At 42.6% G+C, this 71,871-nt stretch overlaps 3 protein-coding genes across 5 annotated transcripts in view; 2 read left to right on the top strand and 1 right to left on the bottom strand.

Annotated features, from left to right (window-relative positions):
- The window catches only part of LSM6 (LSM6 homolog, U6 small nuclear RNA and mRNA degradation associated), a 23,508-nt gene extending 22,051 nt beyond the window's left edge, over positions 1-1,457 (top strand). For both annotated transcript variants that reach the window (XM_023733579.1, XM_004378844.2), the window contains one exon: positions 1,165-1,457. In XM_023733579.1, coding sequence (XP_023589347.1) covers positions 1,165-1,199 — 35 coding nt within the window. In that variant the 3' untranslated portion in view covers positions 1,200-1,457. The remainder of the gene's footprint in view (positions 1-1,164) is intronic.
- A 23,121-nt stretch (positions 1,458-24,578) lies between these two features.
- On the top strand, positions 24,579-39,690 carry REELD1 (reeler domain containing 1). Its single transcript, XM_023733481.1, has 6 exons — positions 24,579-24,795; positions 29,877-30,099; positions 32,286-32,449; positions 36,937-37,249; positions 38,212-38,275; positions 39,103-39,690. The coding sequence occupies exons 1-6, from the start codon at positions 24,588-24,590 to the stop codon at positions 39,688-39,690; spliced, it is 1,560 nt and encodes a 519-aa protein (XP_023589249.1). The 5' UTR covers positions 24,579-24,587.
- A 28,844-nt stretch (positions 39,691-68,534) lies between these two features.
- Positions 68,535-71,871, bottom strand: part of SLC10A7 (solute carrier family 10 member 7) — a 334,202-nt gene continuing 330,865 nt past the window's right edge. For both annotated transcript variants that reach the window (XM_004378843.2, XM_023733575.1), the window contains one exon: positions 68,535-71,871. This exon is cut by the window's right edge and continues 225 nt beyond it. The gene's annotated coding sequence lies outside the window, so the exon portion shown is untranslated.

Here is a 71,871-nt window from a genome sequence, read left to right as displayed (position 1 = left end):
CATTTGGGTGGTTACAAGGGGACTAGCTGCACGAAACTTTGAATGACACCGAAGGTTGTGACTCCAACAAGGAACTCTGATTAAGGACTTTGGTAACTTAAAAAAAAAAAATACCTCCTCATATCTCCTCAGCTCTTGTGTATCCTGTTGCAATTAAAAAAGGTAAACAGCAAGTTTAGAATCTATACTGGGAAGATAGATGAAAAATATGTTATTTATTCTTAATCTGAAATCTAGTCTGATAGATTTACTTTCCTAAAAGCATAATTATTATACAAGTCACCACCAGTTTGTCGTACCACAGTGGCTTGCAGGCTGCTATGATGCTGGGAGCTATGCCACCAGTATTACACATACCAGCAGGGTCACCCATGGTGGACAGGTTTTAGCAGAGCTTCCAGACGAAGACAGACTGGGAAGAAAGGCCTGGCAGTCAGCTTCTGAGAATTAGCCAGTGAAGCCCCTGTGAATCACAACAGAATATTGTCTGATACAGTGCTGGAAGATGAACCCCTTAGGTTGGAAGGCACTCAAAATACAGTGGCCGCAGTAATGGACTTGAGCATACCAACAATTGCGAAGATAGAGCAGGACCCGGGCAATGTTTCATTTTATGTTGTACGCAGGGTTACCATGAATTGGAGCTGACTTGGCTGCAACTAACAGCAACAACAATTATAAAGCATTCTTAGATTCCAGGGTTTTTCACATTTATTTTATTTTCTCTTCTTGGTCACAATTTGCAGAGTCAATGAGATGTATAGTTAAGACTAGTCACAGTCCTGTAACACATCAAACCCAGGTCTAGATTCATAAAAATAGTCTTAAAGTAGCTCTAGAATTTACTATCTTGTATGAAAATTCAGGGAGCCCTGGTGGCGCAGTGGTTAAAGCGATCGACTGCCGACCGAAAGATCGGCTGTTCAAAACCACCAGCAGCTCCACGGGAGAAAGATGTGGCAGTCTGCTTCCGTAGAGATTTACAGCCTGGAAAACCCTATGGGGCTGCTTACTATGAGTCGGAATCATCTCGATGGCAGTGGTTTGTGGGTATGAAAATTATTTTTAAAGTTGCACAGGTACAGCCCAAAACTTTTTGCTTTTAAATTTTGCTGCTCTGATACTTAAGAGCATTTTTTCAATTTATTTTTTTTTTCTTTTCAGTGTTGTACATAAGTACACAGAAGAGAAGGATGTGAAGACCCCAAGAGAACAATACTTTCATACTTGGATATATTTTTTATGAAATTTTTTTTCTATTTTTAGGTTCTTTTATTATATAATTTGTCCTGTTTTCACAATATTTGGTGGTTTTTCACTGATATGGTGGTAAGAAATATGTATAAAATTGTTGAATTTAACTGTAAAGAGTTCTTTCACACTTGAGTTTCATACTTTTCTTACATGTCAGTGTACAGAATGCAAAAAGAATAAAATAAGACAAAATCTGTTTCTTCTGCAGGGTTATTTAACATAAGTTTCAAGCAGTGTCATTTGATTTGATTTGCTTTACTTATTCGGTTGCTAAAGTGATGTACATAATGAACATATGCCTGAAACCTTTTAGAGATGTCCTCCTCTGTCTCATCATCTTCTGTTTATCATACAAAATTCTGGAGTGAAAAATGTTCTCCGAAGACATCGAGTTTCAGCCTGAGGCTATAAATAGTGTCCATGAGGTCAGAAGTTCCGTAGCTGATTCAGTCACCTACATTGAAAATAGAATTGAAGATCCAACAGTGGCACTTCCACAAAGAGTGGGAATCCAAACTGAGTTGGGGGAGAAGTTACAAAGATTAACAGTGTGCCAGCCCGTTGCTTTCAAGTCTTTTCCAGCTCTGAACAATGCTACAGGACAGAGTAGAACTGACCCATAGGGTTTCCAAGACTGTAATCTTTATGGAAGCAGACTGCCACATCTTTCTTCCATGGAGCAGCTGGTGGGTTCGAACTGCCAACCTTTCAGTTAGCAGCTAAGTGCTTAACCACTGTGCCACTGGGGCTCCTTAACAGCATGCCAGTTAGGTGGAACACCTATTGAAGTCAGGTCTGTCTGCAGTCATCTGGCAGCTCCTCCTTTGCAGTTAGATATTTTAGATTTTCTTGCTCTTTCTTAGGAGTGTTGACGTTCTAAGTTATTCTCTGATTTTATGAACACAACATTTCCCTGGCAGTCATTTAGATTAAAGCACAGCCTGGAGCTGATAAACTCCTTCAGGGTGCAGTTGCTAACCTGTGATTGGAATAGAATTTCTCCTAACTCTCGCTTAGTGAGTGGTTTTAGGGAAGGTTTCCTCTAAAATCAGAGCCGAGTTTGAGTGTAACATTGTCCAGGAGCAGAGCACCAAGCATTCATGGTGCTTGGCATGAGGCTGCTCCTCTGGGTTATGTGACTCCTGTTGAGAGGATTTTCACAATTTATTAATGAGCTTTCCACAACCCTGTTTTTTTCTCTGAACAGTTTTATGCTGTCTCTAGCAACAACAAATACATCTGGGCACTGTGGTTGAATGAACAGCAGACAGTTGTGTGAACATTGTATTGGCCTTCCTCTTTCCTCCCTCCCAAATCTAAACAATTCCTGTTTCAAGACCCTGGGGTGTGATTTTAAACAGTTGCCTGGTTGCGGATGTTGGGGCAGGATAGAGAGAGGGAGGGAAGAGTGGTACTGGTTGTGGAGAGGTGCCATGTGGCGTTTTTTTATTTTAAGGATCGAAGAGTAATTGGAAACAACTGTTTTTTAATTAGTAACTCGAAAGGTGAACAGAAACATTTCAGAAGACTTTAACTGTGTGCACACTGAAAATAAAACACTATGCTATGCTTCAGTAATTTATCACTTCTTGACGGGCTGGAAAAGGGTCCAGTCTGTAAGTATAAATCACCAATTTGTTCTTTTATAAATGACTTCTTTTAAGGAGAAAATGGATGCCCCTCCAAGTGGAGCGTGCATGTTCTCATTTGTTTTGTAGAATATGTGGGGCTGCCAGGTTACCGTGTCCCTTCATTCACTTACATCAGCCGCATCTAAAAGCAGTTCCATTGTTGTGTCCCACCAATCTGTAGCATCCTATTTTTGCTGACTTCCTTCCTGACCTCCCCTTTGGCATATACATCTTTATCTTCTCCTTGCCATCTCTCTTCTAATAGCTGTATGGTGGAGGAGTGTTTTCAACCATGGAACCACTTTTAATCAAGATCAGCTTTGGGAAGTGCTACCATTTTTATGGTAATAAAGGACTTTATCATGCACTTGTACCAGCGCAAGTTGTCCCCTGTGTATACCTTCACGCAGAGCCATGAAACAAAGTGTAAATGCTCAAATTACTTTCTTCTTAACTGTAGTCTGCTAGAGGTCAGTGGATGATTCCAGTCACATTGTAACAAAGACGCTAATTCTAGGTTGAAGAGGTTTTCACTTGAGTAAATACATTTTCCCTGTCTCAGTGCCCCCAAACCCCGGTTGCTACGCTCTTTCTCTTGGGCTGTGGTAAAACAGAAGGTTTAGCAAGAAAACGTTGTGCTTGATTTTCAGACTATCTGACTTCACGTTCTGTTTTAGTCTTTTGAGCTATTTCTTGGCTAATCTTCCAACAAGTTGAATTGATTCTTCAACACTGTTTATCCCAAAACAGAGCTGTTGACAAGTACAAATACAGATGGCAGACATGTGGTACGATTTCCATGTTCTCGTCGCAGCGTTAAGGGAATGTTACTGAGAGATGGTTTACATCTTAAGCTTTTGTTCAAGGCAATATGGAACGCATGCTAGCAGTGCTTAATTACGTGACAAATGGTAACAAATGTTTAAGGGTTTCCTGAAACGTCTGAAAACACAGCAGCATTGACTTGGCATGTACGGTTTATCACCCTGGAGGCTGTGATAATCTATAAGAATAGAAGCAACCTCTAGGGGGAAAAATTGTCGTTCATAATCACACTGACTCTCAGGTGACCTTAGTGCAGCATTCCAGGCCAAAAGTCCAGTCTGTGTTCCCTTACAGGGGACAGACACGCCCATCCTTGCACTGACCTCTGTCCCTGGAGCCAATGACCCTCCAGAGGATTGGCTGGCTCTTTTATTCAGAGGCTAATCCCAGCCTGCGCTGTGGCCAGAGCTATTGTCCACAGCTAAATTGTGCGTTAACTGATTTTTCTCTTTGCACAAAAAGAAATGCTTGGTGGGAGGAAGACAACTGCGTTTTTCTCGCCCCACCTTGTTTTAGGAGGCCCTGTGCTCAGCAGCACACCTGACTGCAGTCCTTCGCTAAGGTTGCCTCTGACCAATGCTGAGCCAGACTCCACCTGAAAATTGCAGGCTTAGCCCTGACCTCTGTGGGGTCCAGATACCCAGCAACTCTGTTTATTCCAATAACTGCTGCCTGATTGTACCGGTACACAGCAGGGCCTCGGGTCCTGTCTCCATTGTCTACTGACCAGCTTGACTCACCAGTCGGAGTCCAGTTAGCCGAAGTCGGGGTAAATGCAGGAGTGGACAGGCAAGGATGGTGCGTGCCATATGTGACAGGACAGTGGAGGTAACCCTAGCTGGTATCTGCTGTTGGTCATTTAACCTGCTTCCCTCCTTTGGGAAATATGGGAGGTGCCCAAGTAGTGGAGATTTGAGAAAGTGGTAGCAGAAATCAGTGTAACATTTATTGCATGGTAGCTGTAGGCATCAGTCCCCTTTCCAGATGTGGAGTAGAAGAGTACATATGACACTGTTCACTCCCCTGTTTGTAAGGTTTGGGTATTTATGTAGGAAAGTGGCATTGTGTAATACTTTTTTTTTTTTTTAATTGGGACAAAATTGTGAGAATTCTTTTTAAAATCTTAACACTCTTCTACGTGGATTTGATAATCTCAGCTGTATGCTCACATTTTGAAATTATGGATAATCTCACGACTTGAACTGGATAATTTTGAGTCCCTACAGGCTCATGGGATTCAACCTCCCATCTTTATACTTTGGGTTTTTCACTGAGCAAAAGCCAGATTTCCTATTGTTTAACTGAACAGCCATGTAGAATTTTTTTTATTTGAAGACCAGTTTTGATTCATCTGCAGTATTGAAGGATTTTTTTTTTCTTAATTGGTAATAATTTGGGAGTTAACAGCAGACAGAAAGGTGGACATTCTAGGAACTTAATAAAACCATAAAACATTGAGCAGTTGGGATAGAGCACTGTAGTTTTAGAGACCTAGTTTACAAAAATGTTCAAGTCCATCTGGACTCCATTTATTCCAAGTTTTATAATGGAATGGATGCTGGTGGGATGGCAAAATATTGAACCAATAATTTGGTTTAAAGGAGAGACCAATTTGAAAAGTTTAAATAATTTTTAGAAAAAATAGTTTTACTACCATCATGTGCATACAGCATTGCAAATCACTATTCGATGTTTACACCAAATAGAAGCCCTACTGAATTTAGAATAAAAAACTTAAAATTTGTAGTTAGCATATATACAGTTGAGTGGAGGTTGCTAGGACATGGGACCAACTTTTTTAAAAACTGTATCAGTCACAACCACAGAATCTGAGTGGTTTGAAACAAATGATTCTTGCTCATGCTACACATGCACACCGGCCGGTAGGTGGGACTCTGCTCATTATGGTCACCTGGGGACTCAGGCTGAGGACACAGCTCAACACAAGGACTCAGGGTTTACTGCTGCAGGGGAAGACAGAGAATCACACCCTGGCTCTTAAAGGTTTGTGCTTAGAAGTAACACTAGTCGCTTCCATTCCATTTTATTAACCAAAGCGAGTTACATGGCCATGGTTTAAGTTGTCAGGAAAGTGTAATTCTTTCGTGGGCCCAGAAGGAGAGAAACCCAGAAGCTGGCTGTACCGGTGAGCTGTGGTAACGTCTACCACAGCATGTTAGCCATGTCCTTCGCGTTGTCGTTTTTCTTAACGCCCCTTCATAGAGCATACAGAACATGCCCAATCCCAAACTGCAGGGTCTCCTTGAGATTTTACTGCATTGAAAAAAGAATCCTTTCTTTGTTTACACTGGGGCGAGAGAACTATGTTCCTGCTGCCTTAATCATGGTTCTTCATTAGATTTCCCAGAAAAACTGTGACTGTGGTTCCTTCCATGGCTTCAGAGGCTGACTCTAAGTAGTGTGGTTCGGTTTTGTCATTGCAGGATACCATACAAATTTCCATTTATTTCTAGGTTTAAAAGAAACTGCAGAAGGTAAGAAAAACCTTTCCAAAGACCAGGTAAGCATTATCTCAAGCCAAACAAATATGTGCTCTACCCACGTAGTGTGCTCTGTGTAAAATGTTTTCAAAGGCACAGGGTATATTACTTCTGAAATTTACCTTATCACTTTTCATACATTATGTTTACATGGCTCTTTTCAGTATGTTTGAAACCTTTACAACCCTCTTTATCCTGAAAGAGTGAATGTGCTGCCTCGACAGAACAGTTTGATTCTTTTTCTAATAGCGATGTCTTTGGCCCAGCCTGCTTCACAACCCCTTCTGAGTGCCTCCGGCACCAGCACAGATGCACCGATTTTTGAGATGATTTCAGCACACCAGGAGTGCTGTAGAGGACCCACGTGGGGATGAAACCTTCACCTTGATTTTATTGGCCCTCTGAGCAACTAACTCCTCACATTCTCCCTAGCGGTCACTAACAGCGTCAGTCCCCTTTTCCAGATGTGGAAACCTGAAGCAAAGAGGCTAAGTGACTTGGCCCAGGTCACCTGGGAAGGCCCTGCAACTAGAATAACAGTTCCCACTACCGTTTGACCAAGCTCTTAAGTGCTGGGCTCCATTGATTCCCTCTCCTAGCGTGCATTTAATCAATAAATCAATTTTCTCTTCTCCTATTCATCCTCCCAGTAGTGGAAATAAGAAGGTCCCAAGATGGGCACATATACTGTTGTCCTCTACATTCAAAGATGATATTGCTGACAGTGATTAGTTATCGCTGTGCTCAGGTGTGACAGGAAAGATCAATAGGAGGCCAATAGCCCTTCACACACGAGGCCAAGGTAAAAACTGCCCCCTTGGCTTGTGCCTGCAGATGCTGTTTGCAGAGACTCGCATCTTTTGAGATATGGTTGCCCCTTAGAATTGGTCTCCCTCCCCTCAGAGTGTCCCAATCCTAATTACTCCACAGCAAGCTATTTCCCAGCAGCCCTTTGCTGGGCCTCCATGTTGGAAGCAGTGCTTCCTCAGTCCCTGTAGGAACGGGAGAGAGAAATGGCGGCAGGCTCTGTGGGAATCTGTCTCGCCTCTTCCTCCCTGGGCTGACCCTGACTAAACCGTTGTCCTTTGTTACAGGCTCCTTTGCTCAGATGTTTAGTAAAGACTGAAGGAATGTGGTGCCTCTTCCAGAGTGAAGTTTGCCACGTCACGTGGCCCACCCTCCGGGCTGCCCGCTCACTCTCCCTTTCCTCAGGCCCTGCTTCCTGAGGCGCCGCCCATGCTTGGAGCCAGTCTCCATGCCAACCCTGAGCACACGTGGTGGTGCTTACTGTTAAATGCCATGTCCTAATTTTTAATCCAACCAGGTTATGTTCTGCATGTCATGTTAAATATATTTTGTGTGACATGTTTACTTGTAACTTCTCTTTTGCTGTTCTCATTATTTTTCAGTTTATCATAAAGCTAAAAATAACTTTAAAACACTTTGTATTGAAACTGATCATTTGGAGAACTGTGAGGAAAAAATCCAGGATGTCATGAAATGTACGCCTTGATCAAAATACTCTATTGTGTTTGCTGCTTGGAAAGAAGGGGAAACATCTATTTTAAGGAGAATTTAAAGTGGAGAATTGGTGAGAGATTGAGAGAGAATAGACATGTCCCTGGTTGGAACTGTGTTTTCCCAAATGAATCTGTTTTGCCTGTTCAGAGAAATGAAATTATTGTTTTGACCAAGAGAAAAAACAGGCTAAATAAGCCATTGGGAGGAAAATTTAGAAGCCATTCTTTTCATTAAAAACCAGTGCTGACTGAATAGACAATAGATAAGTAGTAATTATGGTGAAGGGTAAGACAGTACACAATACTGGGGAAGCCAGCACAGCTTGTTCAGGGTAAGGTCATGGAAGCCCCATGGATAAATCCAAACTCCCTTAGGGACTGAATTGCTGGGCTGGGGGTTGGGGAAACCATGGTCTCCAGAAATATCTAGTTCAATTGGCATAACATAGTTTATAAAGAAAATGTTCTACATTCTACTTAGGTGAGTAGCATCTGGGGTCTTAAAAGCCTCTGAGCAGCCATCTAAGATACTCCACTGGTCTCACCCCTTTGGGAGGAAGGGAAGATGAAGACAACTAAAGACACAAGGGAAAGATTAGTCCAAAGGACTAATGGACCACAACTACCACGGCCTCCACCAGACTAAGTCCAGGACAACTAGATGGTGCCCGGCTACCACCACTGACTGCTCTGACAGGAATCACAATAGAGGGTCCCAGACAGAGCTGGAGAAAAATGTAGAACAAAATTCTAACTTACTAAAAAAGACCAGACTTACTGACCTGGTGGAAGCTGGAGAAACCCTGAGGTTATGGCCCCCAGATACCCTTTTAGCCCAGTAATGAGGTCACTCTGGAGGTTCACCTTTTAGCTGAAGATTAGACCCATAGGACAAAACGAGAATAAAGGGGCACACCAGCCCAGGCGCAAGGACGAAGGCAGGAAGCAACAAGAAAGCTGGTAATACGGAACCCAAGGTCGAGAAGGGAGAGTACTGACATGTCATGGGGTTCTTAACCAATGCCATAAAACAATATGTGTACTAATTGTTTAACGAGAAGCTAGTTCTGTAAACCTTCATCTAAAGCTCAATAATAAATAAATAAAAAATAATGTAATCATACCTTTAAAAAAAACAAACAAACAAAAACCAGTGCTGACTTTTAATAGGATTCCTTTTTGTTATTTTTCATTTCCTTTAAGGAAGTGAAACTTGCCCAGAACTGGCACATTCTCTTCTTCCCTCCATCTTCCCCTTCTTTTTTATGGTTGAGACAAGGTTTTAGACTCTACATTTCCAATTCCCCACACTTACTGCCTCCCAAATTATGTAGGTATTAACTTCTCTCAATGTTGCCCTAATTCTGAATTTTGTATCAAATTCTCTATTATTTTAGAAAGCTGATGCAGGCTTTTTGTGGAGGTGGAAGGGGGTGTGCTAAAGTCACTGTTGTGTTTCAGAAACACTGCTCACACCTCTTGAGTAGCTGGTGGATGCAGGTCACCGACCCAGGAGCTTTAGGAATTTAATAAAACAGGAAGAAAGGTTCCTGTCAGGCAAGTGCATGTGAAAGACACCAGAACATTAACCAAAACATACTGCATAGAGTTGATTCCGACTCATGGCGACCCCATGAGTAGAACTGTGCTCCACAGGGTTTTTATGGCTGGGATCTTTTGGAAGCAGATCACGAGGCCTTTCTTCCGAGGTGCCGCTGGGTGTGTTCAAACTGCCAACCTTTTGGTTACGGACTCCATTACCAGAACATTACTAAAGTTTAAATTTAAAACAGTAAGGAGATTAGATCAATTTTTGTGCCCTCGTAGACTGGAAGCTCCTTGAGGGCAGGGCTGTGTTTTGTACGACTTTTTATTTCCAGTGTTTGAAGACATCTGGCACGTTGGCGTTCATTTGCTGTCTTCCTGCTGACAAGCAGTTGCTTAGAAACACAATCCTGGTGTCCGTAAATAATTTACGTAGGTCCTTGGCAAGCATTTGTGTTTCCAGATAGAATTTCTCTCATCCCCAGCACCAGATCCATTTATGATTATTTGAAAGTTTGAAAACACTGGCAAAGAGGCAAGTTACATTTCAATAGGGACCTTCGTTTTCCTAACATCTGCTGGAGGTTCATTCAGCTATAAGCAGACCATCTGATGCATTTTTGGCTTGCCTGGCCGATGGTTTCATTGCTCAGAAATCAGAGGCAACAAAGAGGAGGGCTGATACTGGACTAATAAGGAGGAAATGCCCACGGACCAGGAAGTGATCGGAATTTGGGAGAGAAAGTGACTTTGCCATCCTGGCATGTGTGCCAGGGAATAAAATAAATGTTAAATTGTAGTCAGACATGCATCCTAACCATTACGAAAGCAGATATCAAAAAGTTCAAACTGAAATCATCTTGTGGGAAGAAACTCCTGAAGTTTAGGAAATCTTGGTAAAAATTTCTTCCAGTGCACAAACCCAAAGAGAAAGAAAAAGGGGAGGACTTCAGGAAGTTCCAAATAATGATGTCAATAATTGCTAGCATTTAATACTTTGTGCTGGACAGTGCTCTAAGCTCTTTAAAAAAACCAACCCAAATCTGTTGCCGCTGAGTCAATTCCAACTCATGGTGACCCCTTGTGTGCAGAGTAGAACTGTGCTCCATAGGGTTTACAAGGTTGTGACCTTTAAGAAGCAGATTGCCAGGCCTGTCTTCCAAGGTGCCGCTGGGTGAGTTCGAACTGTCAGCCTTTTGGTTAGCAGTAGAGCGCTTAACCATTTGGCCACTCAGGGACTCCTCTAAGCTCTTCATAACTCATTTAACCTTCACAACAGCCTACGAGATACGGGGTACTGTTTTCCTTCAGCAAATGAGTTTGAAGCACAGAAAGGTGAAGAAACTTCCTCAATGTCACCCACCTAATAAGTGGCAAGGGTGGGTCTGGCTTCAGTAAAAAGACTTTAAACCACCATGTAGATATGTCAAGAAGCCTCAACCCCCAAATGAACAGGCTTTTTCAGAGTAAAATGAGCAACAAGGGTATAAACCTATTTATTAATGAAGATAACAAGTTCTGTTAACAAGTGGTGAGAAGTCCAGGCTATTCAGGTCTCATTTTCTTTCTTTATTCTCCAAGCTGAAACATTTCTAGGAGAGAAACGGAATCCACCAAAGTCAAGAGGACTGTAGCTTCTCTACGGTCCCTGGGTAGTGCAAACAGTTAACGCGCTGGCTGCTAACCCAAAGGTTGGCGGTTCAAGTCTACCCAGAGGTGCCTTGGAAGAAAGGCCTAGTGATCTACTTCTGAAGAATCAACAGTCGAAAACCCTATGGAGCACAGTTCTACTCTGATGCATGTGGGGTCACCAGGAGTTGGAATCAACTCAACAGCAACTGGCAGCTCCTCTCAGTTAAGTCTCCCGTGACACTGAATGACATCCCACTTTGTAAAACAACTTGCAGGTGGCCCTGAGGAAGGACTGTTAGGGACCCGTGAGAGATTCAGGAGAATGAGATGTGAACAAACACCATAGTTTACAAAAAGAAAGAAAAGAGGTTAGAGAAACAACGGGCCAGTAAACTTAATGTTAAAACCTTGAAATACTCAAAAGAATAATGCACTTAGGGAAAAAAATGTAGTGGGGGGATTATTAGGAGCCAGTATAGGTTTGCTGGAAACCCTGGTGGTGTAGTGGTTAAGTGCTACAGCTGCTAACCAAAAAGCTGGCAGTTCGAATCCACCAGGCGCCCCTTGGAAACTCTATGGGGCAGTTCTACTCTGTCCTATAGGGTCGCTATGAGTCGAAATCGACTCAACGGCAACGGGTTTGGTGTTTTTTGTTTTTTTTTAATAGGTTTTCTTGAAGAAGGCATACCAAGATGACAACAGTTTAATCAATTTTTTTTTAGAACAATAAACTAGAAGAATATAACATCATCATTGTCACCATCAGCATCATCCTGTAAACAATTGTTGAGTAGGTTCCATGTGCTAGGTACTGTCTAAAGCACTCAGCATATATTGTCTCATTTAGTCCTCCTAACCGTCCTCTGGAAACCCTGGCAGTGGGGTGGTTAAGAGCTACGGCTGTTAACCAAAAGGTCAGCAGTTCAAATCCACCAGGTGCTCCTTGGAAACCCTGTGGGGCAGTTCTGCTCTGTCCTCTAGGGTCGCTATGAGTCGGAATCAACTCAACGGCAACGAATTTGTGTTTTGGTCATATTCTTAATCTTCACAACATACTGAATAGCTTTTCAACTCTGTAGACAAAATATTATAGAGTAGTTGTTAGTATGATTGGAGGACTTGTAACTGATTGCTTTAAAGAAAAAGCAATGTATACAAGCAAACACAGCTGGGTGAACAGCTATTTTTAAAATGTGTTGTAGCCTCTGTTCTTGGTTCTGTACTGTTTAATATTTCAATCAATTTCCTAGATAAAGGAGTAAAAAGATTTTTCAGATGGTGTGGTATAGGTAGAGACAGATAATACTATAAATAATATAATCAAGAGTGAAAAGCTCAATAAGCTAGAATAAGAGAACGAAACCAATAGATTGGAAACAAAAAGCACTTCAATTTTAATGTTTTGGTTTCTTTTAAACTGCATAACACAATTTGAGGAGACCCAGAATCACTGAATCTCAGAGTTGAAAGGAATTTTTGGTCTTTTGGCCCACCCAAGCAGTCCCACTAAATAGTTCTCAAAGTCCACTGTTTTCAAATCTTCAGGTTGTTAGTGCATACTGGATAATTAAATCAATTTAGTGGGTAAAGGTCAGCATTTAAAAAAAAATTAAATAGAAAAAATACCAGAGTGCATCATTTGCAGTTATTATATTGTTACATTAAACTTTTGTTTCTGTTTTATTCTTGGCGGTGTGTGAACTTGGTTGTGATACAAAATATATCTTCTACTATCGGTTGTGGTAAAAAAAAAATTGAAAGTCATTGCAATGGCTAATTCTTCCTTTTACTGCTTTATTAATAGACATCATCTATGGGAAATTCAGAGACTTCTACTTTATCTTTGTACAGATCTGACTGTTAGGAAAATTGTTTCTTTTAATATTGAGTTAAATTCATCTCACTGTAGCTTGAGCACATTAATCCTATAATTATGGGCACATTGGTAGTGTCTCAGCCCTGCCATGTACTTGCCATGTGATCTTGCTCAAATCATTTTACCTCTTCAATCCAAAATGTCCTTATCTGTAAAAATGGTATTAGTAAAAATAATAACACTTTACATACCTATTGTGAGGGTACAATGGATTTTTTTAGAGAAGCCAAGAGAAGGCACTTCAAAAACTCTGAAAATTTTACAAATGCTGGTGGCGCAATGCTTAAGTGCTCGGCTGCTAACCAAAAAGTTGGTGGTTTGAACCACCAAGTGGCTCCATGGGAGAAAGACCAGGAGATCTGCTCCCATAAAGATTACAGCCTAGAAAACTCAATGAAGCAGTTCTGCTCCATCACATGGGGTCACTATGAGTCAAAAGTGAGCTCGACAGCACCTAACAACAACAGCGACAATTCTTTATTACCTTTCGATTTATCTTTTAGAAGCCGAGTTGTTTCTTGTCAATCCCTGGAGTGTTTTAAAGACAGTGAGGAGTCCCAGGTGGTGCAAATGTTTCAGATCCACCCAGAAGTGCTTCAGAAGACATGCCTGGCAATCTACTTCTGAAAGGTTACCAAAAAAACTCGTTGCCGTTGAGTTCATTCTGACTCATAGGGACCCTATAGGACAGAGTAGAACTGCCCCATAGGGTTTCCAAGGAGAAGCTGGTGGATTCGATCTGCTGACCTTTTGGTGAGCACTGAGCTAAACCCCATGGAGGAGTTCTGTGATGCAACACAGGGTCACCATGAGTCAGAACTGACTCGATGGTAACTACCAACAACAATCACAAACCTTTTCCCTTAGCCTCCCGTCAAGTTGAATTTCCCTTTGCTGTTCGACCGCTCTTCGTAATGCACAGTTCAGAATCCGTAAACCACCGGTCACTCTTCTAAATGCACTGCAGTTTGCATATGCTATCTGTTCCATTTATAGTATCCTGCATATTTGTTTTAAAGTGTAGCATTCAACATGAAAAATGACAACAACAGCAATGGCAATAGCTGTGGTAGGTGGAGGAGCTTATTGATGATTACTTTGCTTTTTCAAAAATTTTTAATTTTAGTATATATCCTATTTTACTAGAATGAAGCAGCGTGCTCAGAATTTAATTCCAAACGTAGACTAGTAATCTCAAAGTATAATGAGACAATTATATCCCTTGTTCAGGAGACAAAATTGCACTTAAAAATTATTTTGTTTTATTTTGTTTTTTGGTGGCATGTATTCATCCTAAAACCCTAAGGGTTTTTTGTTTTCTTTTAAATGCTTGCTGGTGAGCCAAATCTCCTCCATCCTGGGTTTGTGCCATGGGTTTTTTTCGGACCTAAGAAAGCACTTAACATTTGTCCTTGTTTAATTTCATCTTGTTAGATTCAGCTCGTTGCTCTGGTCTGTCAAGATTGTTTTTCATCATTATTCTGTCGAGCTGTTGTCTGCCTGCCCCTCCCAGCGGCTGGTCACCCGCTGGCCCACTGCACCTTCTTCCCACAGCCCTGAAAGGAAGGAGCCACAGAAAGGCCCTGCCCAGGTAACGTGATGGAGCTGACAATCGGAGTCCTTTTGGGGAGGTCCTTCAGCCAGTTTAGAATCCATCCAGTTATCCTTGCATTATTTCAGCCCATTTTTTCTCCATATGGTCCGTAAGGATAATGAGAAGTAGTCAGCTGATTAGGTTTACCTTTTTTACTTTGCTGCCAGGAGGCTTAGAGCCTAGGACAGCTGTCCATTTTTAATGTGTCTAAACCACTAAAAATTCCAGTAGAAATAATAATAAATAACACATATGTAGAAGTTTTTTGTTTTTTTTAAACGACGTATTTACATACTAAGGAGCCCTGGTGGCGCAGTGGTTGAAGTGATCCACTGCTAACTGAAGAGTCAGCAGTTCGAAACCACTAATGGCTCCATGGGAGAAAGATGTGGCAGTCTGCTTCTACAGAGATTTACAGCCTTGGAAACCCTATGGGGTTGCTATGAGTCAGAATCAACCCTGCGGCAGTGGGTGTGGTTTGTGTTTGGCATTTATATACTACATGTGAATTTAAAGAATTTGACTGTTAGAGTAAATCCTACTTAGGACTGTTTTGTATCCTGTTTATTTCACATTGTGTTCTTATTTCTACGCACACAACAGAAAAGCAAAACATATGTAGGCACTGCCATATTTGAATTTTGTTTGAACTATGTTCAAATATGGAACATTTTCTCCTTAATGACAAATCCTTCAGTAATACCTGTGTGCACATGGCTGTAGGGGACAACACAGGTGCTTTGGTAGGAGGAATAATACTGGGTGATGAAAATCTCGTTGCTCGTTCATCTTGTGAGATAAGCAGGTAAGTCAGCATGGGGCTCAGTGACAAGCAGGATCGTTGGCTCGGCCTACAGTAGACCTTCTGTTAAACTCCCAAGGGTGCTATTGCCATTTGGATTTTGCTCACTTTCCTGGGATGTTTTTATGTGAGGGAAGAGTTAAGCACTGGCCCAGGAGTTGGGAAGTCTGTGTTTCTCCTCCCAGCTTTCCTAGACTGCTGTATGGTTGGAAGCCAATGATTAAACTTCTCTGAAGTGCTTCAAACTCATGATGACGTGGGCCACCCACACAGATTCAACAATGTCACCGGGCAGTTTGCTCGCATTAGAGCCCAAGAGGAGGCTTTTACTACCATTTAACTGGAGACTGGTGAGTGAGGCCTGTCAGCTCTGGGTGTCTGTTTAGCAGAAGCAAAGGCCATGACAACAGACCATGACAGAACTACGGTTGGTTTGGGAGAAATGTGGAACTAGCTCTGGAGCTGAGTCATAAAGCGAAGGAGGGAATTGGCCCTGCAGAAATTGTCTATAAAAGTGAACCACAGAATCGATTTTGGAGTTTGCTGTTTGTAAGTGCCTTGAAAACTTTTTTTGTTTTTTTAAATAGAAAAAAAAAAAAAAAAACATTTTGCGGAAGGAGTTTCAAACTCAAAGATTTTGGTATTCCCTCCTGCCAAGGTGAGGTGGGTGCTAACTAAGCAATTTGCTTTTTATAGCTGCAAAGAGGATAAGAGATTCAGATTGCTTCTTTAAAGGAGAATAAACCCTGTTTGTTGTGACTGCGTCTGTGATGGGAGATGAAAGGGCAGTGAGGAGGGCAAGAAATAAAGGGTGATTTTTAGATACTCAAATAGTTACAGTGCTGCATTCTTTATTTTAAAAAAGAGAGAGACAAAGAAAATAAGAAAATATATTCTTAGAATTTTTAAATGTTCCTTAATTTGAGAAACTCTACCATAGATGAAAGGAAGGGAAGACATTTGGCAGTGGTCAATAGTGAGCATTCTGAAGTCCAGTTCTGCATGGATGGTTTTACCTGTGTGCTTTGAAATGGTTCCAAAACCAGTTTGCCTATGCAGGGTTAGTTGTTATTATTGTTTTTTTATACATATGTGTTATTAACATTTTACCATGTTTCACATTGCTTCATGGCCTGGCATTATGGCACCCATGTTTGTTGTTTTTGTGTTAGTTGCCATCCAGTCGATTCAGACTCATGGCGACCCAGTGTGTGCAGAGTAAAACTGCTCCAAAGGCAGGGGCATCACTAGGGTTGGTGTCACCTAGTGCAGTAACTCATGGGGTCACCCGCCGGCTGGGCAGGGCTAGCTGGCAAACCACTCCCTCCTTCACAGTCCCTGGTTTCTCTTTACTTCTGTTTCTCCAGCTGTTAAACAAAATTATCTTTATAGAACTTCCGTTGCCTGTTGCCATTGAGTCGATCCTGACTCATAGCAACCCTATAGGACAGAGTAGAACTGCCCCATAGGGTTTCCAAGGAGTGGCTGGTGGGTTTGAACTGCCGACCTTTTGGTTAGCAGCAGAGCCCTTAACCACTGCACCACCAGAGCTCCCAACCTCCTACCATGATATATAAATCCCTTCAAAGTTTGATTGCAACAAAAATGTCCAGCCTCCCCTTCCTCTTTCCCAAATATTCTTCTTTCTAGGCATGTCTCAGACATGCCAAGCCCTTCTCAGGACTCTATGGCCAATGTTCCATATGTGGAAAAACAAAAACAAACAATAAGTGTTCTCAAGCTAGATATGTTGGACTTACAGAGAGCTCTTAGAAATGAAACTTTGGCTTGCCATGTTACCAATTCCAATCTAACTTTTCTTAACCTTTAGCTCAAGCAACCTGTATTTCTTGGAAAGTCCAAATTCTCAAGGGAGCTTGATGGGCAGCTGCCTGACCAGTGGATTTACTGGTCTTGGGTACAGTGGCTACTTCTGGCCCAGTCAGCTCTGGAGTGTGTCACAAGGCTGAGATCTGGGCAGATTCTCTAAATCAGCGCTTCTCAAACCTTAATATGCATAAGAATCACCTAGGGGTCAAGTTAAAATGCAGAATCCAATTCAGTTGATCTGTACTGGGGCCTGAAATTCTACATTTCTAACAAACCCTCAGGTGGTGCTGATGCTGCTGGTCCACAGGCCACTTTGAATAGTGAGGACCTACAAGAGGCTGCAGGCGGGGCACACAGTAAAAATTATTCAGTGCATTCCTCTTACTCTAGAATGTTTTCTGTTCTCCATGGCCAGGAGAAATCCTGCTCACTGTGTAAGACGTAGGTCAAGTGTAACCTTCTCTGAAGCTTTACTTGTCTCTCATGGAGTTAAACTCACATAACCCCTTTATGACACCACACATTTATCATTTGTGGAGTCATTACTTGTTTATATATCTGTTGCTTCCATTTTTTTTCTGTTTACTCAATTTTTAATTTATGCACGATAAAATCCACCTTTGGGTGTAGAGCTCTATGAGTTTTGATAAGCATTTACACTTGTGTAACCACCACCATAGTAGATTCAAAGCAGTTCTACCACCCAAAAAAAATTCCCTCATGCTGCCCCTTGTATCATTCATCCCCCCGCCCTCCAGCCGCTGGCAACCGCTGACCTGTGTTCTGTTCCTATAATTTTGCTTTTTCCAGAATTCCTTGTAAATGGATTCATATACTATGTAGCCTTTTGCATCTCCTCCATTTTGCTGTTAGTATTTACAGAGCTGGGATGGTCTCTAGACTATCTTTGCTTTTGTCCAAATAAATACCTAGCACAAAGTTGGTGTTCAGTTACTAGTACTGTTATTATTAAGTGCTGTCGAGTCAGTTCTGACTTTTAGTGACCCTAAGTACCACAGAACAAAACACTGCCCAGTCCTGCACCATCCTCACAGTTGTTGCTATGTTTCAGCCCATTGTTACAACCACTGTGTCAATCCATCTCATAGAGAGTCTTCCTCTTTTTCATTGACCCTCTACTTTACTTAGCATGGTGTTCTTCTCCAGGGACTGATCCCTCCTGATAACATGTCCAAAGCATGAGATGAAGTCTGGCCATCCTTTCTTCTAAGGAGCATTCTGGCTGTACTTCTTCCAAGACAGATTTGTTCATTCTTTTGGCAGTCCATGGTATATTCAGTATTCTTTGCCAACATCGTAATTCAAAGACATCAATTTTCTTCCGTCTCCCTTATTCATTGCCCAGCTTTCGCATGCATATGAAGCGATTGAAAATACCATGGCTTGGGTCAGGCGCACCTTAGTCCTCAAAGTAACATCTTTGCTTTTTAACACTTTAAACAGGTCTTTTGCAACAGATTTGCCCAGTGCAATGCATCCTTTGATTTTTTGACTGCTGCTTCCGTGGGTGTTGATTGTGGATCCAAGTAAAATGAAATCCTTAACAACTTCAATATTTTCTCCATTTATCATGATGTTGCTTTATTGGTTCAGAATTTTGTTTTCTTGATGTTGAAGTGTAATCTCTACTGAAGGCTGTAGTCTTTGATCATCAATAAGTGCTTCAAGTCTCTTCACTTTCAGCAATCAAAGTTGTGTTATCTGCATATCACAATTTGTTAATTAGTCTTCCTCCAATCCTGATGATGCATTCTTCTTCATATAATCCAGTTTCTTGGATTATTTTCTCAGCATACAGATTGAATAAGTATGGTGAAAGTAAGCCTTACTTAAAGTAAGCCTCACTGAATCATAGGGTCTACTATGCTGAAAATGACAAATTGAAGACGAATGGTGTCACATTTATTGTCAAAAAGAGCATTTCAAGATCTCTCCTGAGGTACGGCACTATCTTTAATAGTATAATCCATATGCCTACAAGGAAGACCAGTTAATAGGACTATTATTCAAATTTACACACCAACCACTAAGGCTAAAGATGAAGAAATTGAAGATTTTTACCAGCTCCTACAGTCTGAAATTGATCAAGCATGCAATCAAGATGCACTGATGATTACTGGTGATTGGAATGTAAAAGTTGGAAGCAGAGAAGGATCAGTAGTTGGAAAATATGGCCTTGGTGATAGAAATGATGCAGAAGATCGCATCACAGAATTTTGTAAGACCAATGACTTATTCATTGGCAATACTTATTTTCAACAACATAAACAGCAACTATACACATGGACTTTGCCAGATGAAATGCACAGGAATTAGTTCGACTACATCTGTGAAAAGAGACGATAGAGAAGCTCAATATCATCAGTCAGAACACACAATCAATTGTTCATATGCAAATTAAAGTTGAAGCCGAAGAAAATTAAAAAAAAGTCCATGAGAGCCAAAGCACAAGGTGAGTATATCCCACCTGAATTTAGAGTCCACCTCAAGAATAGATTTGACACAGTGAACACTAATGACCGAAGACCAGATGAATTGTGAGATGACGTCAAGGACATCGTACATGAAGAAAGCAAGAGGTCATTAAAAAGACAGGAAAGAAAGAAAAGAAGAAAATGAATGTCAGAAGAGACTCTGAAACTTGCTCTTGCATGTATAGTAGCTAAAGCAAAAAGAAGAAATGATGAACTAAAAGAGCTGAACAGAAAATTTCAAAGGGCAACTCGAGAAGACAAAGTAAAGTATATTAATGAAATGTGCAAAGGCTTGAAGTTAGGAAACCAAAAGGGAAGAACACTGTCAATATTTCTCAAGCTGAAAGAACTGAAGAAAAATTCAAGCGTGAAGTTGCAATATTGAAGAATTCTATGGGCAAAATATTGAACGACACAGGAAGCATCAAAAAAAAGATGGAAAGAATACGTAGTCACTGCAGCCCTGGTGGCACAGTGGTTAAGAGCTTTGCTAACCAAAAGGTCAGCAGTTCAAATCCACCAGCCACTCCTTGGAAACCCTATGGGGCAGTTCTACTCTGTCCTATAGGGTCACTATGAGTCGGAATCAACTTGACGGCAACAGGTTTGGTTTTGGTTTTGTACCAAAAAGATTTGGTCAATGTTAAAACATTTCAGGACGTAGCATATGATCAAGAACTGATGGTACTGAAGGAAAAAGTCCAAGCTGCACTGAAGGCGTTGGCAAAAAACAAGGTTCTAGGAATTGATGGAATATCAATTGAAATATTTCAACAAACGGATGCAACGTTGGAAATGCTCACTAGTCTATGCCAAAAAATTTGGAAGACAGCTACCTGGCCAACCAACTGGAAGAGATCCATATTTATGCCTATTGCAAAGAAAGGTGATCCAATCGAATGCGGAAATTATCAAACAATATCATTAATACCATACACAAGTAAAATTTTGCTGAAGATAATTCAAAAATAGTTACACCAGTACATCAACAGGAAACTGCCAAAATTCAAGCCCCGTTCAGAAGAGGACATTGACTGAGGGATATCATTACTGATGTCAGATGGATCTTGGTTGAAAGCAGAGAATACCAGAAAGATGTTTACCTGTGTCATTGACTGTGCAAAGGCATTTGACTGTGTGGATCATAACAATTGATGGATAAAATTTTGAAGAAATGGAATTCCAGAACACTTAATTGTATTCATGCGGAATCTATACACAAACCAAGAGGCAGTCATTTGAACAGAATAAGGGGATACTGTGTGGTTTAAAATCAGGAAAGATGTGTGTCAGGATTGTGTTCTTTCACCATATTTGTATTAACAACTGTTATTATAATTGGTGAAATGTTTTTTTTCGGAAGTCCACTATCTTTATCACTAAATCATAGATGCAATGGGGTCATGGAGGCATGGTAGTTATACTGACTTAGTGGTGATTCTCTAACTCAGTTTTTTCCTAACTTTCCTGGACATAAGAGTCTTCTGGGATGTATAATAAAAGCACAGATTTCCAGACCTCCCCTCTAGAAATTCTGATTCCTTAGGTCTGGAAAGAAGTCTAGGGAATCCATAGCAGTGGTTTTCAAATTTAGCTTGTATCAGAATTACCTGGAGGGCTTGTGAAGAACACTGATGGCTAGATCTGTGTGTGTCTGATTTCATATATTTGGAGTGGGGTCCGAGATTTGCATTTCTAACAAGCTCGCAGGTGATTCTGATGTTGCTGCTCTGGGGGTCACACTTTGAGAACCACTGATGCACAGAAACGAGCCCTGGTGGTTCAGTGGTTAAAGTGATCGACTGCTAACTGAAAGATTGGCAGTTTGAAACCACAAGCAGCTCTGCGAGAGAAAGATGTGGTAGTCTTTTTCCATGGAGATTTACAGCCTTGGAAACCCTATGGGGTTGCTGTGAGTCGGAATTGACTTGCCGGCAGTGGGTTTGGGTTTTGATCTGCAGGAGCCCCTGGGTAGTGCAAATGGTAACTACTCACCTGCTAACCAAAAGGTTGGAGGTTCAAGTCCACCCAGACGTGACTTGGAAGAAAGGCCTGGTGACCTACTTCTAAAAAATCAACCATTGAAAACCCTATGGAGCACAGTTCAACTCTGACATGCATGGGGTCGCCAGGAGTAGGAATTGACTTGAAGGCAAATGATGGTAGTAGACCTATAAGATCTGTGCTATTATCAACTGTCTCAGGTGATTTTATGAACACGCAAATTGAGGAAATGCAGCTTTAGTTCACCTGACAGTGGGAGGGAGTGTGCTGTATGGTATTTTTTTATACTAAACACTGCTCTCTGGCCATGGCATCAATCCCACTTTACCAGGGGTGACTTCTTCAACCCACACTGACTCAACAAACAGAGTATGTTGTGATGCGCTTTGTATTCATTTACTAGAGCTGCTGTAACAAACAAAAAAAGCCCTGGTGGCACAGTGGTTAATTGCTTGGCTGCTAACCGAAAGGTTGGTGGTTCGAACCCACCAGCCACACTGTGGGAGAAAGATGTGGCAGTCTGCTTCTGTAAAGATTTCAGCCTTGGAAACTCCATGAGGCGGTTCTGTAGGGTCACTAATGAATCAGAATCGGCTCAATGACAACAAGTTTTGGCTGTAACAAAATACCACAAAGTGGGTGGCTTTAAAGAACAGAAATTTATTGTCTCACATTCCTCAAGGCTAGTAGTCCGAATTCAGGCTGGTGTGGCAGGGCCATGCTCTATCCAAAGCATCTGGGGGAAGATCCTTTCTTCTTGTCTGTGTCAGCTTCCGGTAGCTCCAAGTGTTCCTTGGTGTGTAGATACATCATCATATGACATTCTTCCTTTGTGTCTGCTAACATCTTCAAAGACCCTATTTCCAAACAAGTTCACGTTCACAGGAACCAGGAGTTAGGACTTCGACATACCTTTTTGGGGAACACAATTCAACTCATAACGTTTGATTCAAACATGCTCTTCTTGGCAGGGAGACCAAGATGAAGAAAGACATCAGCTTCTGCCGAGGATGCCAGCGCCAATCGTGTGCAGAACCAGTACACTTCTTCCTAGTTCTTCCCTTTGGCTTTTGGGGCACAGGCTTGAATACTGCTGATGTGGTTGCAAACTCTTTGTGAGTATGTGTTTGCAGCTTTAGAGAAAACTAACACGATTAAGGCTGCATTTAGATGCTGAGGGACGGTTCCTGTAGATGCTGAGGATTAGCGGTAACAGCTGTTATCCTCCCCATTAGAGGAGAAACTGAAGGGAGAAGAAAAGACTTTTGTTTAAAGGATGTGTCTTCACAACCCTGAGGGGGAAAACTGTTCCCTCAAGCCTGAAGGAAAGTGTGTTCCTAGGTAAGCTGGCGCTTCTCCGGGTTAAGGCAGATGAGGCACTGGTGGGAAAGAAGGATCGGAGGTAGGAGGGGAGGATGGGATTTGTGGTGTGGCCGCGGCACTCACTCCCTTCATAGGCATCTGTGTTTCACCTGCCTTTGGAGAGAGGAGATCACCCTCTACCATCAACAAGGGGTTGAGGGGCATGTTCTATGTGGTCCCTGAAAGAAAAAGGTAAGGAGCCCCTGGGGCTTCTCCCCTGAGAATATGCTTTTACAGTTCATTTCTTAATTTGTCTAGGAAGCTGTAGCAGTGATCCCCTGGGGTGTGGAGGTTTTTGGCTTTTAGTACCTCCTGGAAAACAGACCTAGAGGAGAAAGGTTTTGTCTGAAGGGCTCGTAAGACAAGTCTAAGAGATTTGAGTTATAGATAGTATTCCTGTCTCCTCATGTCTCGTAGTGTGTGGATTTAGGATGGGCATGGATGGCACTTGAGTGTTGGTTGGATAGATTATCTTCTCTTTCTATAGCTAGTTTTCACTATATTTTTAGGATTTTATTTTTGACTTTTAAAAACAACTTATTAAAGAGGAGGGCTGTTGCCTTGCATTGCTCCTTGCATCAAAATATTAGCCAAGCTTTAAAAATGCCTTTGCACAGGATTGTTAAAAAAACAACAGAAAACATAGGCCTATAATAATATTTCTCCAGAAAGCTTTTCATCTGCCTTATTTTATATTTCTTTCTTTATATTCATCTGTAGAGCTTTTCCAGAGTCAAATTCTAATTTTTTTTGGTTGGACAAAGAAAAAAATAGTTGCCGTTGAGTTGATTCTGACTTATGGCGACCCCATGTGTTTCAGAGTAGAACTACTCCATAATGTTGTCAAGGCTGTGACCTTTTGGAAGTAGATCACCAGGCCTTTCTTAAAGCACCTCTGGGGGATTTGAACTGCCAACCTTTCGGTTAGTAGTGGAGCTCTTTTCTGTTTGCACCACCCAGGGATGTGGTAAACAAAAACGAAATTTACTCTATAAATGTTATTTTATCCAATCATTTTATTCCATTCCTCAGCCAATTTTTTTTTTTTTTATGAGTACATTTAATAAGGTATGGAATGGGTTGGCTGGAGTGTAACTTTCTCTGCTCATCTTCTCTGCTAAAAAGTAGTGAAATAACTAAAAACAGCCAGCAGGAGAAAGGATAAGGAGCTATCAAAGCTGTGCAAACTTAATAATCTCCTCTAAATAATTGACAGTTGGCAGAAGTTCAGTAGCATTTAGCTCTATAATTTGCAACTGTAGAGAGAAGACACTAATCCAAACCACCATATGCCAAGCTGCCGGACCATATTGGAATATTGGCCGTGTACTTGAGCAATAATGCTTATGCTCTCTTGCTTGGATTGACAGACTGCTTGTAAGGAGTTTACATTAGAATACAAATGTATTTCTGGTCTTATTTCTTTGACTTAATAATTAAAACCCATCTTTAAAAAGAAGCAATCTGGTCTTACAAGAAAATTGCAAGAAGAGAGGTTTTGTTTTTTTTTTTTTTTTAAAGTTCTTAGAAATCAAACACTCCTGATAGCCTGGTTTGTCTTTTTGACCTTGACATTGGGCACTTAGAATCTGGGGAGATAGCACTAAAAGTATCTCAGGTGCAAAGGCTGTGTCACATCCAAGAAACTTCAAACTGTTTTCTGAAGTAAGTAGCCCCTGGATTGAAGCTGTTGTTCTCGATACAGGAAAGGACAGAATGACGATCTCAGCTGCCCTCCCAGGCTGGGCTTGTACCGCCCTCTGCTTGGCCTCCTGCTCGGCTGCCTTTTCTCATGGCGCAAGCTCGGCAGCCTGTGTGGACATGCAGCCCAAACACATTCAAGTCCGGCCTCAGAACCCCGGAACCCACCACATTATCATCCACACCAGCAACAATTCCTACTCACCAGGTGACAAGGTTCCAGGTACATACCAGTTTACCATTTGTCGTAGACTCCAAGTCCTGATGACCACATGTGTGTCATAGTGGAACTGTGCTCCGTAGGGTTTTCAATGGCTGGTTTTTGGGAAGCCTTTCTTCTGAGGTGCCTCTGGGTAAACTCAAACTCAAACCTCCAACCTTTTGGTTAGTAGCTGAGAACATTATCCATTTGTGCCACCCAGGGACTCCTCCAGGTACACACAGGAGAAGATTTGAGAGACTGCAAAGAGCCCCAGAGCCCCAGGGGCAGATTCCACATTGTGTTTTTCCCAGGCAGGAGTTTCCCAGACTAAACTTTGGCTTAATTCTAAGGAGCAATTATTTAGCCAAAAATAAGCATGAAGTATTTGACATGTGAAAAACACATGATAACTAGTCTCTATATAGATATTAATCTTTTCAAGAGAAGAGCAGACAAGTGGCATTATTACAAAAATTATTTTATCGTTATCATAAGACATACAGTTAATCTGAACAACCTTCGTGTATCATATGTGTACGTGAAATATATTATTTTTTCTTATTGTTTAAAATTAATTTCTGGATGCGAAGAGTGTTTTCCACCGTTTAAGTTTCTGCAAAAGCAGAGAAAGAACTTGGGTGCAAATATTTTATTTGGTAGATGATCCCCGGAAGCACAAACGAGAAAGAAGGAAAGGTGGACAGGGAGGAGAGAGACGCTAATTAAAGGTGTGAAATTGAACAGGTCGCTGCTGTGGGCAACTGGAGCTCAATTCCATGGGCAAGCCGTGTGAAACACACCTTGGAGTCCTCCCTCTGGAGGATGGAGAGACTGGGAAATTTATTGGTTGAGGAGTGCTTTCCTGCCAGGGGCGTTTCCACTCCCAACTCCCCACCTAACTTCAGAGTTCTGCCTGCTTACCTTGGAGCAAGCTCCTGAGGTGCGGGCTAGGAAGGCAGCGAAGACAGCTGCAGGTGCTTCAGGTGAAATTTTAATGTAGAGACAAAACTGCCTATGTAGCCTCAGGTGAATGCAAATGGGCCGAGGGAATGTGGGACAGATATTAGCAAACTGTTTGCTCTACTCCCTTTAGAGTTGTGCTAATTCTTTTGATGGGCACAACAGGTAGTAAACAAAAAATGAAGTTGACTCTATAAGTTATTTTATCCAATCATTTTATTCTATTGATGATAAGTGTGGGGAAAAAGATTGTGTGGGTAGTATATGGAACTGACAGCAAAGTACTTGTCGAACTGAAATGAAGGCTATTCTAACAGTTTCCCAAGCTTCGCCACATCGTGACGCGGAGAGAAAATCTGTAGATCGCACACTGGGGTACATGCAAGTGGCTGCTCAATGATAGAAGCAACTTCTTGGGTGGCTCCTTCCACCCCAGATACACCCCTCACCCCGAGTATGGGGATCAGTATTTTGGCACCCCAGTGACCCACTTCTGGCAGCATCCCAGTGTTCCATGGCTAGGGGGATGAAAACACTACATTAGGGAGGAAAATCTGTAAAAATGACCCAAAATATCACAACACCCAAATTCTAATAAAGGGTGACCTGAAGGTGTCCTGAGGGGAACATAATAGAATTGTGACTGTAATTATAAAATTGTAGGTAATAAAAGGCTTGACAGAGCGCCTCACGGATTCAGTGATGGTCAGTTATTACTTTACACTGTGATTACATCGTTTTTGTTTTTGCTGGGATCCCACGCTAATTGCTGAGCTCCCTGAAGGTAAGGACTTTGTTACCTTGTTCGTAGATGTATATTCAATGCCTAGCACAGTGCCTGGTGTTAAATAATAAATATTTGTTCGAATGTTTATTAATAAACATTCAAATGTGTGGAAAATAAAAATAACCACAGAGACTAAGCTCTATTCAACAAGTCCATAGAAAATAGGACTCTGATTTTAGCCACTCATTTAATTTTCAAAATATTTTTAACAGCTTAAAATATCATTCTAGTTTTAAAATATTTTAACAGTACCAAAAAGTAGAAAATAAGAAGTATAAGTTTTCCTTCCCTTGTTCTGGACACTCAGTTGGATTCCCCAGAGGTAACCATCATTAAGTTTCTCTCACATCTTTCCAGAATTTTTCCATGCACGTAAGTATATATGAGTGTGATATTTTAGATGAATATAACCCTAAATAGACATAAATGAAATCATTCTGTTTCACATCTATATTTTTCACCTAACAGTAATGCTGACATCTTTGTCATATTCATAGTCTATTTTCAATGACAGCTTGTTGTCCAGATGTCACATAATTGATTGAACTAAATTTTTATTGATGAGTATTTACTTTTTCCAATTTTTGGCATTATAAACAATTCTAATGGACATTCTTATACATATACCCTAGCCCACTCTACGAGTCTTTTAGTTGCAAGTATCAGAAAAGCCAATAAACATGAGCTTAACACATAAATACATTTCATTTTCTCACACGAGTCTGGAAGTGGGGTTTCTGGATTTGTGAAGCCATTCAACGATGTCATCAAGATTGTAAGGTTTTTCCAGCTTCCTGCTCGGCCATCATCAGCGAGTTGAGTTGTCATCCCTTTGTTTGTCCTGGCACAGTCTCAGGACAGCTGAGGCCTCACACTGGTATCAACACGGGAATAAAGGGTCAGGGGCAAAAGGATGCAACCTCAGGAGTTACCAGTTCTCCCAGTTGCCCTCATTGGCTAAAACCGGATCACCCTGAAGAAGAATGGAATTACCAACAGTGGTTCTAGTCTAATCACAATTCATCCCCTGGAAATAGGGAGAGGACTGTTGTCCTTAGCTCCCTTCTAGTCAGGCTCCAATTCATAGCGACCCCGTGAACAACTGAACAAAACACGCATCAGACTGTTGTGCCTCACGGGGTTTTCACTGGCTGATTTTCAGAAGTAGATCGCCAGGCCTTTCTTCCTAGTCTTAGTCTGAAAGCTCTGCTGAAACCTGTTGAGTATCATAGCAACACACAAGCCTCCACTGACAGATGGGTGGTGGCTGTGCCTGAAGTGCATTGGCCTGGAATCAAACCCAGGTCTCCTGCATGGAAGGCGAGAATTCTGCCACTGAACCACCACTGCCCCCTAACTTTTCTGAAAACAAGAGATGTTCACCTGCTACATGAACATAAGGTCTGTGTTATTTTAGCAGGGAATAAGTGGAGAGAAGCTGTTAAGTAATGAACTCCAGTGTTTGCTATACTTATTTATGCAGGTATGTCAGTAGGAAAAGTTCTTAGAAGTGAAATTGCTAGGTCAAAGGGTTACTGCACTATTAATGTGGACCATATTGTCAGATTACCCCTCAAAGAGTTGCATAGTTTATAGTTCCAGCATCAGTGAATGAGTGTTTTCATTTTTCCATAGTCCTATCAATACTGATTATAATCATACATTTAATACTTGCTAAATAATAGGTGGAGTCCTGGTGGTGCAGTGGTTAAGAGCTCAGCTGCTAACCAAAAGGTCAGTGGTTCAAATCCACCAGCCGCTCCTTAGAAATCCTATGGGGCAGTTTTACTCTCTCCAATAGGGTCACTATAATATAATAGGTATAAAATAGTGCCTTGTTTTTACTTGCTTTTTAAGTTATGATTGAGTTTACTTGTTTTATTTGTTTGTATCCTTTGATAAGCTGGGGGATTATCTTTTTTATTTATTCACCATAATTTTTTTGTATCTGTTTTTGTTATGTCAGTTTTGTATCTGCTTTTGTTATGTCTGTTTTGTATCTGCTTTTGTATCTTAAAATACTTTTTTGATTTAATGTTACAATGGTAGGGAGGGAGGGGGAGGGGAAATCACTAACCAGATAGTAGACAGGATCAACTTTGGTGAAGGGAAGGACAACACACAATACAGGGGAAGTCAGCACAACTGGACCAAAGCAAAAGCTAATAAGCTTCCAGGACACATCCAAACACTTTGAGGGACAGAGTAGCTGGGGCTGGGCCCTGGGGACCATAGTTTCCGGGGACATCTAGGTCAATTGGCATAACGTAGTTTATAAAGAAAATGTTCTACATCCCACTTTGGTGAGTGGCATCTGGGGTCTTAAAAGCTTTCAAGTGGCCGTCTGGGGTACATCAATTGGTCCCATCCCACTCAGAGCAAAGGAGAATGAGGAAAAACAAGGACCGAAGGAAAATATTAGCCCAAAGGACTAAAAGACCACATGAACCAGAGACTCCACCAGCCTGAGTCTGGAAGAACTAGATGGTGCCTGGCTACCACCAATGACCACCCTGACAGGGAACACAACAGAAAGTCCCAGACAGAGCAGGAGAAAAATGTAGAGCAGAATTCAAATTCATGTAAAAAGACCAGACTTAATGGTCTGACAGAGACTGGAGGCTCCCCAAAAACTATGGCCCCCGGACACATTGTAAACCCAGAACTGAAACCATTCCCTAAGCCCACTCTTCAGACAAAGATTAGACAGGACTATAAAACAAAAAATAATACACGTGAGGAGTGTGCTTCTTATTTCAATAGGATATACGAGACCAAATGGGCAGCTTCTGTCTGGAGGCAGGATGAGAAGGCAGGAAGGGACAGGAACTGGTCGAACGGACACAGGGAACCCAGAGTGGAAAGGGGGAGTGTGCTGTCACATTGTGGGGATTGCAACCAATGTCACATAACAATATGTGTATAAATGTTTGCATGAGAAATTATCTTGAGCTGTAAACTTGCACCTAAAGCACGATTTAAAAAAAAAAAAACTTTTTGTGTTCATCTATGATCAGATTTTTTGTTTTAATTTAGCAAACTTCATTGATCTTTTCCTTTATGGCCTCTGGGTTTTGCTTATGGAGGCATTTCTAACTCCAATATTAGAAAAAAAGAAATAGCCGTTGTTTCTAGTTCTTTGTTATTTCATATTTATGTATCTATGATGCAAGCGGAATTTATTTTTTGGTGTGAAACGGCACTTCAACTTTTTATTTTTCCCTAATCAATTGTTTGCTTTTGGAGGGATGGTCTTAAGCTTTTCTTGTTTTGAAAATAGCTGTATAAAATCACTGAATGGAGCTAAGTCAAGCGTGCTCCCCGTCAACTGACGGTTCCTTGTTTTCTGTTGCAGTGACTGTGAGGAGCAGTCGTGATTTCATGGGATTTCTACTTCAGGCTCGAAGACTATCTAATCAGCAAATAGTTGGCACTTTTGTTTTCATTCCTCCTCATTCCAAACTGATGACTTGTTCTGAAGAGGCTGACGCAGTCACCCACTCTGACAAGTCCCTGAAGAGAAACCTATCATTCGTGTGGAAGGCTCCCACCCAGCCTGTGGGGGACATCAGATTCCTGTAAGGGAGACAGGAAAGTGCTGTTTCTTAGTAACTGTGCCTCTCACTTTGAGAAGAGGGGCTTTCATCTCCCTTCCTTCCTGTCCTCCCTCCTGGGTCACCTTATAGCAAGGACACAGGACACAGTCACTGGGCTGCCCAAACTACTGAGCCTATCTAGAGAGTAACTAAAAAATATTTTTTTGCCTCAACCCCTCTGCTTTGCCACCGTCCATGTCCTTGGAGTACGGTTATTTCCCTTTCTCCCTAGGCACAGATGAATCCTGGCCACCCTTTCCAAGAAATTCTGACTAGAGGACAAAAGAGCTGAAGGAGAAGGGAGGGAGCCAAGAAAGAGAGACAGAGGCAGACAGACAAGTGGACGCTGAGAAACTACTTGTGTCAGACCAGGGAAAGCCACTGAAGTCTCTGTGCCTGGGCTTCTTGTCAACCATATGGCCATAGTAATGAGATAGGGTTGTGAAGGATGAAAGAGCCGGTTTATGCAAAGTGCTCAGAACAGCTCCTGGCAACTGTGACTGCTTCATCAGCATCAGCATTACTCGAAATGAGGCACTTGTTTAGTCATTTTTCTGACACTTGGGTTTACCAAGAAAGAGAATTTTTTCACTTTTAGGAAAGTGTGTATATTCCTCAGTTTTTCCTCTCAAAAAAAAAAAAAAGTTGCCGTGGAACAGATTCTGATTCATGGTGACCCCATGTGTGTCAGAGCAGAACTGTATTCCACAGGGTTTTCAATGCCTGACTTTTTGGAAATACTTCACCAGGACTTTCTTCAGAGGCACCTCTGGATGGATGCAAATCTCCAACCTTTGGGCTAGTAGCCGAGTGCTTTAACTCTGCACCACCCAGGGACTTCTCCTCTCCACGCCCTCATACATGTATCAGGAAGCCTTTGCCTGACAGGGGAGGCCATGCTTCCCCTCCTGGCTTTCACCTCTGCACTGCGAGGAATGGGAAATGTGGCCTCTGTCCCCTCCCCACAGTGTCCCCTGTCCATCCCCTCCTGGTGACCTACCACAGCAGGCACGGCAGCTAGGAGGAAGCACAGTGCCCTGAGGGTGTTTTGGCACTTTGGCATGGCCAGTGCCCACTGAAGCCCAGTTTCTGCCCATGGCTTTGGTTCTTGTCACCTGCAAAGAATGCAGGTTGTTTGCAGTCCTTACATCTATATTAAAAAAAAAGAAAAAGAAAACTGTTGCTGTCGAGTCAATTTCGACTCATGGCGACCCTACTGGACAGAGTAGAACTGCCCCATAGGGTTTCCAAGGAGCAGATGGTGGATTCAAACTGCTGACCTTTTGGTTAGCAGCCAACTCTTAATCACTGAGCCACCAGGGCTTAGCCACTTTTATTTCTCAAAGCATCTCCATTCTTATTTTCTGACTTACATCATAGCTGCTATGCACCACCTATGTAGTGCGGAAGTGATTATCTCCATTTGACAGAGAAGGCGCTATGTCCCTTAATCAGACGCCTCACCCAAAGTCATCCTGTGTGCTTTCGCCTCCCAGAATCCTTTCCCACGGTAACGTGGACTAAGTCTGGAAACCATATGCTGAGGCCTGAAACATGACACCTAACTTGACTAAACTAATGACATTTTTATGACTGAGCTCTGAATAGTTAAAATGCAAAAAAAGATACTTGCCAATAGTCCCTACCTCAGCAAAATTTTTGGGAGGATAAATGAGACAATGTTTGTGAAAGTGAAAAAAGGCATTATGTATTCAAAATATTATTTAAAACATTAATGATTTATCTCTAATTTTCAAAAAATCTACAATTATAATATTAATTAATTATGTAAGTAATTATGTAATTCAATGAACGATATACCAATAATGGCCAATAATAAAATTGAAGATGAAGCCTTTTATTTGAATCTAAACACTTATAGTTCAAGAAGACACCTTTTAGTCAAAATGAGATTTTCAATGATTATATTTATTCTGGAGGGCCATTGATTGTAACTATCCTCTGCTATTCTAATTATTTGTTGCATTTTTGTTTTTAAAAAGAATGAAGTCCCTCTAAGGGGTAGTAAAATAATCTCTCCCTTGTTCTTTTATTCCCTTATTTTGTTCTTCTTTATTTTGTATTCTCTCTTTTCTATTAGGACGGCCTGAGCTGTTATTTAAAGGACACTAAATCCACGAATCCCTCTGCGCTTTCTTTTTCCACAGTTTATCAGTAGTCCAGTCATATTTTGTTTACTGGGCAAGGATTGAATCATCGGTTGTGTCTCAACAGACACACAGCGGAGCCCATTCTGCCGGCCACACGGAGGCCCGCTCACTCACGCCAGCCCCTCAGCAGAGGCCAGGTGATACTGAAGGAACAGCCCCAGGTACGGCTTGCTACTGTATTTGTTAGCCTGGCTGTCATTATTTTTATAGTTACCTATTTTCACTTAAAAGTTACTACTGCTGCTTTCTGCCCCTGCAAAACAAGCAATAAACACCTGCCTGGGCCGACTGCTACAGTTCTTGGGGACGTGATAATGCTGTAGTGAGGGGAGACAGAGCTGGTAGTGGCTTTGTTTGTTGCAGCAAACACTGTCTGGCCCACCCTAACGAATTAAGCTGGGCCCTAGGGTGGAGGGCTAGTGCTGAGTTGCCAAACCAAAAAAAAAGCGCATACCTTTCCCCCACCCCTATTTACCAGGAATCACAATATTTTAGCCATTTTCTCAGTCCCCTGAAGCTATTCAGGGAGCACAGGAAAGAAATGAACCTTTTTTTCTTTTTTTATAAATCTCATCCAGTTTTTATTGGTACTTTCAGGGCTTCTAACCAGTTCGTTCCGGTTTGAACCCGTGCTGAGAATTTGCATTTCCACCCCAGATATACTGAATCAGAATCTAAAGTTTAACAAGATCCCCAGGTGATTCTTATGTATAATAAATTTTGAGAACTTCTACTCTGCTAGTGGTTCTCTGAATTGGTCCCTAGCCAGCAGCATTAGCATTACCTGGGAACTTGTTAGAAATGCAAATTCTCAGCAGAGATTCCAACTGGACGAACTGGTTCAAAGCCCTGGTTACTTTCCATAGTAGATAGATGGTCTGGATTGTAGAACACGATGAGAGGCTGTTTCTATGGGAATGGGCTTTTTCTTGGCTCACCACATGACTTTAGACTTCATTGGCCCATGAACTTCTAAAAACAAACTAACAAGCTAGAGAATGTTTGACCTGCTTCCAAATTCCTGGTGGTAGAGAGCTCATCTTCATTATTTATTTCTAATTAAGTGCTCTGGACAGACGTATGCATGAGGCATCCGGTCACTTAAACAGAAGATCCAAATCCTTCATCCCTTCAAGCCCATTTCCCTTTATTCTTTATTTTTTCTTTATTCTTTGCTAACATATTAAGGCCAGAAAACCAATTTGTTTTTTTTTAAATTTACTTTTGCTTATTTATTTTTTATTGTGGTGAAAATATACACGCCAATTCAACAATTTCTACATGTAAAATTCCGTGACATTAACTACATTCTTCATATTATGCGACCATTATCATAATTCTTTTCCAAGTTATTCCAGCATCGTTTACATAAACTCACAGCCCCCTAAGCAAAAACTCCCCTTTTCTCCCTCCCTCCCACCCTGGTAACCACTAATAATCTTTGCTTTTTTTAAAATATATTTGCTTATATAAGTGCGATCATACAGTATGTGTCCTTTTGCCACTGATTTATTTCACTCAACATGTTTTCAAGGTTCATCTGTGTTGTGGAGTGCATCAGGACTTCATTTCTCTTAATGGCTGAATAGTATTCCATTGTCTATATATACCTTATTTCGTTTCTCTGTTTATCTTTGATGGATATTTCTGTTGTTTGCGAGGATTCGATTCGAATCCCTGCCTCTGCTCAGTCTAGCAGACCCGGGCACAGGAACAAGCCCACCACCTTCCATACTCTACCTTTGTTCAAAACCTTTTGTCTCCTACCCATTTCCCAGCCATCCACCTCCAATCCGTCCACTAAGATACTCCTAACACAGAGTAAAGCTCTCAGAGGTCTGATAGTGTGGCCTGAAGAAGACCTTGCAAACCCAACATTTGTTTAGGAAATCTCATATTCTATTATAAATCATGCAAGTTTTGCATCCTAATCTCAAGCATAACCATGTTTGTTTTTATATGGATATGAGTAAAAGTGAGGTTTCAGGAGGGTATGTCCTATTTAGCTTGCGGCCTCTCTGATGCCTGACCCCGCTGAGAAACTTGTCCCCCAGGGGGCTGCAGGCTCCAGTCTGAGCAACTCTTATGCTCTTATTATGCCACCCACAGTCACAGTTCTTCCCTTCTGCCCACAGCCTGTCTTTCCTGCTCATTCCTCTACACTAACCCTAGTGTTTCACAAAGGAAAAAAGACTGTGTTTGTGTGTGTGTGTGTTGGAAGAGGATGTCATCTAACAAAGTGAGATAAATAGACTTCTTAACTCTAAGAAGTCTTTAGGAAACCCTGGTGGCGTAGTGGTTAAGTGCTATGGCTTCTAACCAAAAGGTTGGCAGTGGAATCCACCAGGCGCTCCTTGGAAACTCTATGGGGCAGTTCTACTCTGTCCTACAGGGTCGCTATGAGTCGGAATCGACTCGATGGCAGCGAGTTTGTTTTTTTTGGTTTTTAAGAAGACTTTAACAAGTAAATGTAAATTATGAATTTTCAAAGCTGGGAAAATAATATATTGTATCCCCCAAACTCATCTCGCAACAGACACTCTGGGACACCTTGGAATCCTACCCACCCCACTAGGCTTGATCTGCTTTTATATCTCCATGGTTAACCTTGTGATATTTCCTCTCACTGAGCTGTTCCTCATGGTGATCTATTTATCTTTCAAGACTGTCCAAATATCTCCTTTGTGAAACTTTTCCCCAACTTCTTGGTAGAAATGTAACTGCTTCTTTCTCTCTGGCATTAGAGCGCTTATCACATGGTAATTTATGTGGTTGGGCGAGTACGTGTCTCTTCTCCTGGATTTTGAGTTCAGGGACAACAATGACAAGTCTGCACCCCTTCTCCACCCCAGCACCTCACAGTGCCCAGTGTGCAGGGGGCGCACAAGCAATGTCTGAATGCACTTAGAGTTCAGACAGTAGTTTAAGCCTGTCTGTATTACGCGGTTTTGTTCTTCACTTTGATCTTTTTAAGTGATGAAGCCATTGGAACAAATTGGTGCCCCCCTGCCCCAAAAAAGAAAAGGTTTAATCCAACCCAGTTGGAGCCCTGGCCAAAGAAACTTCTACCAACCCTGTTTTAGTCAACTTCATTATCGTCATCCTAGTGATAACCATGGTAAACCCTCAGTGAATGTTGCATATGTGCCAAGCACTGTGCTTTATGCCTCTACATCAATGATTTCATTTTACCCTCTCAACACCTCTATGCCGTAGGTATTGTCTTAGTGAGGGTTCTCTACAGAAACAGAACCAGTGAGCTATATAACTGTATCAAATATGTGTATATTTGATATAATTATATATAATATATAATAGTACTGTATTTTATTACATATATGTTTACGTATAGACGGACTTCTGGTGGCGCAGTGGTTAAGAGCTCAGCTGCTAATCAAAAGGTCAGCAGTTCGAATCCACCAGCCACTGCTTGGAAATACTATGGGGCAGTTATACTCTGTCCTGTAGGGTGACTATGAGTCGAAATTGACTCGAAGGCAATGAGTTTGGTTTTTTTAGTTTTGTATATGTAGATACACATCCACACATATATCTACATACAGAAAGAGGGAGAGAGAAAACAAGAGAGAGGTTTACTTCAAGGGATTGGCTCATGCAATTGTGGGAACTGGCAAGTCCAAAATTTGTAGGTCAGGCAGCAGGCTGGAGACTCCTGCAGGCTTGCATCTAAAAACTCATAGATGAGATGATAGAAAGAGTGTAGAGTAAAGCGAGAGGGTGAGTTCTGCCAAAATATCTATTTATAGTCTGAAGGCAGAACACATTCAAAGGAAACTCTCTTTTCAACTGATTGATTGCTTACATTAGATTACATTATTGAAGGCGAGTACATTACATTACATTACGGAACAACAACTAGACTAGTGTTTGGCCAAACCACAGGGAACCGTAGTCTAACCAAGTTGACACATAAAATTAACCATCACAGGTATCATTATCCATCCCATTTTGAAATGAAGAAACTGAGATTCTGAGAGGCCTTGCCCAAGGCTAGGAATTAGCAGAATGAAGATTCAAACCCAGACAATAACCTGACCCCAGATCTTGTGCTTGCTTGCTTGCTGCCCTGTTTGAAGCTCTTTCTAATGCTCTGGGGAGTCACGTTAGTCGGCTACAGATGAGAAATCAGTTGGTAGAGGGTGGTGGACGGTAGCCGTTTTGTCTCTGTCCATAACAAAGGCTCAAGTCATTATCATCACCATAGATATCTTTATTGTTGATAATAAGGCAAGAAAGATTTAAAGGTTCTACAAATCTCTGATTTGTGAGAGTCCACTTTTTTCCTACCTAGAAACAGTTTTTTTTGCAGAATTGAGAGAAAATACAGTGGTCATAATGGTTTCTGTATTCCCTGGTGGGTAGTTATTAAAAATGTGCAAGGTGAGAAGGGCTGGCAACTCACTCTTTAAACAGAGTAGAAAATGGGTGCTTCACTGCTTGGTCAGGGGCTTATGTTACTGGACAGATCATCTTTATGTTGACAGTTTTGAGTGGCTTACATTTAACGGTCTGTCCTCAAGGCACATTAAAGTCTCTAGCATTTACCCTGTTATTGTGACCATTTGTGCCAATCAATACAATGAACATGCTCTTCCTCTCCCTGTTGTGTCTTTGGGCCTCTGCTTAGCTCCCAGTGCCCCCAGCACTCTTCCGCAGCAGCACACAGATGTCACTGCTGTTGGTCTAACTGGACATACAGAAGAAGACCACCCGGATCCTGTTCCTGCCAGTACTGGGGTGACAGAGTTTCCCAAGGGTACAGAGACTCTGCCCCAGCCATCTTCACACACAGCTATTGCAGGCAGCAATGGCCAGCAACCCAGTGGGGATAGCAATCCAACCCTAGAACCATCCCGGGATGTCCGAGCACTGGAGAGGCTGGTCGCCCTCAGGAGGTTCCCCTCACAGGACTTTGCATCCAGCCCTGGCACCCACCACAGGTAATAGGGAAGTGGGCGGGCCATTTAGTACAGGGGATGGGACCAGGCCAAACACTGAGGCACTGAGCAAATGTAAACTTCCTGGAGTCTAACAGAAAAACATCTCTATCACATTCTTTCTTAAGTGCACAAGAAACCTTGACTATGGAGGGGGTATTGATCAGAAAGGTCTGGATTTAGTAATTACACAGAGAAACTGGGCTTTCTTGGCTAAGGCAAGGTCTCTGAGATGCTGTTATAAATAAAAGCATTTGGCGAGTGCTTTGCAGCCATCCTGCTGTCACTCCCAACTCCACCGCCACCTCTGCCCCAAATCCAAACTCAGAAGTCTTTCTAAGCAAATCTGATTTTACAGGATACTCACAGTGGTAGAGGGCAGTGGTGGTTCAGTGATGGAATCCTCTCCTATGCAGGAGACCCAGGTTCCACGGCCAATGCACCTCATGCAAAGAGCCCTGGTGGCACAATGGTTAAGCTCTTGGCTGCTAACCAAAAGGTCAGAGGTTTGAACCCACCAGAGGGTCTGCAGGAGAAAAGACCTGGCGATTTGTTCCTGTAAAGATTTACAGCCTAGGAAACTCTATGGGGCAGTTCTACTCTGTCCTATAGGGTCGCTATGAGTTGGAATTGACTCCATGGCAACAACAACAACCAGCACCCCGTGCACAGCCACCACCTGTCTGTCAGTGGAGGCTTGAGTGTTGCTATGATGCTGAACAGGTTTCAGTGGAGCATCCAGACTAAGATGGCCTAGGAAGAAAGACCAGGTGATCTCCTTCCAAAAATCAGCTAATGAAAACTCTATGGCTCACAACAGTCCAATCCCATTGTGCATGGTGTCGCCATGAGTCAGGGGCAACTCAAAGGCAGCTACCACCACCACCACCACCACACGGTGATAGGAAATGTTGCTGCCAACATACGTAGTGACCCCTTCTCAGCCCTTCCATTCTCTCCTGTAGGACTCAGGATCATCCAAGCTTTGGCTCATCAGAAACTTGCTTGCCCTCTGATTGGGATGACCAGGTAATAAATAGCCTGTGTTATGCAGGGGGCAGGGGGATCAGGTTGGTATTTTGACCCAGAGTGGGAAGTTCCAGGCTGGGAAATCAGAGCTATTAGACTAGTAGCTAAAGTCAGAGGGACAAGGCAAGGGTATGATAAACACATAGTGTCTTTCTACCAATCAATAACAGCTTCTCTATTACATGCAGTGTCTCTGAAGTTATCACCAATTGTAGAAATTGATGGTTTTAGTGATTTGTTTTCCACTTAGCCTCGGTTAATAATTCCTCTTTTCTATCCCCTCCCCTCCTTCATAACATCAGTCTGGAAAATCTGTGTATGGTCCCAGAGGTTAGATCAATGGGCAGTATAAAATATACATGCCCACTGATTTACTATTCCTTCGAAGATTTTGAAGGAACACAAACTAAAACATGGTATAATATTCTTACTCAAGTTTATTGCAAACTCCAGTAAGATTAAAAGGTCCCTCTAGCATAGATCCTAGCATAAAAAGACACACTAAAAGCTTTCAGCCATCTGAGGGGACACACCACCCATATTTGTTTGGAAACCTCTTAAAGGACCCTAAGTTTTTTGGTGTAACTGGCCTCCACACTCTCTATGGAGTTTCCATTAGCCACCCCATCACCATCAATAACAAGTGCATACTTACCTGCTTGGGCATTGCACTCTGAGCTCTTGTAGGAGCAGGCCAATGGCTGGGTTTTTCAGCTGCTCCCTGGAATTCTTTAAGGAACACAGAATGGTTACAAAGTTCACTGGCAGCTTGGAGGAAGACCAGCCCCTTTGACTTCTTTTTTTTTCTTCTTCTTCTGCTTTTCTAGGACAAGACAGAGGCCTCTAATAGAACTGTGATGAGGCCTCCTCTGTACACTGTCCATCCTTCCTACTCTTGCCACCTCTGGTCCTCTGGAGTGTTCACTGAAAACAGAGATGGGGCAACCCACCCACCCCCTGTCTTCCACACCTCAGCCACTTCCAGGCACTCTGCTGCTGGCCAGTCAGAGGCATCAAAACCGTCCGCCAGCTTCTTGCCTCAGTCAAAGCACGAGGACCCTGGGGTTGGGGAGGAGAATGAACAGGGTGGTGTGGGATACCCTAGGAAGACCAACCCAAGTTCTGAGGTTGGGCAAGAGGGAGCGAATGCCCCTCTGGGCCTCCAGCTCAGGACGCCCCAGCTGGGACTCCTGCTTTGCCTTTCAGTCACCCTTGGCGTGGTGTTGGCTGCTGGCCTGCGCTACCTACACACCCAGTATTGCCACAAGCGGACAGAAGCATCCCTCGGTGAGCCTGCTGGTCATGCCATTGCCAGAAGGGACAGTGGTGAGACTGTGAGTGTCAGGAGGACAGGGGACAACAGTATTGTTTTTGATTCCAGCAGAATACAACTGGATCACTCCTTCCGTGGGTAGCAAGACCACAGTCCTCTGAGAAGACCTTGGTAGCAGGCCTCTTGGTGGCCTCTCTAGATCCTGTAGATTGTGTCAGCCAGAACAGAGCTAATGCAAGTCCTGACGAGGACAGTGACTCCCGGTACCTCTCCTCAGTGAGCGGTAGCAGAGGAAGCAGAGAAAGGACAGTTTGATCGACAGAGGGTATTCTTCCCAAGCTTTGTTGTCTTAACATCTGTAATTTAGCTCCTTTTTTTCTTTTCTCAATTAGATGTTCTGTTTGAAGAGTTAAACTCAACACAATGAATATTGTATAACCTGCTGATTAACTAGGCTCCTGTGGCCACTGAGCTTCCTCTATTGCCTTAAGGAACCAGCAGAAATAGAAATTCTGTCCCTCCTCAGCGTGGCAGCCTCGTCTCTTCTAACTGTCTGAAAAACAGTAATGTCGGGGTTGTGTCTCTTGCAAGAAAAAGAACTGCAGCACTCACTTTGCCTCTCCAAACCAGCCAAAACGAAGTTTTCATTTCAAATATAGAGTTCAGAATGAACTAGAGTTATGATTCAGTTGAATGGGTGAATGCAAGTGTATTCAGTTTTCTTGGAAATGCAGGAGCTGGGCAAATCCACCATGGAAATTGATCAGAAGCAAGAAGAACTTTAGAGCGCTTGATGACCACATGATTGGAAAGCATATACATGCAGCACAAGGCCATAATCACCAGGGTGGAGCAAGCAAGCCTCTTCCTCGGGTGTAAATGGCTCTGAGACCTCTCCATCCACTTAAGCTTGATGGAGAGGTTGCGTATCCCAACAGTGAGCAGACATAGTGGCTTTTGCCAAAAAAATGATGATAGCAGCACAGTTTGAAGAATGGCTTCTACTTGTCTTTTCAGGAAATGTCAGGAAAGGAGCATCATGGAAAAAGACCACTGGACAGCTCTTATATCTTTATGACAATCACTTTGATTTAGCAACAGTTCCATAGATAAGATAAAAACCAGTTGCCATCAAGTCAATTCTGGCTCATGGCAACCTCATGTGTGTTAGAGTAGAACTGTGCTCCATAGGGTTTTCAATGGCTGATTTTTCAGAAATAGATGGCCAGGCCTTTCTTCTGAAGCACCTCTGAGTGGACTTAAACTTCCAAGCTTTTGGTTAGCAGCTGAGTGTGTTAACCATTTGTACCACCCAGGGACTTCATAGACAGTGGGATCAATACAATAGGTTTGGATATAATTCCAGAATGTGTTCACCTGGTATATCAAACCCAAACCAGTTGCCGTCAAGTCAATTCTGACTCATATGACCCTATATGACAGAGTAGAACTGTCCCATTGGATTTCCAAGGCTGTAATCTTTATGGAAGCAGACTGCCACATCTTTCTCCTGTGGAGTGGCTGGTGGGTTAAAACTACTGACTTTTGGGTTAGCAGCTGAGTGCTTTACTACTGTGCCAGCGGGTCTCCTTCACCTGGTATTGGAACTAGCCCTCTACTTTTTCAGAGGGAAACCTATTCCAGAGTCATGATTCATTCTAATGTGGAAACAAAAACTACTAAAGAGTCAGAAAGGACATTCATTAACTGAGCACCAAACCCGTATAGGTATTGTGCTAAGAACTTCACATATATTTTCACATTTAGCCTTCACAATGGAGAAGGAATAAGTGAAGAATATGTAGCTCAGGGAAGTTCAGTAACTTGCCTAAGGAGAGAGAGGTATTCAGTGACACTTCAATTCAACAACAAAATACTTTTTTTTTTTTTTTTAAATTGAGTATGTAGGCAAGAGGCAGCTTCTTCTATTTTCTCCAGCTCCCTTTAGCTCCTTGGGCATCACCATCAAGATTGTCTCCTCCTGGATTCTGGGTTAGGCAGACCTGCCCCTGGTTTCCATCAAGAGCCTCATCAGGCACATTGTGGGTTCACAAGTGCAAGTGTTCCAGGAAGGCTGTGGGAAGAAACAGATGCAGAGTGCTCCAGTGGGAGCCACGCATATCCCTCTTACCTACTCAGCCCTCCTACAACATATGCTCCCCATGGTGCAAACAAAAAAAACCCATTAGTGCTCTCCTCTGGCCACATCACATCAGAGCCAGGTGCACCAGGCACAGAGTACCTTCAAGATCTTTCCTGGCCAAAAGGGTACTTTTTTTCCTGTGTAAACAGACTGTATTAGTTATGTATTACTATGTAACAAACTACCCCCAAACTTAGTGGTTTAAAACCACAACCGCCACTGCCATTTATGGTCTATCACGATTCTGGGTTTGCCTGGGCTCAGCTGGACAGTTCTTCCGCTCTATGTGTTGCTGAATGGGCTGGAACATCCAAGATGATTCACTCATATGACTGGCAGTTGGTGTTGGCTGTCAGCTAGGAGTTCAGCTTGGGCTGTTGAATAGTGTAGGAAGCAATTTGGTTCTCCCCTATGTGGCTTCTTACAGCATGATGGCTGGGTTCCAAGAGGGAGCGTTCCAAGCATGAAAACCAGAAGCTAAGGATCTCTTAAGACCTAGCCTCGGATGCTACAAAGTTTCACTTCCTCCACTTTGTATTGGTCACAGCAGGTCACAGGGCCAGACTACATTTTTCAAAGGGAAGGGCAATAGATTCCACTCTTTGATGGGAAGAAATGGCAAAGGATTTGCAGCTATCTTTAATTCACTGCATTTTGGTTAGACTGCTGGTCTGCTCTGGGAGCTTGTGTGTGCTGTTTCATCCCTGGAATATGCCTTGGGTCAGTTCCCTGCAGAGCTTCAAAGGGAGCGGGGGAGAGCTCCTACTTTCAGAGTTAGGAATTTCCTCTTCTCTGGCTGGGCCTTCAAGCAGAATAGTGAAGTGGCACAGAAGAGTCAGTCAGGTCTCTGAGCCTCAGATTTCTCATCAGAGAAAAGCAGATCATAAAATTATTTGCCTCTTTTAATTGTTGTGAAGATCCAATGCATGTACAAACAACACTTGTTATCTATAATTAACTAACAAAGGAGCCCTGGTGGTGCTGCGGTTAAAGTGCTTGGCTGCTAACCAAAAGGTCGGCGTTCGAACCCACCAGCCACTCTGTGAAAGAAAAATATGACAGTCTACTTCCATAAAGATTTACAGCTTTGGAAACGCTATGGGGCAGTTCTACTCTGTCCTATATGGTTGCTCTGAGTCAGAATCAACTCAACAGCAGTGGGTTAGATAACTGACATGCCGTTGTTATTAATGTCAGCCTGCAGCTGCAACAGTCCCCAAATCTAGCCAACTCAGAGAAATTCTGTGACCACCAAAAAAGTTATTCTCTTTCCACAACAACTCAGCCCCCTGCAGCCACCCTCCCCCAGCCCAGCAATTTGAGTCCTCACCCCACGCCAATTATCATGTTAGCCATTGGATACCATTCCTGCCTGCCACCTATCAGATATTTTTGCTGAGACATTCTGAGTAAGCTTCTTTTTGGCAAGGGTAGCAGGAGTCCATAGGCACATAGTCGAGGGACATAAAACCCCTCTATTCTGTGATCCTGATGATCTCCCCAAGCCTGCTTCAGAGAGGCCCTGAGGAGAGTGAGTAGAAAGCGTTAACACAACCTGAAGGAACTTACTAAAGCACAAAGCTATTACAAGTTAAAAAAGGCAGAGGACTGTACGGCAACATCTTAAAATAGCTTTTTTGTTTTGTAGGAACAGCCACAGAATTTTTCAACCAAAGTCTTCTTGGAAGAAGAGAAGGTTCAGGGCTAAACACTCATTTAAGGGAAAATGATGGAAAAACGATTGCTGAAAACTTATGTTTTAAACAAGTGTTTTCACATTTATGATATTAATTTAATAACCACAGATCCTGGGATAAGATGAGGCTTAACCTTTTTCCATTCAGAGACTCTTCCTGATATTTCCAATTAATTTCCCTCCTGGATGCAACGATTTTGGTAAATCACTACTTAATACTTAACCGTTGCCTGGCTGAGCTCCCTCCCACTTGAGGCTGTCCTGATTAATTTGCTGTTACAATGTTTGTTTGTTTTCTTTTTAATTCTAATTAACAACAACAACAAAAATAGGTCAATGAGTCAGTAAATATTTAAACAATACTACATTTTATTTAAAAAGTTGTCTGGAAAAGGCTGGCAATTTATGAATAAGTGTCAGAGAGCCATGCTCCCAGTCTCGGATTTCCGGTATTAATCAGTGATTCCCTTCCCAACCTTTCTGGAATGTAGACTCTGTGGTTCGATTTCATTTCACCCCAACCTATCCCTCTTCTAAAAGTGGTGCAATGCAAGGAATTTCTTATTTGGGTGAAATGAAATTGCATTCATTTGCTTTATTAAATTTGAGAACTTCTCCCTGCTTCTTAAGATATTCAGAAGCACACTCCTCCTTGCCGGCTCCAGGCTATTGCAAAACTATCCGTAGTGATCTCTGGTTAAGAATATCAAGATGGCCTTCAACCAAGAAGTTGGCAGTTCAAATCCACCAGCTGCTCCTTGGAAATGCTATAGGGCAGTTCTACTCTGTCCTGTAGGGTTACTATGAGTTAGAATGGACTTGACCGCAACGGGTTTTTTTTTGTTTTTTGGGTTGTTTTTTTTTTTTTTTTTGATAAAAGTCCCTAGGTGGAGTAAACAGTTTGCCCTTGACTGCTAGCCAAAATGTTAGAAGTTCGAATCCACCCACTGGCACCACAAAAGAATCTGCTTCTGTAAAGATCACTACTGTGAAAACCCTGTGGACCAGCTCTACTCTGTGACACATGGAGCTGCATGAGTCGGAATCGACCGCATGAGTTGCAATTGACTCGACGGCAATGGGTTTTTTTTTTTTTAATGATGAAAGGAGGACCAATGTTTTGTTTATCCAGTTCTTTCACTGCAAAAAGAAAATGTGAGCATTTTGAGACTCATGAGTTGGAATAGACTGGAAGACAACAGTGATGGGTAGATTGGCCAGGAACGCTGAAGCCTGTAAGACAGTGTGTTTCCCTTTTCAAACCATTAATCAGAGTCCCTCGGTGGTGCAAATGGTTTACACCACAGCTGCTCATCGAAAGGTTAGAGGTTCAAGTCCACCCGGAGGCACCTCGGAAGAAAGTCCTGGTGATCAGCCATTGAAAACCCTCTGACACGTGGTGTGGCTCTGAGTTGGATTTGACTCAATGGCTACTGTTTTTTTTTATAACATTAATCTGTTTATGTCACACTGTATCAGAACTCTCTAATGACTTCTCATCTTTCTTAGGATAAAATCTAAACATCTAATTGGGCTGACTAAACACCCCAAGGCCTGGCCCTCTAACTCCACCTTCTTTCCCTCCTGCACACTCACTGCCCTGCCTGGAATGCTCCCTGAGCACCCTGTATAGGTCCCACTTCAGCGCACTGGCTCTTACTATTCTTTTCTGGAACCCTATTCCCGCCGACATGCATAAGCCTTCAGGACTCTGTTCAAATGTTACTTCATCAGAGGGACTTTTCCTGGGCATTCTATATAAAATTATAACCCCTCATCATTCTCTGTCCCCCTACCTTGTATTATAACATGGATAGCACTTATTACAACCACCGCAGTTGCCACTGAGTCAACTCCAACTCATGGTGACCGCATGTGTGTGAGAGTAGAACTGTGCTCCACAGAATTTTCACTGGCTGATTTTCTGGAAGTAGATCACCAGGCCTTTCTTCCTAGTCTGTCTTAGTCTGGAAGTGTTGCTGAAACCTGTTCAGCATCAAAGCAACACACAAACTTCCACTGTCAGACAAGTGGTGGCTACGCTTGAGATGCATTGGTCAGGAATTGAATGCGGGTCTCCTGTATGGAAGGCAAAAATTCTATCACTGAAACACCAATGTCCCTCAATTCAGTAACTAAAAAAAAAAAAAACCAGTTGCCATCTAGTCAACTCTGAATCATGACAACCGCACTTGTGTCAGAGCAGAACTGTACTCTGTAGGGTTTTCAATGGCTGATTTTTCAGAAGTAGATCACCAGGCCTTTTTTCCAAAGTGCCTCTGAATGGACTCGAACCTCTAACCTTTTGGTTATCAGCCAAGCTTGTTAACTATTTGCATGACCCAGGGACTCTGATCTAGGAACTAGGTGATGCAATTACACGTCCCTGAAGCCAAATTTCCTAAATCGTTCCCACATTCAGTGATTGAGTGGGCAATACTGAAATAAAGAACTATAGGATTTTAAAATTGGACGTGGCTTTAAAGATCATCTGACTCTGTGGCTTTTGAATCTTTAAAAGCTAGAACAATAAAAGCTGAATGCTCAAATTGAAGTTTGGGGATATCTTTCCCCCATCCTCCCTCTCACCTTCCCTTGAGGTACTACCTTGGAATTTAGGACTCCAACAAGAACGGATTGAAAACTATTAACAATACGATCTTTTTACAGATGAGGAGAACAAGGCACTGAGAGGTCACAGTTAAACAAGCTAGAGTCTAGGATAGTCCCTTGAATTCCTTTGTCCCATCCTGACTTCCAAGTCACTTGTCTTTCCACCACACTCTACAGTCATTTATTTTCTTGGAGCACTGTGGGTGTTTTAAATATTTCAGTGGATCCAGAGAGGCCTAAGGTCCCTGGATGATGCAAATGGTTAGCGCCTGGTGACTAACTGAAAGGTTGGTGTTTCGAACCTATAGAGAAGCACCATGGAAGAAAAGCCTGGCAATCTGTTTCCTAAAGGTTTTAGCCAAGAAAATCCTATGGGGAAATTCTACTCTGTAACCCATGGGGTTACCATAAGTCAGAACTGACTCAATGGCAACGAGTTTTTTGTTTGTTTCGAGAAGCCTAGAATACAGGTAAGGAAATGACCTAGAATGATTAATCTACAGCTGGCATTAGAACAAAGATGGTGGGACTTTGGGAACTGGCCACTTATGGTGGGCCGGGCCAGCCCAGGACCTGTCAGGCCGTGAAAGGGCCAGCAGTGGGCTGAGAGGAGAAGAGATATGGGAGGGTAGAGCGGCCAACTGGCCTGGATTGAGAAGGTGCTGACTACCATGGTCCCACTATCCAGCTAAGAGCCCACTGCTACAAGACAGCCTTTCTCTTTTGTTTAAGGCCGCCATCTTGGACTCATGGTCTCTCTTCCTTTGGGGTTGCATTTTCCTTCCTTCAAACAGCACCTTGGGAGCATCCTTCCCCCCTAACCTGATGATAGACGGTCTCTACAAAGTGTTTTGTTACTTTGTAGCAGAAAGAGGCTGCCTGGAAATACATTCCATTGGATATTAAAGAATGTATTTCCCTGATTTATAGTCAGGTTAGGCAGGGTTGTCTGAGAAGCAAGGAACCAATGGGGATATCCATCTTGACTAATGATTAATTATTATGTCTAAAGTGATGTTTTCCTATCAACTGATAGGCTGGAAAAATAGACTAGAGCTTGCTAGGTTAGCACCACGGGTCACAGATGTTGCGTCTGCATTTTCAGATTGTATTATCCATTACAGGTTGCACCTTCTCATTTAGAAACATAATTTGTTGTTCTCCCAGACCAAAAAAAAAAGAGCTGACATTTCACATGCCAGCCAAAGATTAGAATCACTGCCCAGGACCGCATATGGAAGTATATTAGGATGTGGTGTCCCTGAATCAAGGACACAGGCGCCTGGTGCTGAGAGAGATGTAGAAGGCAGTGACTTCTGATCTTTATTATGCAAATGTGCAGCCCGGAGTGCCAGGCTGTTTAACCTCATCATGGGAAGTGCCACTGATCATTTCCAGCTCCAAATGTAGCACAAGCATTAGTACTATTATGTTATTATTATTATTTGTAGGGCATCTGTAAGCCCGAGCCCTCTGATTAAGCTTGAGTTCCTACTTGCCCTATCCTTCTGGGGATGAAAATCAACTCTTGATACTGAAAAATGCTTATTGTTTTCTCTCTGTAATGCTCCCCCTTCCGTTGGGGGGGCCCTTTACAGGTTTGGTTGTCCGCCAGGGTGAGAGCATCATGAAGCCCAATTCCCAATTCCAGAGGCTTGTGACAAGCTGCCTTCTCTCTCTCCAGGGTTTTATGCCCAGTGGCAGAAGTGTTTAGAGGACACTTAACAAAAAGAGTTGGAGGAGGAGAAGGGATAGGTAAATGGTAAGCAGGGTTGAAAGGAGACAGGAGCTGCACGGGATTAGAGAAGAAGGGGTTAAGAAGGGGAAAGGTCCTTTATCCCTGCTCCTGGGTCATTGCTGTCTACCAGAGCCATAAAGAAAACTGAGAAGGCTACCGGATCTGAAAGGTGGAGACAAAAGGAGCTTGGACTCAGGCAACAAAGAGAAGGAAGTAAGTGAGAAGGGGAAACGTCAAAGACAGTCAATTAGTGGCCAGGGGTGATGGAGGCAAAGGCTGGACATCTTTGAGACCCAGATCGCATGACCTGACTTGGCAGGGTCCTGCTTTCAGAAGAAAAAAGTCTCATTGTGGGAAATAAAGGAATAAAAGTAAAACTTAAAGCTGTAGTGAAATTCTAGAGGAAACAAAAAGCAAAGCGTGTCTCTCCCTTTGTCTCCCACAGCCTGGCTTGAGGGGAAAAGTCCAACTTTAATAAGTAACCGAAGAGGGAGATGGTCAGTTGTACAACCAGACAGACTAGAAGCGTCTTCTCCACGGACCCACAGAGTTTCTCTCTTCCAGTCCCAATCCTTCAAATATAAACGCTGACATCAGGACCCCATCCCAGTCCAATTTAACCAGACTTCCTGGGACTGGGGCCCACATCAATATTTTATAAAGCTTTCCAAGTGAGTCTACTGTGCAGCCAGGACTGAGAATTGCTGCCTTAGATTCTGATAGATATAAGCTCCACAGGGCCAGGAATTCCTGTGTGCTAATTTTCTGCTATATGCCCAGCACCTAGCATAGTGCCTGGTGTAGAGTAGAAATTGAATGCATAGTTACTCAAAGAAAAGATAATGAATGGAACAAGGCATTTCTCTTATAGAAACAAGTTTGAATATAATTAGATGGTTCCAGGTGCCTGTGGAGGGCAGCTGACTTGAAGATCTTCAGGAGCCATCGGCGGGCTCCCATCAGGCACATGATTGTCCTCCATTGTTCTAGTGTGAATAGACATGCTGTGTGTACCAGTGCTTCCTAAGTGCAAACCAGGAGTTGTTCCCATGGTACCAGCAACTGTCTGTGTAGAATAGTCCCAGGAAGGCAGCATGGATCCCTTTCTGTGGGCAGAGCTTCTCAGGTTCCTTCCGGAAGGCTTCCTTTGTCTCCTGGAGGAGGGGCCTGTCTTGGTCATCTAGTGCTGCTCTAACAGAAATACCACAAGTGAATGGCTTTAACAAAGAGAAATTTATTCTCTCACAGTCTAGTAGGCTACAAGTCCAAATTCAGGGCATCAGCTCCAGGGGAAGGCTTTCTCTGTCAGCTCTGGAGGAGGGTCTTTGTCGTCAATCTTCCCGTGGACTATGAGCTTCTTCATGCAGGAACCCCAAGTCCAAAGGACCCGCTCTGCTTCCAGCACTGCTTTCTTGGTGGTATGAGGTTCCCCTGTCTCTCTGGTCACTTCTCTCTTTTATATCTCAAAAGAGATTGGCTTAAGACACTATCTAATCTTGTAAACCTCGTCAGTGTAACTGCCACTAATCCATCTTATTACGTCATAGTGATAGGATTTACAACACATAAAATGGTAGACACTCATACAATACTGGGAATCATGACCTAGCCAAGTTGACAGATATTTTGGGGGGATACAATTCAATCTATGACAGGGTCTTTCCCTTATCTCCCGTCTTCTCCGGAGCGGCCAACAGTGACTTGGAAATTGAGAGGTTGAACATCAAGAAATAAAGGAATAAAAGAGAGGGAAGACCGAAAGGACCAAAACAAAAACAAATCATAAGCAGGACATTTAACTGGAGCCTGAATTAATTCAGATCACTGAGGTAAACTTCGATTGAGTACCTGCTGTGTGACAGAATTTGTGTTAGAGGTTGTGATACAAAGGGGAGTAAGGTCTCTGCCTTTAAGGAGGGAAACAGTGGCAGGGAGGTGACATCATCTGATTTCAAAGCAGAGTCCTAGAGCTAACACTACCACCACCACCACCAGATGCCATTGAATTGAGTCTGACTCATGGTGACCCCAGGTGCATCAGAGTAGAACTGTGCTCCATAGGGTTTTCCATGGCTGATTTTTCAGTAGATCACCAGAAACTTCTTTTTAGGCACCTCTGGCTGGACTTGAACTTCCAACATTTCAATTAGCGGTCAAGTCCATTAACCATTTGCACCACCAAGGACAGAACTAACTGTAAGTTAAAGGTCATTAAACATATACCCCATCCCTAGCCCATCTCTTCCCTCTCTCCCAAGCATTGGAAGTCCCTTTTTCAAAAGGTATCTGCTTATAATGGAAGCCCAATACGTAAAACAGATCAAAGCACAGTTGCTCTGGGTCAGAGAGAAGTCCTGTTCTTTCATCTCTTCACCTGTCTTCTATCACTCTTCCTCCATCTCTTCTTGGCCTCATAAATGCTTCCCTTAAGTCCTTAGGGGCTGAGAACCCAGTTTGAAAACCACCGTGTTGTGTAGCCTGTTCTTTCTAGGTTGTTTAATTGACACCAGCTCAACAACCGTATCACCCAAGGAGCTGATCCATTGTCCTCTTCATCTTGCCTGAGGGAGATGGTGTGACTGGATGGCTTTCAAGGAGAGGAGGCCCTAACCATGGTACCACTACCTGTGGTGGTTACTATTCCCTACCAGTGGCTGAGGAATAGTCAAGGGTCACTTCTGGTGGCTTTTCTTTCCTATTTCTTGTTGGACTCCTGTCAGTGATGAATTTTCCGTAACTAAAGTGGAAGGGACCCATCCCTTTAGCTGCCAAATGAGAGGCTCCTTAAGAAAAGAAGCTAAAGAGGAGCCCCAGGGTGTAGACTTAGAGCTGAGTTAGGCTGGGGGATGAGACCTCAATCTCATGAGGACACCAAGAGGGAGTCTGAACAACAGACTTGTGTACTACTCTCAAGAGCTAGTCAAACCACACACTTGGTTGGAGGGACAGCCAGTGAGTGGTTCAAATCGTTAATGTGCGCTGCTGCTAACCAAGAGGTTAGAGGTTCAAGTCCACACAGAGGTGCCTCAGAAAAAAGGCCTGGTGATCTACTTCTGAAAAATCAGCCATTTAAATCCCTAGGGAGCAGTTCTACTCTGACACACATGGGGTCTACATGAGTTGATGACTTCACAGCCATTGGTCATAGACAGGGTGCCATCTTGGTCCTTTCTCTGTGCTTTAGCGAGGGCCCGGCAACCAGGTGCTAAGAGATAGGTGGAGCAGTATCAAGCTAACCTGCTAAGACAGTGCAGTGTGCCTTTATAGCATCTTTGAGCTGAAAGGGATGTTGAGATGTCATTGTTTATCCCATGTTTCCATCAGGCACGATGGCATAGGAAAAGAAAAAAATAAAGGGTTTGGGAGTAAGGCAGGCCTTCATTCAAACCTGACAGTGCTACTGATGAATTCCACCACTTTTGGCAAGTCATTTCATGGCTTCTAACCTCAGTGTTCACATCTAGAAAATGGGGATGATATGATTTACTTGGCAGGTTTGTTGTGAGCAACAGATCTTAGGGCTCAGCTGTTTGAAATCCTATTAAATGATCTCACTATCATTTAACTCTGAACTCTTCGAGAGCACGGACTGTGTTTTCTTTACCTTTGTATCCTTAATCCTGAACACAGTAAACATCTGGCACATAGTAGGTGCTTAATGTAACATTTTCAGAATGGCCTACCCAAACACTTCATCTAGGTAGGTGTTATGGGTTGATTTATGTCCCCCAAAAAGATATGTTCAAGTCCTGACCCCTGGCACCTGTGAATGTGACCTTATTTGGAAATAGCATCTTTGCAGGTGTAGGATGAGGTCATTCTGGAGTAGTGGGGGCCCTAAGCCAATATAACTGGTGTCCTTATAAAGGGAGAAGGGACACAGAGACAATGTGAAGCCAGAGGCAGAGATTGGAGTTATGCGGCCACAAGCCAAGGAATGCCTGGTGCTGCTAGAAGCCAGAAGGATCTCCCCCTTGCTGGAGAGAGCATGGCCCTGCTGATACCCTGAATTCAGACTTCTCTGCTCCAGAACCATGAGGGAATAAATTTCTGTTGCTTTAAGCCACCTAGTTTGTGGTATTTTGTTACAGCGATCTGAGAAACGAATACGGTAGGTATCTCCTCGTTATTCATTACACTCTTCAGTTTCCTTCATAGCCCTTGAAATGATATATTTACTTGTATGTTATCTATCTTCTTATGAAGCTGTAATTTCCACTAGATCAGGTGGCCAGAGTCTAGGACAGTGCCCATTACTCAGTGGGTGCTCAAAACATATTTGTTGAACAAACGAATGGTAGCTGTTTTATTACTACCAACAGTAGAAGAGGTGGTTTAGAAGACTGAATCGGAACTCAACCCAAACACATAAAAGCCAGATAAAAGAAAGGGCTGGTCAGGGACCATTCACATTTTCTATGCAGAGAATTCTGCCTGGGGACCTTTACTTAGGGCTGGTGGATATTCTCAGGCTGCCGCCGCGCCGCCAGGAGGCTCTTCGTGCTAAACCGAACGGAGTGAATGAGGTTTTAGGACGTGGACAAGGGCTGCGTCGGAGCCTGAACTGGGGCCATCGGTAGGGAGTGGGGCGGGGCACGCCCTCTTCCTGGGCACTGCACCATTTACAGGCTCCAGACGGCTGGGGCCCTGGGCCAAGCGGCTCCGTTCCAGTGGGAAAGCTGACCTTGGCCAGGAAGAACCAGGAAGAGGCACAAATGACTCATTGTCCCACATCCTCCAAGGTAAAAACCCGGCAGTGTGTGTGGCCTTTGGGGCTGGACGTTATTGCAGCCTTGGCTCCCTCCCCAGCCAAAATAACAGCCCTCACACAGCAGCACATACACGGCCTGGGAGCAAAACCAATCCATCTCTCCTCTGGTCGCATTTGCCACACTTCTCTGCATTTAAAGTTTTAAAACACAGGACATTGAACGTTATGATTTCCAGTTTCTAAAAAGTAAAGCGTGACTTCTTTTTAAAGACTAAATGCAGCATTCACTTCCAATCAAGGCCATGTGACATTTTATGGACTTGTGCAAGAAATGCGATCTACTTTCCGATCACGTGTTAAGAAGGTCTCACTTGAATGCGCTTATTTTTTTTATTCTGGAGTTTGGGATCCAAGTCACTTAATTGTAAGATGTGCTACTGCCGCCGGATTTCCACTAGAGGGCAGTCTTGGAAAATATTTATAAATACATATTTTTTGCTCTGTCTAGGAAATGTTGCTGTTATTAAAAGGAAAAAAAAAAAGTCTAAATTTCAAGGCAAGTCCTTTGCCTTCACTTGGAACGATTCTTCTTCATTCTTCCAGAAACGCGGCTAGAGAAGGAAGACGGAGAGCACAAAGGCAGCCGCTTTCCTCTTCCTCTGTCCTTTTGTCCGCACGGGATGCAGCTGGTGGCCCGAGCGGCAAAGCTGGCCCGGCTGGAGCCCAAGGCTCCTCCTCTCCCCCGGTGCTAGCCCCAAGGAGGATCGCCCTGGAAAGGGCTGTGAGATCCTGATTTGGGGGTGCAGGCCGTTCTGGTTTGAGTTCACCCTTTGTGGAGACCCCCCTCCATTGGAGTCGCGTCCTCGGCCCCTGCCTCAAGATGGTAGTGGCCGGAAATCCTCAGAAAAGTGCCAGGAAGGGTCAGAGGGGCGGCTGCAGAATCACCCAATTAAAAATAGGGCTTCCAGGCAGGCAGCCATGGAGATCTTGCTTGATAAGTAAATAAGTGTAAATAATACGGGCCAAGTTTTCACCCTGGAAGGACTCTTTGTGTAGCCAGGGCCGTCCAGGGCTGTGGGGAGCAACCGTTTTTGCACACAACCCAATTTAGAAACATAAATATATTTTCCACTCAAAGAGAAAATAGCTCCATTGAGTTCCATGGGGTACGGCAGGGGTGGGATGCAGGGGTGGGGGTGTGGGGGGAAAAGATTATTCTTACAACTTAGATTTCTTGCTGGATGAATAAAAAAAAGTCAATGAATAATTAGAACTGTATTTTAGCCACAAAAATTCTGGAGCATATTTGATAAGGAGTGTTCCACTCTCTCATCTCTGACAGTTGCCTTGCCCTTGAGAGCTGACATCATTCACTCAGACGAGCGACCTCATTTCATCCTGAAAACAGCGCCATGAGGTGGGTATTATCATCACCCCCACTTCACAGAGAGAAACCAGAGCTGGAAGAGGGGTGATGTGCGTGAGCTAGCACAGCGGTGGCAGTAGGGCTGGGGAAGCATTAATTCACTTTCTCCCATGTAACCTTGGGCTGAGCGCCTGCCGTGTACCAGACTCAGTGCTGGGAGCTGGGAGCCAGACATGAATGGCTGCTCCCTCAGTCCTTCCACAGCAAGGCTGTCCCCCCAGTCTAGTGCAAGCGTCTCTCATCCTGAGCTGGGCAACCGCGAGTGCCCTGCCACTCAGGGCAGTGCCACTTTCTTAGAAGGGCAAGGCCGTGCCGGGTGCCCAAGACCACAGCCCCATGACTTCCTGGGCCAATCCCTCTGCCTGCCTTGGGCCCTTTTCTGTGGACGCCATGTATGAGCAGAGGAGGAATTCTCAAAAGTTTCTCTGTGGCTGAGGGGTGTGCACTAGAGGCTCGTTGCTGTTCCCTCTGGGTGGTGGCGGCCGGGGCAAAAGGCTGCATTTGAAAGTAGACTGAGGGCTCTGAAGAGAAGGCAGGCGGGCCACAAGTGTCCCTGAAGAGCTCCTCTGTGGTTTAACGGCTACAAAAGCAGAGAAAGCCAGACAGCCAGACAGCAAGGGGAGTTTCACAAAGTGTGCTCTGTAGATTCTACTTTTCATTAAACTCCATTCTGATTTTTCCCTCATGAGTACGTAAGAGTATACATACACACACGTGCACACACACTACTTCAAACACCAGTTCTAGTTCAGTTTCTCAGGGAAAGTAGCACCGGATGCCCAGAACAGTGACTGCTCATATAGAGATGGAGCCACCCACAGAAGTTCAGATTCAGGAGGGAATCCATATTGAAAACTGCTGGTGTACGCAAATAGTAATAGATACAATATGGGCTGTCTCTATTTAATAATACCAGTGTGTCTGCCATGGGGTGGGAACAGAAAAAAAAAAGCAAATTGGGATATTTGGGGCCTCTTTTGCCACGGAAACCCTGGTGGCATAGTGGTTAAGAGTTAGGACTGCTAACCAAAAGGTCAGCAGTTTGAATCCACCAGGCGCTCCTTAGAAACCATATGGGGCAGTACTACTCTATCCTTTAGGGTTGCTATGAGTCGGAATCGACTTGACGACAATGAGTTTGTTTTTTTTTATTTTTTTGCCAGGCTGCTTCAGAAAGCTCTGAGAAGGGAGTAAGACAAACTGGGAAGTGAAAAAGGCAGAAAAACAAAAGGCTTTGGCATTCTGTAGTGTCTGGGGATTTAGGTGCCTCTCCCCATGCTCTGGTCTCTTCTCCCTGGTTCAGCCAAACAAGGCGTGGAATTGAGCTCAGGTCTGGGGACCCCTTGTTCCCATCCTACAAGCAGGGCCAGAGGGACAAAGGGTTTGTTTGCATGAGTTCCTCCCACTTGGGTGTGGAAGGAAGGTCCAGTCTGTGGGTGTTTGGTAGACACTGTGTCAGAAGTTTAGCAGGGCCTGTCTGTGCACAGAAAGGGAAGAAAGGTCTTTCTAAATATGAAATGACTTTAGACTGGTGGCTTTAGATAGTTCTAAGAGGGAAGAAACCCAAACCAAGCCCAAACCTACTAGTGTCAAGTCGATTGTGACTCATAGTGACCCTATAGGGTTTCTGAGGCTATAAATCTTTATGGAAGCAGACTGCCACATCTTTCTCCCACAGAGCCACTGGTGGGTTCAAACCACTGACCTTTCGGTTAGCAGCCAAGCACTTTAATCACTGCACAATGGGCTCCTTAAGGGGAAGAAGAGAGATAAAAATAAAATATCTTAGGAGGAATTGTCCCTAAAAGCCCCTCATGCAGATAGCTCCCTCCTGATGAAGGCTACTCTGCTCTGCTCTGCCCTGCCCACCCTACTCTGTAGTCCTAAGCCTTCCATCTGGACATTTTCAGCAGCCCAGCCCAGTCCAGCCCAGCTCAACCTAACCCAGCCCAGTGCAAGCCAGCCCAGCCCAGCCTAGCCTAGCTCAGTCCAGCCCAACCCAGTCCAGTCCAGCCCAGCTCAGCCCAGCCCAGCCCAATCCAGCCCAGCTCAGCCCAGCCCAGCCCAATCCAGCCCAGCTCAACCCAACTCAGCTCAGTCCAATCCCCTCCAGCCTAGTCCAGCCCAACCCAGTCCAGCCCAGCCCAGCATGGTTTCTGAGAGCTGTGAAGAGGTGAACTCACCGTTCCAGTTTGAACCCTTGCTAAGAATTTGCATTTCCACCCCAGATATACTGAATCAGAATCTACAGTTTAACAAGATCCCGAGGTGGTTCTTAATGTATAATAAATTTTGAGAACCACTGCTCTTCTAGTGGTTCTCAGAATTGGTCCCTATCCAGCAGCTTTGGCATTGCCTGGGAACTTGTTAGAAATGCAAATTCTCAGCAGTGGCTCAAATCTGAGAAAACCAGTTGGAAGCCCTGGAGTTCACCCAGGGTGTTAATATGGAGGTCAGAGATGAACACCCATGACAGAATGCTACTGGGCCAGACGACAGCTGGAGCGAACAGGCTGGCCTGCCCCCACATTAGTGCTCTGAGGGCAAGGCTATTCAGCTCAGCTGTCCACAGCTCTGCCATCCTCACCCTGCACTACATCATCGCCTTTCTGGGAGAGGAGATTGTATTTATTGAGAAATGAAGAAGAGCTCCAACTCCTTGCAAGCAGCAAGTCTAACTCCAGGCCTTTGGGTGTTGCCAGGAAGGACTGGAGTTAAACGTGGGGTGCTGGTCTAAAAAGCTGGAAGGGGACAGAGGAAGACCGTGCCTCAAATGTTCCCCAGAAAATAATTTTCCTTCATTATCAAAACGTTGGAATTTTGAGGCAGTTAACTGATTGAACTCAGTTTAGGGTCAAGAATAAAAACATTCTTTTGGAATAGAAAATTAGGATTTTTTCTGGGTGATTTTGGCTGCTCTTATCTCAATGGTGCAGAATCAGAGTTCCACAGTCACTCCATTTCTTCAAACTACTTGTTAAACAATTTCTCCAGAGGGGAGGGGGAAAAAAAGATTATAAAGTGCTCACGAACAGGTGTGATGAGACAGCTCTCAGACTCTGACGCAGATATTGCCAAAACGCAGGCCTCGAGCTGACCTTGGAGCCCCTGCCTGAGACCAGGGTGACTTTCACACGACTTCCACTCAGTCCCCACAGAATCTCGAGCTGCTTAGTGCCAAGTGTGATGTGGACACTTCACTGCTGGATGGAGACAGAAATTCATTTCCCGTCTGTCAAGCAGCCTGACATAGAATCGGTAATGATTTTCTGTCAGGCGAGGCCTGGCTGGATTTGAACCAGTGACCCAGAGGTAAAAGGCCCTGGAAGAGGGCTCCCTTTTCAATCACCGGCCAACTTGTGCCTCGTTATGCCTGACTCGGTGCTCTCTCTGGCATCTGACAATACTTTCTCCATGTCCAGTTGGTTTTTGATTGGATCCTAACTGAGCATTGGGGGTCTGAATGGTTAAAGTCCCTGGAGGGTGAGCTGGGGAGCCATTCGTGTCCTGGGGGAACGGGAAATGGAAGGAGAAAGGACAGAGAGGCTGGGCCTGTTTGATAATGGCCTGGGAACAAAAGGAATATGCTCCTCCAAGCTTGGTGCTGGACCGTGGCCTCGGGTCACTTTCACACATATGAACCATCAGTTGCCGTGAAGTTGACTCTGACTCATGGTGACCCCATGTGTGTCAAAGTAGAACTGTTTGCTCCATTGAGTTTTTCATGGCTGATTTTTCAGAAGTAGATCACCAGGACTTTCTTTCAAGGCACCTCTGGGTAGGCTCGTACCTCCAACTTTTTGATTAGCAGCTGAGCACGTTAACAGTTTGCATGACCCAGGGATCCCCTTGCACACATACAGGCCAGCAAAACAGTTCTCATGGTGAAGGCTGCAACATGGAGCATGGGTATGGAGATGTACTGAAGTCTACATTCTCTGGGTCCCGACTATTCCGGGGCTGAAATTGTCATCATTATTTGCACTGATTGTTTTTATGGGAAAAAAATCCTTCCAGGAGCATCCACAGATTGACTAATGCGATGACTGCCAATTCAGTGGCTGGTCACTGAGAGTCAGATGCCACACTCCAAAACTGGTGTTTTCCAGCCAAAGCACTACCAGATGCAGAAAAACAATCTGGAGGGATTTTGGGTTAACTGGGTTAACTCATTATTCCATAAATGTTTATTGAGGGCCTTCTTGGGAGCAAAGGTCCCTAAAACCAAAAAAAAAAAAAAAAAAAAGAATTGCTGTGGAGTTGATTCTGACTCATAGCAACTTTATGTAACGGAGTAGAACTACCCCATAGGGTTTCCAAGGCTATAATCTTTATGGAAGCAGACTGCCACATCTTTCTCCTGAGGAGCAGCTGGTAGGTTAGAACCAGGACCCTAAACCGAAACCAAACCGGTTGCCATTGAGTCGATTCCAACTCATAGTGACCCTATAGGACAGAGTAGGTTGCTCCATAGGGTTACCAAGGAGTGGCTGGTAGATTCGAACTGCCGACTTTTTGATTAGCAGCCGAGTTTTTAACCACTGTGCCACCAAGGCTCCTTCAAAGGTCCCTAGGTGGCACAAATGGTTTGCAGTCGACTACTAACCTAACCATCCACAGGGAACTGCCAGAAATTGAAGCCAGATTCAGAAGAGGATGTGGAAATAGGGATATCATAGCTGATGTCAAATGGATCCTGGCTGAAAGCAGAGACTACCAGAAAAATGTTTACCTGTGTTTTATTGACTATGCAAAGGCATTAGACTGTGTGGATCATAACAAATTATGGATAACATTGCAAAGAATAGGAATTCCAAAACACTTAATCGTGCTCATGCAGAACCTATACATAGACGAAGAGGCAGTCATTCAGACAGAACAAGGAGATACTGCATGGTTTAAAGTCAAGAAAGGTGTGTGTCAGGGTTGTATCCTTTCACCATCTTACTCAATCTGTATGCTGAGCAAATAATCTGAGAAGCTGGACCATATGAAGAATAACGTGACATCAGGATGGGAGGAAGACATTAACAACCTGAGTTACGCAGATGACACGACCTTGCTTGCTGAAAGTGAAGAGGACTTGAAGCACTTACTGATGAAGATCAAAGACTATAGCCTTCAGCATGAATTATACCTCAACATAAAGAAAACAAAACTCCTCACAACTGGATCAGTAAGCAACATCATGATAAAAAGAGAAAAGATAGAAGAAAAGAAAAGATAGAAGTTGTCAATAATTTCATTTCACTAGGATCCATAATCAATGCCCATAGAAGCAGCAATCAAGAAATCAGACGATGTTGCATTGGGCAAATCTGCAGCAAAAGACTGCTTTAACATGTTGAAAAGCAAAGATGTCACTTTGAGGACTAACGTGCACCTGACTGAAGCCATGGTATTTTCAGTCGCCTCATATACATGCAAAAGCTGGACAGTGAATAATGAAGACCGAAGAAGAATTGATACCTTTGAATTACGGTGTTGATGAAGAATGTTGAATATACTATGGACTGCCAGAAGAACAGACAAGTCTGTCTTGGAAGAAGTACAGCCAGAATGTTCCTTAGAAGCAACGATGGTGAGACTTTGTCTCACACACTTTGGACGTGTTATCAGGAGTGGCCAGTCCCTAGAGAAGGACATCACGCTTGGTAAGGTACAGGGTCAGTGAAAAAGAAAAAGACCTTCAACAAGATGGATTGACACAGTGGCTGAAATCATGGGCTCAAGCATAACGATTGTGAGGATAGTGCAGGACCAGGCAGTGTTTCGTTCTGTCGTACATAGGGCCGCTATGAGTCGGAATAGACTCAATGGCACCTAACAACAACACAACACTAACCTAAAGGTTGGTGGTTTGAATATAACCAGTGGTGCCATGGAAGAAAGGCCTGGTGATCTGCTTCCATGAAGATTACAGCCAGGTAAACCTGGAGCAGTTTTACTCTGTAACTCATGGGGTTGCCATGAGTCAGAATTGACTTGTAGGGATTTTTTTTTTTTTTTTTTTGCTGTGGGGCAAGCATTCTGTTAGTTACCAGGGGTACAAATACTAAAAAAAAAAAAAAAAAGGTCCCTGTTAAAGAAATCAGTCATTTAGAGGGTTAGAGGGGAGAGATATGTCTACAAGATATTTTGGTACAACCTGATAAGTGCTATAATAGCAAGTGGAGACATTCAGCAGATGATTGAAAACAGGACCATGAGCCTGGGGCTGAGACTCAGGTGTCATTAGTGCACAGGCAGGGGAAGCACACACATGGCATGGCAGAGACCCAGGCAGGAATCTAAGCTTTGCCACTTACAAGCTATGGGTTCTGGAACTTAGTCTCTTGGAGCTTCCATTTTCTAATCTGTAAAATGGGAATAATTACACCAATGTCAGAAATTGTCATAAGGATTAAATTAAATTGTCACAATGTATGAAAAGTATTTAGCAGAGTGCTTGACAATGGTAGGTGATTGATAAATGTTAGCAAAGGGTGTCATGGGTTGTGTTACCAAAACCCCAAAAAGCCATTGAGCCGATTCTGACTCGTGGTGATCACATGTTGCAAAGCAGAACGCAGCTCTTTAGGGTTTTCAGGGCTGTGACCTTTTGGAAGCAGATCACCAGATCTTTCTTCTGAGGTGCCTCTGGGTGAGTTTGAACTGCCAACCTTTCGGTTCACAGTCAAGCACTTAACCGTTTGTACCACCCTGGGACTCCAGAGAAGTGTTACTGGAGGAAAAAAAGAACAGTTAAGAAATGTATTTAAGACAGTGGCAGTGGGATGAAGAGAAAGTACACATTAAGAAGAGGTTTTTCAGATAGAATCAAGAGAATTTGGTGACTAATTGGATGTGAAAAGTGAAATGTGAAGGTTGAGGGGGAGAAAAGCCATGCATGGTTGTTATGGCAACATACGAAGCTGGCTTGGGGAGGACTGGGTTTAGGGAAAGAGAGAGGATACTGACTCTCATTCAGGGCATAGAGGATTAGAGGGCCTTGCAGGTATCTAGCAAGGAATGTCCCAACGCAGTTGGAAAGATGAGTTCAGGGCTCCAGATTGACATTTGGGAGTTCTCACTGGTGGTGGACACCATGGGAGTGGCCCAGAGGTTCCCAGGGGGAGAGCACGTGAGGTGGGAAGAAAGATCTGAGAACAGAACTCTGTAAATGTCAACATTAAAGGGTGAGTGGAAAAGGGGGCCTGTGAAGGGGACAGACAGCCATTCCAGGACCATGGTGGCATTCTTGGGGGGCCACGATCACAGAGCATGCTCTAGGAGAAGCTCCAAAGTGAGAAACGATCTCTGATGGGTCTCATTAAATAGGAATCAATATGGGAGCTACTCTGTCTACGAGCTGCATCAACAGAGGGCTCTCAACCAGATGAGGGACTTGCAGGGAAGTTGGGCACGATTTCTGCTTGGAGTTCTTTGCAGTAGGTAGATGCAAAATCCAGGCAACAATGGTGGGGCCAGGAGGGCCTTTCTCTATCTTCTTTCCCCTCAGTGTTCTTGTGGGGGCCTACTAAAAGCTAGGGATTGCTGCAACCACCTTAAAATTCAGAATCTGGTGTCTTCAGTAACTAATGGAGTAGAGACACATGCCCTGGTCACTTCCTGACTTGATTAGTGGCATTTAATGGACTTTGGAATAGATCTTTTGCATAGATTAGAAGTCACACAGCATAGAACCTGACACCTGCTAACACATCCAATATGATTTACCCAGGTCGCATCCACCATTGAATAATAGTAACAGCTGTCATTTGTTGAGTTCTTGCCAAGTGCTGTTGGCAGGAATTATCTGATGCTGATAGCAACACTATGGTGTTATGTAATGATCATTTTGGCTTCATGATCAGAGAAGTGACCTATGCAAAGGGAAATTTGCTCATCTCCAACATGCATAGGACTTGTTTGGTATGGATATAGCGCAGACTCGAAGTGGCGGGGGCATTGTCATAATTGCCCTAGTGCAGCACGCAGGAGATAGTAATCACAGTGGGCATGGGGTTAGAAGTCATGGAATGCCTTCACTGGTGGAAACCATACAAGGTAAACTCTAGCCATGCTGGAAAAACCAGACCAGGAGCCCACACTGACAACAGTGCTTTCTGTGAACACATAGAATCAGGGTGCAGAGTACCAGCAGTGAGCGCAAATCCACATGGTTTCAAGGATTTCGAGTTTGTACTAGTTGGCATCAAGGAGATGATCAATTTCTAGGGCTGAAGCCAGAATCTGTTTCCTGAGCATGTTCTTTTCCTACCAGTGGACTCTGAGGCCTGGTATATATGTCAGAAACTCTTCATTCCAATTGCCTAGAATTCCTGAGTTGTGGGGTTTTTGACTTGCTCCACATGAAGAGAGAACAACATCCTATATCAAAACTTTGGTTGCAGAACTCAAGTAGAGTTCAGAATCATTGCTAGTTTCTGAAATTTAAAATATGGGAAAGTAAGGTTTTCCAAAGGCCCTGTGATTTAAACGTTGTAGAGGCAGTCTACTTAATGGTTGGTCGGGTGGGCTCTGGAGTTAGGAGAACAGAGTTTGAATCCTAACTTCTCCACTTGGTAGTTGTGAGGTTTGGACTCACTAGTTACTTTTTTGGCCTTAGTTTCCTTATCTGTACAATGCAGACAATAATGGTATGTTATTATCCTTGTAGGATTTTTGAAAGAATTAAATGAGAAATATGGGTAAACAACTTAGTATTGCCTGTAGTGCAGTGGTGTGTTGGAGTGGGCCTGGACCAGCTCATGAAAGCCAATCTTGCTCATCTCCTCCCAGCTCCACCTCCAGTGACAGCACGTCGGTAGCCTGAAATCGGCCAAGGTGAGAGTATTTACACCACAGAAATTGGCAAGTGTGCAAATCAGAGAGCAGAATGTAAGCCACTAATTGTTACTACTCCCAAATTCATTTGAATGCATATTAAATTATATTTAGATCAGATGAGTTGAGAATGAATTCCCATGTTCTGTGGGGCATATTCTCCCCTCAAGATTTTCTAGAACTTCCATTCTTCTAATTACCTCATGCACAGAACTCCTGCTATGCTGTGGTGTCTTTATTACTGGGTGTTATGGATTGAATTGTGTTGAAATCCTAACTCCTATACTTGTGAATGTGATTCTGTTTTGAAATAGGAGTTTTCTTTTGTTATGTTAATGAGGCCATACCAGAGTAGGGTGGGTCCTAAATCTAATCCCTTCTGAGTGCTCTTTTATGAAAAAGGAAAACAGACACTGGGGAAAAAGCTGTGTAATGACGGAGCAGATGCATCTACAAGCCCAGGATGCCAAGGATTGCTGGCAGCTAATAGAAGCTTCAAAGAGACAGAAAGATCTTCTGTAGCCGACACACTGAATTTGAACTTTTAGCCTGCTGAACTCTGAGAAAGTAAGTTTCTGTTGATTAAAGCCACCCACGTGTGGTATTTTCTGTTACAGCAGCACTAGATAACTAAGACACAGGGCATGCTCTACTTTCTCTTCCCTATGTCACCCCTTGGTGGTTGTTGAAACTTTTATTTCATTTTCTCCTAAATGAGCAAAAAGCTTTTATGCAAAGCAGATTTTTACTAAAGGTTTGGGGGGTGAGTTTCAGAACTGCACAAAGTGCAAATAACTTAGAAACAAATAATGGTGGTAATGCTGCTGCTGCTAATGATAATAATAACAATCACCACCACTACTTATACAGGCTTACTAATGCGTGCCAGGCATTATCCCAAACCCTTTCCACGTATGAACTTGAACAGTGACTGTCCTCAGAAGACCTTTGCCCATTTTGCCCACAAAGAATTCTCACTGGGTGGTTTTTCTCTTCACTCTCTGCCATGTTGCTGAGCCTTCTTCCTCTCTTCTTCTCCCTTCTTTTTTCTCTTCCTATTTTTGGACCTCTTGAGAGCCCCCCCTTTCCACACTGTCTTCTCTAATTCAAAATCCCACTCACCTTAATTCATAGAGCAATCTGATTGCCTTGTCTTGCCCTCATCCACCTAGATTGTGCTTAGGGGCCTCTTCCTCCTTAACCAAAAGATGATTTGCTTGACAAAAGTGCCATGGCCTACAAATGAATTATGCCATTTCCCCAAGAAGTTGTAGATGTTACATGCTTATTATAACCCCTCCAAAGTGTGATTAAAGTAAAAATGTAAAATAATAGTAATAAAAAAACCTCCTCTGCACTCCTGCTGTCTGGGAGTAACCACTGTCACATGTAGTCTAATAGTGGTTAAAGGAGTCCTTTTGACGCAATGGTTAAAAGCGCTCGGCTGCTAACCCAAAGGTCAGCAGTTTGAACCCACCAGTAGCTCTGTAGGAGAAAAGAACTGGTGATCATTCCTTTGAATGGCAAAATAATGTTCTATAATAAGAGCACACTATTGATTATTTAACCATTTCTCTGAATGTGGGTGGCCTCCACTCTGGCTTTAACAATGCTCTGAAGAACATCTTGTCATCAGATCCTTGTGTACTTGTCTATTTCTGCAGGGTAGAGTCTTAGAAATGAGAGTTGGGTTGAACAACACATATATTTAAAATAGTACTGCCAAATGTTAGCTGCTGTTGAGTCGGCCCCTGACTCATGGCAACCCCATGCACAATGGAACAAAATATTGCCTGGTCCTACGCCATCCCCATGATCAGTTGAGGATCTGATCATTGTGATTCATAGGGTTTTTATTGGCTGATTTTCTGAAGTAGATCACCAGGCCTTTCTTCTAGTCTGTCTTAGTCTGGAAGCTCTGCTGAAATCTGTTTAGTAGCATAGCAACATGCAAACCACAACTGACAGATGGGTGGTGGCTGCACATGAGGTGCATTGGCCAGAAATCCAACCCGGATCTCCCACGTAGAAAGTGAGAATTCTACCACTGAATCCCCAATAAATAGTCCTCCGCAGATTTCATCTCCATTTATCCTCCCACCAGCAGTGCGTGAGTGCCTTCTCCCTATAGCGTCAGTGTAGGGATATTATCAGTCTCTATGCTTTTTGTCAGTCTCATAGGTGGAAAATGATCTCTCGTGTAAATGTACATTTCTCTGCTCCCTGGTAAGATTGACTGTTTTAAAATATATCTGTTATCTATTTTTATTTTGTCTTCCATAAGTTGCCTATTCATATCCATCGCCTATTTCTCTTGTGTATCTAGAGTCATATATTCCCTTCCCCTCGCCTGGCATTTGGGGCACAGGTTATCAGGAACGTTCGTGAATCTTCATATTACCTCATTCCAGTGCCTACGTTAGGAATGTGAGTTGGCTTAAAGGAGAGGCAAATGGAAATTGGGAAGCTTCTGTCAGGTTATGTAGCCATCAAAGGGAAGGTGGCTTTTTAAAGCATCCTGTGGCTGTTGCAAGTAGACCCTTGGGCACGTTCAGGAAGTCTGAGAATGAACAAAGAGGTAAGTAAATTTCTGTGGATTTGGGGGTGAGGGAGACAAGAGAGGGGAGAGGAAAAGCTGTTAACAGGGCAGGAGGCTGGAGCCTATGGGGTTGCCATGAGTCGGAATCAACTGGACAGCAACTGGTTTTACTGGTATGCAATATATATGCTTCATGTATAATATATGCTGTACTATTTTGTATATTATATAAAAACATTTTCTTAGAACACATTATATGTATATACACCTACTCCTCACTTATCGACTATCTTGTTATCTGACATGTCACATTTACGACAATAGTAAAAAAATCTACTATTTGTCTACTTTGCGCATTAACAGTGTACTGAATGCTGAGATGCGAGGTGAGAGTAATGCTGGCTGTGATGGTTAAGGTTATATGTCAACTTGGCTGGGCCATGATTCTTAGTGGTTTGGCAATTAGGTAATGAATGATATAATTTGCCAGTTATGTAATGATGTTGTCATCCTCCATTTTCGTATAACACTGATTTTTGCATAATGACCTGGTCTTTGGAACTATGCCAATAAGTGAGGAGTGGGTGTGTATTACATAAATATGTATACACATACATATATACTATATGTATATCTATCTATAGTATTTTCTACTTGTTTCTTATTTTCCCAAATGAATTGGAATTGTAAAGGCCAATTATGTACCCATTTAATAATACACCACAATGCCTACTCATGTTTGGGCATATAATGAATAATCAGAAAATTCTTGCTGAATTAAATGTTTCTTTTCTTAATTATTGGAGCCCTAGTGGCACAGTGGTTAAAGAGTTCCGCTGCTAACCAAAAGGTTGGCAGTTTGAATCCATCAGCCGCTCCTTGGAAATCCTGTGGGGCAGTTCTACTCTGTCCTATAGGATCACTATGAGTCGGAATCAACTCAATGGCAACAGGTTTGCTTTGTTTTTTTTATTTTTTTGGAACAAGCTTCAGGTAATGCCCATGCTGCTGATCTGCGGACCACACTTTTAGTAGTTGAGCTATAGGCAGTCAACAGGGTCGGCTGGTGCACACATCGTGTGTTGATCTCGGCAGAGCACACAACAGTGGTTTAGAGAGAGGGCACGAGGTTCTGGTTTTCACTTCATCATGAAAAACGTGTGGAGTATGAGCTCTGGAGCCAGTCTGCCTGTGTAATGTTGGGTAACGTTTCTGTGCCTCAGTTTCTTCATCTGTAAAATGGGAATAATAATACGAGTACCAGTTGTTGTTGAACTGATTCCAACTCATGGCAGTCTCATGTGTGTCAGAGTAGATCTGTGATCCACAGAGTTTTCAAGGACTGATTTTTTGGAAGTAGATCACCAGGGGCTTCTTCCGAGGCACCTCTGGGTAGACTGAAACCTCCAACCTTCTGATTAGCAGCCAACCACATTAACTGTTTGCATCACCGAGGGAATCTGAGGATAACGATACATCCTGCCTTATAGGGTTGTCATAAACGTTAAATGCTTTACTGCATGTAAGGAAGGTAGAAAAATGCTGGGCACATAATATGCACTCAATGAGTGTTAGCTTAAAAAATTGAATAAAGCATTTGCTCAAATACTATAGTTTCCTGGTGTAATAGCTTTAATATATTCTTTATTTTGCAGAGTTGGTGAGCCTTATTCTGTCTAGAAGTACACTAAGAATGATACCTTTTGACCCAGCAATTTTACTTCTAGGAATAAAGGCATTTATTTTAGAAGCTGCCTATTCTAGGACAGAATATTGTCTGTAGCAGTAAAACCCTGGAAAGAATTGACGGGTACAGCAATAAGAAACTGGTTAAAAACAATACAGAATATCCATTCTGTGAAATATTATTCAGACAACAAAAATATATATTCATGAAAAGACAATGATACACTAAGAGAAAAAAGAGCAAGCTCAGAATAGTTTAAAATATTAAAAATAAATTTATTGAAAACATTTGAATATTCACAGAAAAAATATCTAAAAAAAATCTAAAAGTATATACACAGTGACATGTTTTCTGGGGCTATTTCTGGGAGTGAAGATGGGTGACTCACAACTTTTCTGTATTTTTTTAATATCTTTTTTGTCCCGCTCACTATGATCCTGTTACTTTTAAAATTAATAAAAAATCCAGGTACAACTATCTCTAGTAGCCTGAAGAGGAGTAGCAGCATTGTCAGGTAAGAAAACCCCTGAGATCCAATCTAAAGCAGTGTTTTTCCAAGTGAGGTCCTTGGATCTCTGAGGATCCTTGCGTATCTCCTTGGGGATACTTGAATTCTATTTGATTCTAAAAATCCTAAGTCTATGAAGATCTGGAAAGGTCTACTGGGGGTCATCTGGAGACCATCTATGACTGTATACAGTCCTGCGATTTCAGTGTCCTTGTCTGCATTCGTGTGTACAACCACACTGGCACCAACTGATTATTAGAGCGACAGCATTTACTGTTTAATGCAGATTTTCTCATAATTGGGTCTGTGAATGAGTTCTCCAGGGCTTATGGGAATTTTTCCCCCTTTAAATGGTAGTATTTTACTCACATTTGAGAAAACTACCCTATAGTGCAAATAAGATTAGTTGGTTTATTAAAGAGAATAAACTCTTATAAGACCTCTCATATTGTTTATACACAAATCAATGATGATAATACACCTACTCCTCACTTATTGACTGTCTCGTTATATGACATTTCACATTTACGACAATAATAAAAAATCTACTATCCAACTATCTGCACATTAGCGATATATGTCTGGCAGTAACAAACACAGAGATGTGAGGCTAGAGTAATGCTGGATGTGATGGATACAGTTATCTGTCAACTTGGCTGGGCCATGATTCTCAGTGGTTTGGCAATTATGTAATGATGTAATTTGGCAGTTATGTAATGATGTAGTCATCCTCCTTTTTGTGATCTGATGTGGTAATCCTCCAATTTCACATCATGTCAATTTTCACATAGTGACCTGGTCTTTGGAACCTAACCATGTCGATAGTGAGGAGTGGGTGTAATAAGTTTTATCTAGTCTTTACAATAAGTAGGTCAGAATTTCTATTAAAAATTATTTTTTGTGGATATAAAATAATCACTAATCCAATCAACCCAACCTAATTTAGCCTGAATTATTGAGGGTTTGTTGCTCTGTCAAATTCATATAAGACGAAAGTTGTTTGCATGTCACATCTGCAGTCTCACTTTGGAGAGTTAATATTTACACAGCTAGAGAGGAGTGGATTTCTAGGAGTAGCACAATGCAGTGCTTCACAGTTTGTGTTTTTTTTTTTTTTTTTTGGATTGGAATAGCAGTAAAAAAAGTTTCCCTCATAAATTAGTAATGAGTTATATCCAGGGTGGAGCTCTCTCTAATTTTAAGGTTCACATCTTGTCTATTCAGATCAGATCTGAAAAGTCAATACACATTTTTTTGGCTGCTCCTCTATGCTAGGCACAGTATCTAGAAAAACAGAAATGAGGACCACATTTAAGGAGGAGACAGAAACATAAACTAATGATCAGACTATATATAAGAGTTTCAGAAGACTTGAGGAACAAGTTCTAAGGGTGTACCAAAGAAAGCAATCCTAGCACTGGCTGGGAAAGCTAGGAGTGCCTCGTGGAGGAGGTGACATTTCAATCAACCTTCCAGGGGAAGAGGATTTCTAAGCTGACGAGCCAGCAGAGGCAAGAACACAAGGTGTGAAATTCTATGCACAGTAACTTGCTCATCAAAGAAACACTAGGTTTGGAAAAAGTGTTCTTAAGGTTTCATCTTTCTTACCCCTCAAGAATATGACAAGGTGGCTAAAATTCTGATCTCCAAAATTTTGCTCCTTCTGTTGGGTATATTTCTCTTTCAGACCTCAACCTTGATGCAGAGAAAACATATCTCTAATTAAAAAAAAAGCATTACCTCCAGGTTTTAACATTATGGCATGGTGGAAGAACCGGTATGGATACCTGGGAGACTGTGCCGTTTAAGTCTGTTTAACCACCAATGATATAATAGCAGTGGAGTGAATCAAGAGACATCTGTAGACACTCAGAAGGTACTCTGAGTGCATCTGAAATCAGGTTAAAAATAAGCAACAGTTTTTCTTATGATTTCTGAAACATCTTTGTTTAATCATAGAATTATTTTTATCTTCCATTCATCATAAAGAATCTGCCTCATTACTTCACCAATCCTTTTGAAAAAATTTGGTATTTAGCATAAACAAACACTGAACATTACCAAGAGGTGGGTTAGTTTTAAACAGAATAGGGAGTTAAAAAAAAAAAGAAAAAACCCTGTAAAAGTTAAAATTAGAAAGAACACACGAAAAGATCAAAACTATGCCCATTAAAAAAATCAAATTTCATAGCAACCATATTTAAAAAAAAATCCAGATGGAAAAAGGGTAAACATATAGTCTAATGTGTTTCTTTCATAAATACATTTAGACAAAACAAATTCATAAAACAGCTTGACAGTGCATACACATATTTCAAGATATGAATAATTAAGTCCCCATAAGCACGAATTAAAAATAAATTTACATTAGTTTTTACTCTTTATGGAAAAATATGCTGCAGAACTTGTGTTTAAAAAAATAGACATAAACATATCACTAAAGCCACCAAAATTCACTATGGACAGAAAACATTGAGGGATGAGTTCTAAGGGAGTGCCAAAGAAAGCAATCCCAGCACTGCCTGGGAAAGCCAGGAGTGCCTCGTGGAGGAGGTGACATTTCAGTCAGCCTTCCAGGGGAGGAGGATTTCTAAGCTGAGGAGCCAGCAGAGGCACAAGCACAAAGGTGTGAAAAAAGAAATAGACATGGGATTATTTGAAAACAAAACACATTTTTTAAAGCAAAGGATAAAATGTATCAAAGCTTTTCAGTTGAATTTTATCCCATAATCACACCTACTATAGGTGTTATACAATAGAGGTAGATCAGTTGGGGAAGAAAAAAAATCAGTGTTCCAATGCTAGGGAGAAAGAATTTTATGATAGCCTAGACAGACAAACAGATAGTCATTTCCACTCTGAAATTCAAAGAAGCTTGTAGGAAAAAAAAAAAAAAAGAAAAGCTTTCTATGTGCCATATGTAAGCATCAAAGTATCAACCAAAAGTACTGTAGTTTAGACACAAGTGAAATTCTTGACAACAATGTATCCACAGCCTGTGTATCATAGATTTACGCAAGGTCTGACACTAGCCTTAAAATTTACACTGAGGATAACTCCTGTGAAATTTATGAGGTTCAATGATATTTAAATGAGTCAGAAATAACAAAAGATGAGGCCTGATAGTAACAATAATATAAATTCACACTATCATCTAAGGAATGATTTTGTTGTTGCCAGCTGCTGAGGATATAACACAGCCTCAGTAAAATCCAAGATGCAATGTTATTTGTCAAACTGAGAAAGGGCATGTAGATAGGATGTGATAGACTGGTGTGTAGGAAACAGAGAAAAAGTGTTCCCTAAATTCTGTATATTGCTTTATGCTCTCTATTCGGGTGCAGTTAAAGCTCTTCCCGCCACAGGAGAAGCAAATATTGCCCACTCCTTTGAAGGCTGATGCCTACTTGGGAGCTAATTTTACTTAATATTTCGGTTAATGAAAAACTGCATTTTCTGTGCCTGTTTTTGTTTCCATCTGGCTAGACAGAAGGTGTATATGTAACATTTGTTTGCATCCAAACTCTTATGTTTTCATTTATTCAGAAGAGCAATATGATTTAATTAAAAAAATGTTGGGAACAGTTATCAAATCTACCAAGGAAATTCTCATTAAAAATTGTCTTGAATGCCTTACGTGTATGTTTAATTCCAGGATGTAACAGGCTACTTATGGCTAAAAGGGGCAATCTGGAAAGTGCTCAGCACACCTTTGTAACAGGAAAAAAAAAAAAAAAAAAATTGGTCTCGGTTGTGGAATGTGAATATAATCTATCTTTAATTGCTGCTGCTCTCAAACTGTAACATTTCTGTGTCTTGCGTATGACTGTTACGAACTTGCAAGCCATGTGCTGGAAATTAAGAAAGAAAAAAATTATGGAAGAAAGAAGAAAAAGCATGTTGAAATATAGTTTAAAAATCCCAAAAGCCAAATCCTGTAGTTTACCTCAAAACTTCACTTCATTTACTCATAACTCAAACATTAGACTCTTTTTTTGAAGCAGCTTATAATAAATTTAAGCCATATAATGCCACAATCTCTTATAATGGAACTGAGGAATTTCCATGTGGAAACTATTTGAAGGAATGTCTGAAAAAATGATGTCAAGAAATGCAGATAACTTGTGCTTTTCAGCATCTATTCAATCTGTGACCCCTGCTGAGTTGATGAGAAAGAGACGTCACAGTTTGTAGAAAAAAACAGCCACACAATAAATCAAAGTATTCATGAATAAGACTTTGGAAATTTTCACTGTCATTGGAAGGGTATTTTCCTGATGGTGTGACCTCATTACAAACAGTCCAGAAATGATTATAGAGTCGTATTGCAAAAAAAGGTGGTGCAGAGACAGTATGTTTGCTTGTCAGTTCCTATGACTGTTCACTGCATTTGGGAAAATAAATAAACAACTCCAAAATATTGTACTACCCCT

The sequence above is a fragment of the Trichechus manatus genome, unplaced genomic scaffold, assembly GCF_000243295.1.
Source record: "Trichechus manatus latirostris isolate Lorelei unplaced genomic scaffold, TriManLat1.0 scaffold00059, whole genome shotgun sequence".
NCBI lineage: Eukaryota > Metazoa > Chordata > Mammalia > Sirenia > Trichechidae > Trichechus > Trichechus manatus.
Note: the sequence above shows the minus strand (reverse complement) of the source record. Positions and strands in the feature narration are given on the sequence as shown.

Bases quoted from the DNA above. Each gene is read 5' to 3' on its own strand.
- REELD1 (XM_023733481.1), top strand. From the start codon at position 24,588: ATGACGATCTCAGCTGCCCTCCCAGGCTGGGCTTGTACCGCCCTCTGC. The intron at 24,796-29,876 runs GTACATACCAGT...TTTCTGTTGCAG, and splicing joins ACCAGGTGACAAGGTTCCAG to TGACTGTGAGGAGCAGTCGT. The intron at 30,100-32,285 runs GTAAGGGAGACA...CTTTTTCCACAG, and splicing joins GTGGGGGACATCAGATTCCT to TTTATCAGTAGTCCAGTCAT.